Here is a 68539-nt window from a genome sequence, read left to right as displayed (position 1 = left end):
TTTCTCTAGAAAATTCCCACCTCCTTAATGGACGGTTAGGATTGATTCGATCTAACGGTATATATTCTATCTATAGAAATATCTACAAGGAATATCTTGATATTTACAAGAAGAATTCTTGAATGTACAAGAATAGGATATCCCTAGAATAATCTAGATACTTCAAGTGCTTTTTACACTATTCTAGAGATATCTAAGTCTTTCAAGGTCATATCGGCGTATCCTAAAAGACTCCGGTGCCTTCTTGATTGTCCTGGATCGTTCCGGAAGCTTATAAAATATTTTAACCTCGTGAAAATTCTAATTTTGTCACACTTTTATAAGGTTTGGCATTTAAAATCTACTTTTCAGCTTGTAATATGTTAAATATGTTAAATGTCATTTGAATAATTTTTAAATGAATAAAATAACATTTTAAATGTGGGTTAGAATGAAATTAGAAAGTGAATTTGTTAAATCTAATTTTTTTATGAATTTGAAATGTGAGTTTATCAACCCTGTTTTATATTTATTTAATTTAAAATAATTTATTTTAATATTTAATTAATTCTAATAATTTCTATTTTTATTGGTATGCAAACATTACTAGATGGATACTGGTTATCTAACATTATGTGAATATTTAAGCTCTTATAAATCTTATAGGCAATACCTCTCACATTTTAAGTGTTCATCCGAATTTGAAAATAATAATGGAGTTTTTAATTATTATTATTCAAGTTTAAGGAACATGATTAAAAAAACTTTAGAGGTTTGAAAAAAAAAATCACAATCTTACGGCACATGCCTAATTATTCATTTGTGATGCAAGTTTGAATAATTGGTGCAATAATAGCTCTATATAATTTTATTAGAAGACAACCTGCAATTGATTTTGACTTTAAGAGCTTTGATGATGAAAATATAGTTAACACTCACGATAATAATAACAAACATATATTTTCATTATCAATTTTAAGTGCACTTTTAAGTGTGATTTTTGATAGAAAAATGAATAAAACTCACAATTTTATTAAAGATTATGCATTAGAGATTAAATTATACATTATCAATTAAACCGTTAATCATACAACTATTTAATATTAACGAATGTTAAACTATTTATTACATAATTTTGTTAATATTAAACTATTTATTACATAAATTTTTTAATATTAGACTATATATTTTTTATTCTCGCTATTTAACAAATTAAATTTTAGGAGCTTTTGTAAGTATAGCCTATTTTATAAAATTAAGTTCAATAAATAGCTTAACATTTATTATATTTTTCATTATAACCATTTTAATATTTAGTTGAGCTTTATATGGCAAAGCTACTTTTTGTGCAAGTAATATGACATTCTTTTAAATATTTTTTTTAACAAAAATCTTCTTTTAAATACTTGAAAATGGAATAGAACTTGATTGACGCTCTTTTAAAAAAAATGGCGAAGTTAAGTATCTTCATATCTAAAAGATTAAATGATGTTGATAAGTTATAATTTATTGATGATATACAATTGTATATTATTAATATACTATTGTAGATCATAAACATGAAAAAAAATATAATTATTTGTCAAAAACATATCAAACACGGTCCATAACAAAATTTTAGACATCTTAACCTGTCACAGAGAATTAAATACCTAACTTAATAAATTTCATTTTCTATCATAAAAATAATGAGATTGAGCATTCTCATTTTCATGAGATTAAATGACATTAAAATTTTTTTACTGACATAGTTTATTAGTGATGTACAATTTGCATACAATTGATACATTATCATGGATTAGAAACATGAAAAAAAATATAATTATTTATCTAAAATAGATCAAATACAGGCAGTAAAAAATTCTAAACATCTTAACTTATCATGAAAAACTAGATGCTCATCTACAATGAAAGTTCTAAGTTTATATTTATCTTTGCACAAGGAAGCCTAACAATGAGACCTGTTTAAAGGGCACAAAATTGAACTATTCATGTTAAGACGTGTGCGCTTGTTAGAACAACAAAAAAACAATATGTGAATCTCTCCTTGATTCCTCCGCCCGTCAAGAAAGGAAAAAGAATTATTGTGAAAAGAAGGAGATATGATGGATGTGTGTACATGAATTTAATTCAATTAGTTAAAAGTTAAAATCATTTAGTTAGTTATATAAGATATATTCGTGAATCAATTTATGTAAAGCATTTTAATAATATGTCTATTTGTGGATAAAAAGGAAAAATTACTTCTAATTAATTTTATAAATAAGCTATATTTCAAAATATTAAAAAATTTCATTTATAATTTAAAAAAACTGTATTTTTCATGGCCATTGAACTAATTTACTATAAATTTTATGTTATTTTATAATTTTTCACATTTTTAAAATATTTTTAATATATCATATTTATATAACAAGAATTATTAATTATTATAAATCAATGTCTTTTTTAATCATTGTATATTTAAAAATATATTTCAAAAACATAAAATATTATTAATTCAAATAATTTTTTGTTTATAAAATTCACTTTTAAAATATATATATATATATATATATATAAAATTTAATGGATTGGCCAATTAGAGGATGGGATTAATTTTCCCGTTTCAGACATCATGAAACCTGCTGCCTCAGGCCCTATCTGACAAGGGTGGGAGCCACCAGTCAAAAATATAAATTTCAAAATTCAGATATATGTGTCATTTTAATATTATTTATCAGACATAATTTCACTCACAAATTAAGAGTGCTTAAAACCGATACAAATCAATTACATTGGATTAAATCAAATCAAAACTAACATAAAATGATCAAAACTGATTATAAATAAAATTAAATTTGAATTGGTTTTCCTTTTAGCAAGACTAAATAATTTAGTTCAATTCAATTATTCAAGTTTTTTTATTTTGAATCTTGAACCAAATTTTATTATATTTATTTCATATATTTTTATAAAAAAATTTTAAGTTCTTTCCATAAGGTTAGTTATTTGTATATTACTAATAAAAATCTCTTACAATTAACTAAATATTTTTTATAATTGTTTTGATAATTTTTAAAATTTACAATCAAGTGTTCTGAGGATGATATGTTACTCCTTCTATTAAAAAATAAAAAGCATTTTTTAATATTAGATAAAAATATAATATGTTTTTACTTTTTTAAAGTATAATTATTATTTTTTTAAATACTTGTATTAAATAAATCACTTTATATTTATTTTAAGGTGAAATCTCATATTAAATAAGTGTAAATATAAAAAAATATTATTAATTTAAAGACAAGTAAATACTTTAATATGACGTGAAATTAAATTAAAAATACTTTATATTTTTAAATGGAGGGAATATTTTTAATAATTAAATATGCTGATTAATTGTTAAATTTTTTTATTGAAAATGGTAATTAATGGTAAAAAATTATTAGTAAATATTTACAATCATAAAAATATATCACAAAAAATATTAAATTTAAATCAACCATAAATCAAACTAAACCACTCAAAAATTGAACTAAGTCAACTAGAGAAAAAAAATTAAATATATCTTAAATTTAATGAGCTGATTGGCTTGATTTGGTTTGATTTTTTTACAAAACAAAACCAAACCAAACATTTGAGCAGTCTTATTCACAATTTCACCAATGTTTAAATACTGTAACATTTTGATCTCATTAGATGGCTGTTGGAGTTTTCATATGGCATCTTATTCGCTTATTCATCTTCTCCATCCAAAAAGCCACACGCTTCCACAAACAACAGAACATTCGTCATTGTTATTATTATTATAAAAAAATATAATTATTGATTTTTATAGTTTCATAAGATTTTATTTTTAATTTTTATATTTTTTTTACTGAGACACTAAAATTATAAGAGCTGAGAAAAAAAATCACTTAAAATTGCAGAAACTGAAAATATTAAAAAAAATTATAGAAAGTGAAAACAAAATCGATAAAACAAAACTACAGGAATGTATGGATATGTTTCCCTCTTACTATCACAAAACGCATCCCTTTCACCCCTAACAGAATTGACATTCCTCCTCATGACTTGGGCAGAAGAGTACGCCTGTGGCCATGGATGTGGTGGGCGTCACTAGGCTCTTCTCAACGCACTTTCTTCTTCCCGCTCTCAATCGGCGACCTGCCCGTTTCACCATTCTTAATCGATTGCACAATTCTTCCGTTCACTGTCGTGCTTTCTATTCCTCGTGCCACGCAAGACCTTCTATGGTTCCTCCTCAAGCGATGGCCAAAAGAGGGTTTTCGCCTAAAGAAGATGAAGTTGCTTCTTGTAAGCTCACTGGCCAATCCCATAAACTTGCTTTTTTGTATGAACTGGATTTCGCTAAGATTTTAGGCTTTGATATTTGGAGGCACTAATTGGACGAACTCTGCTGATTTCTTTAGCGGCCGATCTTCAGTTCGAGGCTCCTCTGGAAATCGTGAAATATCCAGACCCAAGATTGAGGTTAAGAAATAAGCGCATCGATAGCTTTGATGATAATCTGAAGAAGCTTGTCGACGAAATGTTCGACGTAATGTACAAGTGAGACTCCTAACTATTGCTGGTTATATTGATGTAATTTTCCATTTAAATTAATATTCCACGAATCAATACTGTGTATATGGGTATGGGTGAAATGGAAATCGGACGGGGGTGGCCACCCTTGCCTTGAACGTGCGTCCGCCCTTGTGAACAACAAGGTGGGTCTGCAATGGACTAACAATGCATTTAATATGGATTTTATATTTTATATTAGATTAGATATTAAGTGTTGATATCGACTGCTTTCCTTTCCCACAGAACTGATGGTATTGGACTTTCAGCACCCCAAGTAGGAGTCAATGTACAACTTATGGTGTTCAATCCTGTTGGTGTACGGGGTGAAGGAGAGGAAATTGCTCTTATAAATCCAAGAATTAGCAAATACTCAAAGAAACTTTCACTTTTTAATGAGGGTTGCCTATCTTTCCCAGCGATATATGGTGACGTACAAGTAACAAAAAAACTGTTCCATTTTTATTAGCTTTCTTTCATTGGCTTATTATTATGTTGCCGTTGCCTTATGGCTCTGACTCTTGTTTTGTTCTCTTCCATTAATGATATATAAATATCCCATTTTTTGGTCCAAAAAAAAAATGTTAGACTCATGATGGATTTGCCAAATATGTGCTCTATGAAAGGACCTCATGCCCCTTGTCATTTAATTGACGACAATGCCTACAATGGTCTCCTCATCAGTTATTTACTCTTGTTTCTGCCTAAGATAGTTCCCTTTTCGTGCCCCAGAGACCAGAATCTGTGAAGATTGATGCACGTGATGTCAGTGGAAAAAGGTTCTCTGTCAGCTTCTCAGACCTTCCTGCACGGGTTTTCCTGCATGAGTTTGACCATCTACAGGTCTGTTTTTCAACCAGAATTATTCAAGCGCTACAGCTTTTAAAATGATGAATTTGTTCTCTATCATGCATGTCTAAGATTTTTCGTGCCAATGAGAAGATTTCTTAATCTTGAATAATTTCCATGTCAGTACTTGTTGATCCATTGGTTGTTTGTTTTATGTTTACAGGGAGTTCTGTTCTTTGAGAGAATGACTGAAGAAGTTCTTGATAGCATTCGTGCTCAATTACAGGTTTGGAAAAACAAACCATTCTTTGTCATTCCAATCCTTGTAAGGTCTTCCTTATCAGGGAGTCTAACAAACTAGCTCGGCAGAGTTATACCGTGGCCATTGGTTTTTCAGATTCTCTCCCTCTCAAAGAGAATTTTCCTTAATCAAATTCAAATCTGTTTCTTATCTCTGTAATTAAATATACGTGACTTGTATGGTTTGTTTAGATAGTTATGACAATTTTGACTTTATTAAAAAAGTCTCATGCTCTGGCATTTGGGCCTGATAGTCCTTTACATTGATCAGTAAATCTGAAATTGCAATTTCAGACTTAAGTTGGAACCATATATTTTCTCCCTCCCTCTTTACATGCTCGCTTTTGCACATGCATGAACACAGTAGCTTTCCATTGGGAGAAAGAAACTTAAATCTTTTACATTGCTATCAGGGCTAAACTAGATAGTCAGGCAGATTCTAAAAATCCTAGATCCTAGATGTTTATTTCTAGTCAAACAGAATGAAGAGTTACCATGTCTATGCAGCACGAAAAAATTCAGCTTTAGAGAAAAGGGTTACTAATGGTTTTGTTCAAATTATCACAGGCCTTAGAAAGTAAGTACGAAGTTGAGAGTGGAGTCCCAAGCCCTGAGAAGATAGAAAACCGTGGGGGGAAGAGGGTTGCAACTGGATTTGGGAAATGATATTGCCTGCTTCAATCAACGGCTGCGATTTTCCTGATGTTACCTGCTTCTATAGAATTGAAAACTGCTCCTGATTTTACAGGCTAAATTTATTCATATTTGAAGAACTTATTTCGTACAAGAAATCTCTATTTTGAAGTCCTCAAAACAATGAAAAATTAGAGAGAGCTGCAGCTTTTTTCTGGATATGTTGGAGATGCTGATTCGACGTTGTTGTTGTATCTGATGACTGGATGTATTTATTGTTAGGAATTAATTGTGAGCTCTTTTCAAAATTCTCAGATTATAAATGTTTGATCTCCATTTTCTTCTATTAGTTGGTTCATTTCTATTGACCTTCACATTATGCTATGGGCGGACTAGCAGCTTCCTATGGAAAGATTTTCAATGATGAGGATAATTATGTTCTGAATAGAGACAGAAGGAAAAGCATGGGGATCATTAGAATTGTGGCCATAAATTTTGTTTAAAATTTATTCAATATAATATGTAACAAAAAGATTTTGGCCGAATATATATGCTTGAGGTAACATTATATCACAATATTACCTCCCTCCAAAAAATTCCAGACATTTTCAATTGAATTATACACCTTAATAAGTTAATTAATTGTTTTTAAACTAATGTCATTTTTTATATTTGTCTTTATTTAATAGGGTAAAAGATGAATGACTGATCAATTTATTTATTAAGGGTTTTTTATAAAAAATTTATTAATTATATATTAAAAAAATTTAAAATATATTATATTTTGAACATAAAAAATATCTCAGTTTTTAATGGATGGAGACACGGAGTACTGTCTTAAAGTGACTTATCCTATTTGGATTGCTGTTTGAAAAAAAAAAAATCATATTTGAATTCGTACGAAAATTATCTATTAGGTTGATATTCCATTCACATCACATATTTATGTTGATTAACTTGTTGAGGTTTTATATTTTACAAAGAAATACTGAGATGAGAAAAAAAAATAAAGTATTGAATTGAAAAAAATTACATATTTTGAAAAATAAAAGAATATTTGTAAATAAATTATTGATATAAAATTATAAAAAGCGCAATATTAGATTTTATGTTCATAAAGAAATATATATATATACTCTGAAATTTAATTCAATTTGAAAATTGGAATGACGTGGAAAGTTTAATTGTTTGAGTTTTACAGATTTTTAACAATAGCATACATTCTATGAAAAAAAATAGTGGTATAATTTATTAGAAAACTTTTCGGACAAAATAAATAAACTTTGCAAACATGATGTCTTGTTTTTTTTGAAAATCACATTCAATGATCACTTCAGTAAGTTATTTGCAAACAAGAACTATTATTTGTAAATAAGGATTAATATAAAATAGATTATTATTAAAATAAAAATATAATTTATTTTTTTAAATAAAATTTTTTATTAATTTTTATCTGTGAATGACTAGGTTATTCGTAATTTTGTTTGCTCATGTACAAGCATCAATATTGAATTGTTGATTGATGGACATACTCAATGGATGGGTGTGTACAGAATCAGGTGGTTAGTTTACATTAGAGGCCCAAAATCAATTCAATCCACGGAAGAGAAGGCACAGGAACAACGGACGGAAAGGGCGGTTAGGGGGAGTGGTTGTACACTTGTACTAAATGTGCGCTACAAGAAATTTACCAGCGTCTTGTTAGTGTTATGATTAGGAAGCACAAAAACACAGAAGGGCTTGTACGAGGCAAGAGTGAGGGAGAGAGAGCGCTATGTCAGACTCAGACTTTAAAAGAAATGCTAAAGGAAAGAGAGAAACAGCCCCAACCTCAATTCCAACACCTCACTCCCATGTGGACAACAGTGCGGACGTTGAAACTCCCTCTTAACTCCTTTCAATAAAACTTGTTTGGTTCCGCCCTCTGCCCTCTCCATTCTCTCTCAGCACCATCTCTCACAGTCACAGCCCAGGTCTGTCTCGGTCAAATCCCCCTATCAGGAGTCTCTGAAACTCCCCCCCGCACACACCCCCACGCTCTTTTTTTCACCCTTCCAAAAGAGGATAGCATTTAATTTAATTTCAGAAGAAAAGTTCATCATCTCTCTAGCTGGATGGGAAAGTATTCTCAGGTCGCTGGGGAGGATCCACGGCTTCTCTGGTACGGTTGCTTCAATAGCTCGTTTAATTCGAATGCCAAGTAGATTTAACAATGGCTCTATTTTCTTGCCCTTTCTCGCCAGCCATACACAGCTCTGTGGTCCCTTGTGTTCTTTTTTGTTTTCCGAGAGAACAAAATAACCCCCCTCCAAAAGTCTCTGGTAATGCAATCGAGCTGAATGTCGGTATTTGCTTTCGCTGCAGTTTGTTATTTTGCATCTGAGAGGTCTTCTCTGAGGTTACTCGCTATAGTTTTTGCTACTCGCACCCGCTGCTGTTGACTTTCTTTTCCTTTTGTTTTTTTACCCTATTATTTGAACGTTTGAATTTCGCTGACGTTGTTAGTTATTATATTTCGCTCGTTCATAATCCTCGGGTGCAAGTTCCATTAGGTTTTTGGGTGTTAGCTTCAGCACCTCACTAAGAAGTCTGTTGCACAGTTGCACTTTTGCTGTCCGTATCTGGAAAAAAAAATTATTCTTCAAAGGTTTGTACGTGATGCTTGTTGTCTCACATCCCTATTAACCCTATTAACCATGAAGCAGTGAGGATGAAGGCCTGGAAATATTTCAAATGATCAAACTTACCTGGGGTGTCTTTGGATGGGGGATCATTCTGGCCCCCCGGGGGGGGGGGGTGGCGGGGTTGGGGGAATGGAAGTGAAGGTTGCTTAAAACCTTGCCCTTCTCTGGCAGTTATTATTAAGGATGGGAAGGTAATGAAAGAAGTACAACTAACCTTCCAAAATCCTCCACACTTGTTTCCTTTACAATTTTGGGTTTCTCTGATTTACGGATTTTGGATGAGGCGGTTTTCTCCAACTAAGGGAAAAGAAGTGATCATAAAACCATCACTTTTTTTTTAAAAAAAAATTATCTTGGCTTATTTTCTTCCTTTCCCTGCTTAATTTCCAAACACACGCTTACTCTAATATTGAATGAAGAAATTAGTACTCGTGTTGCTAGTTACGCCATTAATGATTTGCATTCCAATTTGATTGCAACTTTAAATTTCACTTTTAGCTTATAGGGAGTTCTTCATGTCTTTGTTGTGCTTGGTGATTATTCTTCTATAATCCTTAATTATATCATCTGCTATACCTGGTAATTATTACAGTTTTACAGGGTCTGATCGAATGCTCTCTTTCCCATTCTGCAGGTTATGGTGCTGATATACACTGCCAATATAAAGGTTTTGAAAAACTGAAAGGTCTGATTCTGGGATAGTTGAGCTTGTATGGCTTCGGCTGTTGGAATGGCTGGTGGTGATTCCATGATTGTTGATAAACTCCCTGAGGAGATCAATGAAATGAAGATCAAGGATGAAAAGGTATTAGAGGCCCCGTTTTCTTGATAACTCCTCATTGTTTGTTTTTGTCTTTTACATTGGTTTTTTTCTTTTCTAAAACTTGAATTTTCCCCCTCTAATAATTCATTTGTGATAGGAAATGGAGACAGCAATGGTAGATGGAAATGGAACTGAAACTGGCCACATCATTGTCACTACAATTGGTGGTCGAAATGGTCAACCCAAACAGGTAGATTTCTATGAGGTTGTAAATTATATTTTTTAGATCTATTTATATAGCCCTCTTGATAAATGATAAATGATAGAGCACAATGGCATCTTGCAATCCATTTAGCTGACCTCACCTAGTGGGATAAAGGCTTGTTGTTGCTGTTGTTGTTGTATATAGCCCTCTTGAAGCTAAAGTAGAAGACTGTGAGATAAGCTCATTTAATAGAAGACCAAGAGTTTTTCTTCCTCTAATTCTTGGAATTTGACCTTTTGTCTTGCTGATGAGGAAAAAGTAAAAATTAATGTTAAAAACCAAAGTATTATAGTATGAGGCTTATTGCATGTTATCACGTACAAGTGTCTTCTCTTACAGATCTGGAGAATGATGCTTGCCGCCTGAAATGCTAGAAAAGCATGGTTCACATTATGTGATATGCATTTTATTTCTTGCATATTGACAATTTATTTAAATTTTAATTTTGTGAAATTCATAATTTATCCCATCCTTCTCACTATAACTTTGGTGCATTGACCTGCAGACCATAAGTTACATGGCTGAGCGTGTTGTTGGACAAGGCTCATTTGGTATTGTGTTTCAGGTGGAATTTTCCCAATAATTTGTAATTTAGGTTAATTGCTACTAGACAGCCATTTTTAGGGAGTACAAAATTGATTTTGGAGATTTCTTGTTTTTACAGGCCAAGTGTCTTGAAACTGGAGAAACAGTAGCAATCAAGAAGGTCTTGCAGGATAAAAGATACAAAAACCGTGAACTGCAAACAATGCGCCTTCTTGATCATCCCAATGTTGTGTCACTCAAACATTGCTTCTTTTCCACCACAGATAAGGATGAACTTTATCTCAATTTAGTGCTTGAGTATGTCCCTGAGACTGTATATCGTGTGGTGAAGCACTATAGCAAGGCAAATCAGCGGATGCCCTTGATATATGTCAAACTCTACACATATCAGGTTATCCTCAACTCTTTTTGTATTAGGATGTGGATACTAGTTAGGATTTTTATGCAAAAAATTTCTGGCATGCTTTGTTGTGCTTCATCTAGGGAACTCTACCTGTCATTTTTGTTTATTTGTGAACAGGATCACTCGACAAAATCACCAGTGAGGAAATTTGACACAATATAGTCTTTGGAATATCACAACTCCCCCACTAAATTATCACTTCATATCATTGAAATGCTTTTGCTTGTATGTTACTCGCTGTTTTTGTTAAAATTCCTTGGGTAAAGCGCTATGATTGCTAGTTACCTTTGTTTTGATATGTGCTTAGATGATGACAAGATCACATCAACGTCCTTTTGCTGTAGCTGATAATTTTCTAAACTTTTTATCGATAAAGAAACTTCATGCTACAGATTAAAATGAGATGGCTGTCAATATTTAGAGGTATCATTTTGCATGACCATTGTTATGATGCAAACCTATGCACTATGACAGATTTGCAGAGCTTTGGCTTATATTCATGGATGTGTTGGAGTGTGCCACAGGGATATTAAACCTCAGAACCTACTGGTTTGTATCAATTCCATGTGCTTTTAGCTTTCTGGTTAGTTGATCTGGAATTTAGTGTCTTCTCGCAGGTTAATCCTCACACTCATCAGGTCAAGCTTTGTGATTTTGGAAGTGCGAAAGTTCTGGTAATGTCCCACTTTTGTCTTGATATTATAATTTCAAACTGATTTAGGTTCTTGTCAACGATTAAGAATACTAAATCTCGTAGTTCATGCTGGCTGCATTTGCATACATAAATCTGTTAAGTGGCTGAGAACTTTTGATATTTTTATTATTAAGTATGCATATCTCAAGCTAGTTCATTAGCTTACAATTGATGTGTTTGGGTCACCAATGGATACATCATAGGTATTGCAGCGTTGCCACTTGAGCAGCCCTAAATGACTTGGCTTACAGCCTGGTGGGAATTTTGCTAGTTGTATACCTTTTTTGGCAATATCAGAGCATTTATGTCTTTATTTGTCCATGGTCACATGCGCACAAATAAAATCATGACTTCCTCGAGAGAAGTTCTTAATTTATATTCACAACCTAATTTCCATTTTGGCTGTAGTTTAATTGATGCGTCAACTTCTGGCTCTTGTTACCATTTGTCTGCATCTCTGTATTAGAAAAAATTAGAAATTTGCAGAGCAGGAGAAGAAATCTGTTATAACCTTTCTATTCACTACACTCCTAATGGTTCTGCCTTCTTGTTAACATAAATAGTTGCCTCCTGACATGATAATTTTGGAACAGGTCAAAGGTGAACCCAACATATCATATATCTGCTCTCGTTACTACCGAGCACCTGAACTTATTTTTGGCGCAACTGAATATACAACTGCGATTGACATGTGGTCTGTGGGTTGTGTCCTGGCTGAGCTGCTCCTAGGACAGGTTTGGTACACAACAAATGGACTTCATCCATTGTCTTGGATGTTCTTTTTGCATTTTTTAAGTAATTGGTGTCAGGGTGCTTACAAGTTGTTGGTCACCATTGGCCATATGGAATTTGTAGCCTCTATTCCCTGGGGAAAGTGGTGTTGATCAGCTTGTTGAGATTATCAAGGTAAGTTCATCTATGGCCTTATTTGTGGACTGACCTAGAGCATCTAAGACTACAGCAATACCAAAAGACTTTTATTTGCTGGCTAAAGAGTGAAGACTGACTGAATATTTCTATGTTTAAGGTGCTTGGGACGCCAACTCGTGAGGAGATAAAATGCATGAATCCAAACTATACAGAGTTTAAGTTTCCTCAAATCAAGGCTCATCCCTGGCATAAGGTGACTTCCTTGGCTTGCATGCTTAGCTTTAATATGCAATCATAACATTAATAATGCTTTTATTAATGCCTGCATTATTCTGACAATGTTTTGCTTTTGAAATAGATATTTCATAAGCGTATGCCCCCAGAAGCAGTAGATCTTGTTTCCAGACTCCTCCAGTACTCACCAAATTTACGATGCACTGCTGTATGTAATTTTATTCATTCATTCAGAAAGTCTGAATCTAACTTTCTTTTCTTTCTTTCTTTGGTTTAAACTTTCTTTTCTTTTTTGGCACGTGGGCATTGCCATATAGTGCTTGATCACTTGTTTCTTGTGTGTTAGAGTTGCTATAATGTCCCCTTATTGGTAAGTTTTTTGTACTTGATTTCTTTTCCTGGGTAAACTACTTGAATTTTGGGCAAAGAAGACTTGTAAACCTTGTGCTGAGATCTCATTCCAGTAATTACTGGGCGTAGCCAGTATCAAATTCTTAACCACTCAGTATTTATACCCTTTCAATGATCACCTCGACTGAAAATTTGATGGTTTTAAATGAAGGCCATTGAATAGTATTAGCATTATATCTGATAATTCCTTTCTTTTGTTTCTTACCTTTAATTTTTATTGACATCATGTGCATTTGATGCTGAGCAAAACAGATTTCTGTTTTTTGTCGACATCATGTGCATTTGATGCTGAGCAAAACAGGTTTCTGTTTTTATTTCTGATTACAGAGCAACCTAAATGTAACTCTCTTCTACTTAACTGTAGTGCTTGAATCGTTGAATTCTTGTATAATTTATCTTCGCATAACCACCATGTTATCACCCTGATTTTGTTCTTGACAGCTGGAGGCTTGCGTCCACCCATTTTTTGATGAACTTCGTGATCCTACTACTCGTCTCCCTCACGGCCGCCCATTGCCGCCACTCTTCAACTTTAAACCTCATGGTAGTTGTCTGCTCTCAGCCCACTCCTCTTTCATCCGGTTTAACCATAATGAAAAATACATTTTAATGCCATGCATTTGGATGAAATCTTATTTGCAGAGCTAAAAGGAGCAACCTTGGAGCTTATATGCAAACTTGTTCCAGAACATGCTAGGAAGCAGTGTCCTTCGCTTAACTTCTGAGACTGTAACCGCTATGCTGACTGCTGTGCACTGCAGCAACTATTGTATCATGTTTGTCCCGCATGTTTTATGTAGACAAAGACGACTACTGTATTATGATCTCTTCCGCGTTATCATAGGATATGCTCATCTCTTACTTCTGGCTTTTATAATTAGACACTTTTTGGTAAACTTGAAATGTGTTGCTTGAGATCATGTTGGAATCTTTTATTTATACCGCCCGTTGCGCTTTGAAACGTGTGTTTTTAAATTTAGATCCTTTTCACGGAGTTTCCATGCCTACTCGAGTGGGATGTCACCCAACACCTGTGAAAATTTATTTGATAGACCCGGATTGAGTCCGCTCAACAATTTCTGATGCTGAATGGTCAGGGTTCAACATTGTTTTACCCAGATTCAGAGATTGACTCTCTAACTAATGTGTTTTTTATTTCAAAATGGCTTTAATAAATAAATTATTTTATGTTTATTTGTAAGTGAAACATTTTATTATATAAGGATAAATATGAAAAGTTGGTGTTAGTTATATTCAGTAAAAAATGCATTGTGGTTTTTACCCAAGGGTACAACTCATCAACATTCATAGTTAGATGAGGCTGCTCTAATTTTAATTGTGTTTGTTACTTGCATCGAAAATTAATCTTGTTGATATTTCAAAAGTTTGATTGATGAAACATTATAACATTTTTAGTCAGTACTATAATTAAGATATGTGATATTCCCTGATATACAGCATTGTTAGATTTCCTTTTTCTGGTCACTATTGTATCTTGAGCTATCTTCTCAGGGCGAAATCTTTATTTTTCAAGCTGTAATATGTTTCTTAATTTTCCTTTCTACTTTCGAGGTTTGATTTCTCTTTTAATTGCCTTCATAATTTTCTATTTAAAATTATTTGTTTACGTTTAGATCAAATTTCCCTGCCCCCTTTAATTGTTATAGTGATTTTCCGATTGTCATTAACAGTTCATGTGTTAGGCATTGTATGAGGATGTGCTTTTTTTTTTTTTTTTTACCCGCAAAAGAGAAAAAAGTAGAAACGAATTACAAGTATATAATAACTAGATAAATTTTCTTGTAATTAGTTGAATTGCTTATAACTCTATGCAAAGAGCATGACTTATTGTAAATCTTATTATATATTGAATATTGGTATATTAGTTTTTTTTAATATAAAAGAGCAGTTATATTAACAAATAAAATGGAGATACAAAAACAAAGGTTGGAAATTTAACGGTAAAAGCAGAAGCAGAAAAAGATGGTTTGTGGTTGGTATAGGTATAACTAGACTTTTGAAAAGATATAAGAGTAAATTGCCAAAGCATCTATTTTATGCCTTGGTAAATAGTACTTTAACTTGAAGGAGGAAGTAAATTTCCTTTTTTGAGTTTTAGCACCAAGTTACCAAGTTGGATATATGAATTCAGATGGTTTTGCTAGAAGCTATAGATCTAAAGAAGTATACTTTGAAGACAAACTACCATAAAGATGTTATGCTATCAAATCAGACCCATAAAAGATGAGATGCTAAACTTTTGAACCATTCAAGGAAATGTTCATTGAATAGTAAGGTTTCTTCATTTTCTTAAACCTGCATATGTGAATTTTCCGATATGGTAATTGATGCAATGATGTTCCAATCTTCTTATCATTTGCAAACTCTGCATTTTGTATATGATGACTTGAAAGCTCTAATTCATTAGCATGTTTTCAATTACAAGTAAATCTAATGAAGAATAGAACTTGCTTAAAATCCTGAATAAAAATATTTAGCTAATCTTTTCTTATTTTGATGAAGGGTAAAATTCTTGAATAGCCAAATTTTATGAAGTAGGAAGAAAATATTTATTAACAACTCTATTTCATAGTTTTGATACAAGACCTTTGAAACTGTCAAAATCCAATGAGAGAGACTAATTTTTGAAATGGATGTAGATCTAATAGATAGAACTCTGAACCATATAATTTTAATGATTGGACATTCACAAAGGATACGATTCATTTTTTTTGGGTGTCACAACCAAAAACACAATGTAGAGAGCAATTGAAATTATGAGTATTCAAAACATTACTTGTAGGAATAGCCATGTGAATAAGCTTCTGAATAAATAGCCGAGTCTTCTAAAGAAGGTGCAATTTTGCAAAGAAAATGCCAAATACATTCATTTACATAAGGGCTAGTTGTTGTAACAAGCGTTGACTTAGTGAAACCCTCTTTGGCAGAATAATGTCATGTACCATAATTGAGTTTATCCTTTCCATCAGTGAATGATATTGAAGTGCTAAGTATGGACTCAGTAGTTGCTTTATCATACAAAGCTTTGATAGTAGAATTATTCCAGCAAGAAGCAATCCAAGAGTTGGGAATTTCAATAATAAGATTAGATACTGTGTGAATATTTTAGCCCATTAAAAGATTTGGTTGAATGGGTTTTCACCAATGAGTATGAGTAAGAGAGATGGCTTCTTTATTACTAACATTCCAATAGAGATGTTTTTTGAGGATGTCTGTAGCCTTGTAGATCCCTGTCCAATTCCATGAAGCAATATAGGTAATTTGAAATAAGAAACATCAATATTTGAGCAATGCTTGAGTTGTAAAGTATTACCAAGAAGAGAATTCTCAGCTGTTGTCATCACCCTCCGGATTTGTTTAGCTCAAAAAATAGTATTCACAAAACTAGTTTTCCTTAAACCAAGGCCTCCTAATTTTGTTGGACTGAAAAGCGAGATGAACATTTTTCTTTTAATCGCAAATTCCTTAAAAAAATCAATTAACTTTGAATCAATCTGATTTCATAACCATTGAGGAAGCTTAACACAAGAAAGTATAGATATATTTGAAGCAGTAAGTATAGATTTGATCAAAGTAAATCTTAAAGTTTGAGATAAAAGCTTAACCTTCTAATATGCTATTATCTTGTTAGTATTAGTCATTACTTGTTCAAAAATTCTCTCTTTATCATTTTTAGCATCCATCCATATGCCAAAATATTTGCCAAAAGAGACTGCAAATTGAATGCTAAGAAAAGATGAAAGGTATTGTTCTTGAGGCAAAACATTTGGATTCAAGATGAGATATGATTTTTAGAAATTTATTTCTTGTCCTAACTAGGAGAAAAAAGAGCTAATTGCTTGTTGAGTAACCTCGATGCCTTCTCTTGCATATTTAAAGAATCTGGTAGAGTTATCAACAAAGAGGAGATGAGAGACAACGGTATATAAATCAATGGAAAGAAACGTTCTATTTTAGTGCAGATCTAAGCAACATAGTAGCAAATTTCTTTCCATTGGTTTCTGTACCAAAAAGGATAAGAATTCTAGCAAATTTTAATCGCAACCCTTAAATAAACCTTGTTGCTTTTTATGGATGAGAAGACATGACAACATATTTGCAGTTAGAAGGGATGGGCAAGGAGAAAGAGAATCCCCTCACTTAACACCATTATTGGGAGAAATTAATTTGGTGATTTTTCCATTAAAAAGAACATGATACGCAACAAAGGTAATACATTGAAGCACCAAGTTTACCCATTTATGTGGAAAGTTCATCCTTTTGAGTATAGCTTTCAAGAAACTCTAAGACAGTTTATTGAAAGTTTTGGAGAGATCAAGCTTTAAAGCACCTAATTTTTTCCTCTTACACTTAGTAGAATGAATTTGATGAACCACGTCTGTAGCTATCAGAATCCTATCAGTGATTAGCCTATTGGGTAAATAAGCACATTGAAAAGGAGAAATCAAAGAAGGAATAATTTTAAGAAACATTTATAAAAAAACTGATTGGCCTCAAGTCTTTAAAAGGCTTTGGGATTTCTCCGTTTGGAACAAAGGCGATGAGAGTTTCATTTAGATATTTTAAAAGATGCTTAGATTCTTGAAGAAGATCACAAAGAAGATGTCCTCAACTTTGATATCTTAAAATTTTTGAAAAAAAAAATGATGATTGAAACCATCCATGCCAAGAGAACTATCTTTAGGCAATCTAAAAACTAATTCTCTCACTTCCTTCAAGGTGAAAGGAGCTAAGTGTAAACATATCAAGTATTAATTACATGTATATTCAAATATTTGTAAAGAAATTAATTAAAATGAGCAAACGTGTTAAAGTATCAATCTATTTTTTTCTCTTTTAAAAATTCATTCATTCAATTACTTTAGTTGAACTTAAGAGAGATGAAACTATTAGAATAATCATGAGAGATAAAACCAGAAGAAAAAAATGAATTTTTACTTTTAAATTTTTTATCTTTATATAAAATTTTAATTTGATTTTTAATTTTTTAAAATATTTTTCAGCCTTTTAATTTTAATACCTATTGTTTTAATTGATAATTTTTTAGTCATCATTTTTGTTCAAAAAAATTAAATTTATTATGTCAATATTTAAAAATATTTTGTTAGTATATGTAAACTTAATTTCAGTTTTTTTATTAATAAAATTAACAATATCAATATAAGAAACAAAAAGACATCTTATAAAATAAAAAATAAAAAAATTATATAAAATTAATAAATAAAATTATAATATAATTAAAATAAAGTTAAGCTTGTCACTTTTTCATTAAAAATATAAATATATTATCTCTTTTTATCTTTATTTTTATCATTATTAAAAATAAAATATTCTAGAGAATCTTTTTTCCTTCACGTGACTATCTGCGTCTGAATTAAGCGGTAAATTTTTATTTTCATTCACCCAATCGCTCATGTATCAAGTGGAGCGTACTCGCTGCTCTGTGCTCTGTATTAAATAAGTAATTTTTTTATTTTTCCCTCAGAAACCGGTCACCTACATTTTTGCATTAATCGTACGGCTCTTGATTAAGTTTCGGAAACCGTACAAATTCTGAGATCTTCGTCTCTTGGACCATTATTTGAACGCCCCATTTTAACCGCTGTTAATTTTTCTCGGGCGAATGTGGCCCCCACCCCAAAACGGGACGGCGAGGTTTAGAATCGACGCGCGAAGAGGAAACGCCCGACTGCGAAAATGCTGGATTCCGATTCCGGACCTTAAACAGTTTCCAGTCTGGCTATTTGGGGCTGAACAGCCCTCGTCACTCTCCACTCGCACCAGAATCCTGCGATGCATTCACTTCTCACTCTCGGTTCGGGTTGAATTCCCCATACATGCGTGCTCTTAGGTTAGATTTGTTTTGCTCGTGAAGCTTCTTGATTGAATTTTGACCTTGGAAGACCCATTTTTTCCGGTTGGGGGCAGGAGTGAACGTGCATTGCCGGAGGGAGATCCTGTATCGGAGGGCTTTCGTATTTTTGTAATTGAAGGGGCGGAGTTTTTTCTGGTGCCAGTTTTTCCCGCCTGATTACATGATGTCTAGTATTCATAACCAAAATATTGTTATGTTTTCTGATTGTACTTTTTCACTAGTTTGTTCGAAACGAAGGATTCAGATATTTATTTATTTTTTCCCTTATAAATCTTTAAATGCATGTCGGTATGTTTTGTATGATTCAAAACCTTTTTTTTTCACCGAGTACATACCTAGGGCTTGTTACCCCGATGGAGTTGTTTGTAAAAATAACCTAAACGATTTATATGCTTTTCATTGAGTTGTGTGGGTGCAAAACAAATTTGGGTTTTCCACTCTCTCCACTAACCCCTCTCCTCAAGCCCAAGCTCGAGCTCAGCAGACGTTTCGGTTTCGAATTTTCTTTAGAAGTTTTGAGAGCTGAATTATTATTTTTTAATTATTAATTTTTGATTATCCAAATATATTTGGACGGCCTTCAAGACCGAGGAGGAGAGAGGACTAGGGAGATGATAACTGGAGAAATCGGGTTGGTGCAAAATTGAAGTCATCCGTCGAGCTTGGTAAATGACACTATCCTGATTTCTACTCTAGTCCTTCCGGAACCCTGCGACATCTCTGATTGCTAACATTGCGGAACCCGAGTTCTCTACCAGATTATACTGTTGTGGCAATGAACTGGGTTTTAAAGGAGGGGACATGATCGGGAGTTTGTGTATTGTAGAAGGGTTTCAATCGGATTGGTTTTGATTTATGTTTTTTTTTATCTTTGGCTAGGTTTTGATTTGTGTATTGCGCATTTGTTCTGGGACACGAACCTAGTTTTGTTCTTTCCGTATTGTGCATTTGTTCTGAGACACGAACCTGGTTTTGTTCTTGTGAATTGTGCATCTGTTGAAACATGATTGGTATTGATTTGTGCATCTGTTCCAAGTTTGAATGTTGTTGTTGAAATGAGCAAGTTTGAATCTGAGTTTGGATTGATTTACTGGACGAATTTGATTTTGGTTGGGGAAGAAGAGAAGACACAGAGGGCCGAAAGTTCTTGTTCTTGGTTAGAGGGGCATTTAGGACTTTTCACTTTTATATCTATTTTATTTAATTAAATATAAAAGTGAAATTTCTTTTACCTATTGATCATAGCATACCGAACAAATTCAGTGATCAAATTTCTAATAAGCTCCTTTCTAATTTATTCCATTCCTTTTTATGTTAGATGCAAGAATTTTGGAACATCTTTGCTCCCTTTCTATCTTACTGTTACCAATGTATGTACCATAATGGATTGCTTTATCTGGCTCTAATCTTCTTTTTCCTATTCTTTGACAGATTGTAGACTTGAACTGTTGTTGAGAGACTGAAGATGGCATGTTCTACTTGCTCATTTCAAAATAAATCCATGCATAAGTCCTTTTTGTTGCATTTAAGTCTTAATTCCTGAATCTAACTGTATTGCACAACTGCACATTTAGAGACTGACCAAGTGGTGGATTCATTTTTGAATCTGCTCTGTCTTGTGCTTTCTGTTTTCCCCCCTCAATCATTGTTTATATTTTTGCAACTTTGGTATCTCCTTTCCTATTAATGTATACTTATTTTGCAGGATGGAGATAATTCTGGTTTGGAGAGTGACAATTATGACTGGAATACTGAGGATGAGCTAGAAATTGAAAATTTTCAATCTTCATCTTCAAATTTAACTGTTCCTAATGGAGAGGCTATTTTTGGGTCTGGAGAAGTAAGTTTTTTGGCACTTGTCTTTCTCACATTCTAATTTTCTTATTAAGAAGTTGAATGTCTGAAAATCTAATTAAAGGGCTAACTATCATTTTTCTTCTTTCTATCTTTTTCCCCCTTTGGGTGGGTTTACTGATATAAAAAACAAAGACTTTGCCTCTTGCTCCCCTCCCTTTCTTCTTGGGTGACCTTAATATACAAGGTTATAGTATTCCTAGGTCAAAGTAGGATGCTGCAGGATGCATTTGTGTAATTTGTTACGCCATTATCTTTCTTTTGCTACTGCTATTAAATTTATGAATAGTCTATAACTTAATTGCGCACAGCAGAGTATTCAATTTTTTTTTTTTAAATTACGTGTTTGTGATGTTTGTTTGATGCCTGATTTGACTTTCTTGCAACTCACAAGAATCTATAAACTTGATGCACATATCTTCTTCATTCTCTTTTCTTTACCCTTGAAGGCAAGCTCATCTCCAGGTTCATCAAATTCCAAGATGTTCGATCACTTTGTTGGAATGGGATTTTCTGAAAAATTGGTTTCAAAAGTAATTCAGGAAAATGGTAAACCACTGTTTTACTCAAGCATGGGTTTTAGATATATCATTGAGATGGACAAGTAATTTTTGCTCATGAACATCCAGGGGAGGAAAATGCAGATTTACTTCTTGAAACACTTCTCACATTGTCGGTGAGTTGATAATTTCCTCTATTGATTAATACAATTTCTAGCTTGTTTCTTTTTTGTGCCAACTTTTATCAAGTTGTACCCTGCCATTTTCATCCTCTCATCTTCGCCCACCTAAATTTAAGAAACTGTTATGTGCTGTGTTTGTGCATATTTCAAACAAAATCTACTTGCTTATTTATATATTTGCATACTTAAATATCATACATATTTATATTTAGGTTAATGGAGGATAGTTAAGTGAAAAAAAAAATAAAACTGGACTAAAACGTATATTTTGAAAATAGAGGGTAAATTTGTATGATGGGAAAACTAATTTGTAGGTCCTTTTAGTTTTCATTGATTTTGAATTAGGTTTTTGTAGTATATTTCGTTTTAATCAAGTCCTTATAGTTTGATTGATTAAATATATTATTCCTTGAAAGTTAAAATTATTGATGAATGATTAGCTTTTCCAAGATAAAAATACTTTTAAAATTTATAGAAAAATTGATTTGAGAAAAAAATTAATTTAGTACAATGTTTACATTTTTTAAATTTTTGAAAATTCTATATATATACTCTTTCCGTTAAAAAATGTAAGGTATTTTTAATTGAGTTTCACTCTCCGATAAAATAGTTACTTGTCTTCAAAATAACCTTATCTTTTCATATTTACCCTTATGTAATAAGGTGTTTCACCTTAAAATAAATATAAAGTGATTTATTTAATGGAAGCACTTTTGAAAAAAAAAAAGACAATGATTACACTTTAAAAAGTTAAAAATGCCTTACATTTTTTAACATAGAGAGTATCAGTTATTTAGAAAAAATGGTGTAATTATATAAATTTTGAGTTATAAAAATCATGTAATTAATTTTTAAAGTTATGTAATCTTGTAATAAAAATATATAAATTGTTAATTTTATTTTTTAAAAGAAGAATTTTAAGAATTTTAACCCTTAGGGACTAACATATTTAATTGAACAAATTATAAAGGATTGATTAAAAACAAATAAACTATAAGGATGTAATTCAAAATTGAGAAAAACTAGAAGAATCCACAGATTATTAATTTTCTCTTGTATAATTAACTCACATTTTCTTTTCTTTTCTGTTCTTTTTTTGTGGTATGTTTCTTCTCATTAAGATGATAGCTTTTCAATCTATTCAATCTTTCCATATTTTCTATTCATTCTATTATTTTATTAATGGGTTCCCGTTGAAGAAAAGACTTGTATCCGAGCTCCTATTTACAAGGGTTGCTATGCTAAAATATAAGGACGTGCTTGGCACAATTTCATCTTCATTCAGGCTTCTAAGGTATTTGGGTATTTCATATACCTAATTAGATGCCTGTGTCCTGTGAATGGTTATGTAAATTTTAATGCCTACCTTGATACAGTCACAACTATATTTAAGCAATCACCAAGCATGGTCTGTGTGGTGCTGGTTTTGATGTGTGTGTGTGTGTCTTCCCCTTTATGGTAGAATACTGCCCCCAATACTGTCAGTTCTTTGAAGGTTTTAACAAATAAGTTTGCAATAGTTCACTTTAATTTGAGCTATGTATTTCTTCTCAACAGAATGGCTTAATTGTCTGTATATATACATGCTAAAATCAATTATAAGCCCAAAACCATAATTTTCATAAAAATATTTGAACAATCTTGTACATACCAAAATCAATTTTGAACTCAAAACCATTATTAATAAAATAGAGTTTATATGGTTTTTGGATAAATTTTTAGGGAAGTATAATTGAAAAGCTGAATTGAAAAACGTGTAATAGTATCTTATAACTATGGTTTTGGGTTCATATTGGCATATATAGGGGTGTTTGGATATTGTTAAGAAAACCTTAGTTTTTGGTTCATAAATGATTTTGACATGTAGAATGGTTATTTTTATATTTTAAAAAAATTATGGTTTTGAGTTTATAATTGATTTTGACATGTAATAGAATGTTTGGATATATTTTTACAAAACTATGGTTTTATTTGATTTTCAATTCGACTTTTTAGTTTTGCTTAAAATTAATGTTATTGGTCAATTTTATAAATCAATTATACCTCATAACATAATTAATTATATTCAGAATAAATTATATTAATCAGTTTTTTTCAACAGATATCCAAACAGACCCTATAGCATTTTGCATTTGCCTCCCTTTGTTCACTCTTCCCCTTCTTCTTTGGGTACTCTTTTGATCATTGACATTTTAAAATTCTGATCTGTTTATTCCACACATTTTGCTGGTGCTCATAAACATATGTTTCTTAGCATTTATTTTTACTAATTTACAGGCTTTGGATAGTTCTACTGAAAATGACAAGGAAATTGAATCCGACTTTTGCTCTTCAGATGTTGAAGGGAGTCCTCTTGATGATTGCTCAGATATTGATAGTTTCTCAGATGATGAGGTGGTTTTTGCTTTTCTTAGCTTTTTGTATTCAAACTTGTGAGTTAATTGATCTTTATGAGGATGTTAACTTTGTGTAATTTCAATTTTGTATATCTAGATGGGTTATTTTATCTTTTAAAAGATAGTGACAGTGATTATCCTTTTTTAGCATTAGTCAAATTAACATTTATATTATTACATTGAACATCTTGGAAACTTTTAAGATATCTTTTCCTCCTAGTTCATGGTGGGGGAAAAAAGCAAAATAGTTATTGTTTTTCATGCTTTCACTTATTTACACTACATGCATCTTTTGGACATCTGATATTTGGCATTGTTTTGGAGGCTGGAGCAATCTTTAGTTGCAGGTCTTATATGTAAAACCATGGCTGGCCAACTGCTACTTGTCTTGCAGGAATTTATGAAACCTGTATCTGAGAACAACGGTAAATTGAAGACCTTGGTGAAGATGGGTTACAATGTTCAGGAGGCTTCAGTTGCCATGGACAGATGTGGTGTGTACTAGGTTTCAATCTTGATTTGATATAGGTCTTAGCTAGTTATTTTTCCAAGGGATCAACACGTTTAACCACATAAATTAGGTTTAAAAGATTTAAATGGCCGATAAACTCTTAATTTTCCATTTTCTTGGCCCAATTTTTTTTTTTTTTGTTTTTTGGGGGTTAAATTGCCGCAGGTGTGGACGCCTCACTTGCAGAACTGACAGATTTTATTTGCGCTGCTCAAATGGCTAAGGCTGCAGATGCCCTTATGGCCCCTGAAGAGAAGGTAGTAGTAATTTGACATCTTAAGAACTGACACGATCAAAAATTATTTCAAGCATACCACTTTCTCAAATTTGTTTCTTTATTTTTTATGACGACTCACCATCTATTGTGTTAATTTTGTTTTTTTCCTCATATATTAGGATTGACAATTACTGGTTTTAAATATTTTCCCAGCCACGATGCGGTGATCATACTAATAAAAAGAAGCGTAGTTATTATGAACGCGAGGTTTTGGGAAGGAAAAAACCAAGGGATTCTGAAAAAAGAACTTCTAATGAAGATGATGAGATGTTGCATATTCCAAAACCAATGTATGGTTTTGGGGTTCCTACAGACGAGACATTCTCTATAACACATAGAACACTTCCTGAGGCTGCCAGTGGACCTCCTTACTTCTACTATGAGAATGTTGCACTTGCACCTAAAGGTGTTTGGCAAACAATATCTAGATTCTTGTACGACATCCCACCTGAGTTTGTGGATTCAAAGTATTTCTGTGCAGCTGCCAGGAAAAGGGGCTATGTTCACAATCTCCCCATCCAAAACAGATTTCCTCTTCTTCCACTTCCAGCACGTACAATTCACGAGGCTTTGCCCCTAACAAAGAAATGGTGGCCCTCTTGGGATCAAAGGACCAAACTTAATTGTTTGCAAACAGCTATTGGCAGCGCAAAACTAACAGAGAGGATTAGGAAGGCTCTAGAAAGATATGAAGGGGATCCACCATTACATATCCAAAAGAATGTTCTTGATGAATGTCGGAAATGGAATCTTGTTTGGGTGGGAAGGAATAAGGTTGCCCCACTGGAGCCTGATGAAGTAGAAATGCTTTTAGGTTTCCCCAGGAATCACACTAGAGGAGGTGGAATTAGTAGGACTGACAGGTATAAATCACTGGGCAATTCATTCCAGGTATGCAAATTTTATCTTCTATGCTAACTCTGGAGTCTGGATCCATTTATATCCGTCAATTCATATCCTGACCGATCATGGAGAGAAGAGTTGTTTTAAATTAGAACTATCTACAATGTACTGAGAAGAAAATTGTGAGACTTGTGGAAGTTGTATGCACACCCACAATTTATTTCTACTTTCTCCATAACCTTGAAAGGAGTCTTTCTGATTCTTGCAGCGATTTAGGGTGATGGGTTCTCATGTTGTTTTCAGGTTGACACTGTGGCATACCACCTGTCAGTTCTCAAGGACTTGTACCCCAATGGCATCAATCTTCTCTCTCTGTTTTCTGGAATCGGTGGTGCAGAAGTAGCTCTTTATCGGCTTGGCATTCCTCTTAGGAATGTTGTTTCAGTTGAGAAATCAGAGGTGAACAGGAACATAGTCAGAAGCTGGTGGGAGCAAACAAATCAGAAAGGAACTTTAATTGACTATGACGATGTACAGCTGCTAAATGGTGATCGGTTGGAGGCCCTGATAAACACTTTTGGGGGTTTTGATCTTATTGTTGGTGGGAGTCCGTGTAATAACCTAGCTGGTAGCAATAGAGTTAGCCGAGATGGCCTCGAGGGCAAAGAATCATCTCTCTTTTTTGATTACTGTCGTATTCTGGACTTGGTCAAATGTATAATGGCAAAAGGTCAATGACTTTTGTCAAGAGATCACCTGTGTTTATGCTATTGTGTTGGACTAATTTGGATCGTTCTATTTAAACTGGAAACTTTTGCCTGATTCATCTCCTCTCACCCACCCCAATCTCCCCTTTATTTTTATTTTTCTCTTTCACAGAGGACTGAAGGACTTCCTAAGAAATCATTTCCTTTCAATTTCATAGCTCCCACTTCTCAGTCTACTATTTCGTTATACTCTTGGAGTCGCAAACTTTCCGGATCAAGCTGCCCATCGCTTGCCAATAACAGCTAAATTGGCCCTTTGTGCATGGTATTTGATGTTTTCCTTAGTGCAGTGCGGAACTAATAGAAGCAAATTGTTTACCAGTCCTTCCGTTTTTAATTATTGATTAAATAAATTACATATTTTCCTAGGATAATGAAGTCGTTCGAGACAACAATTTTTTTTAATCATATTGGAAGATTTTGAACTCTTAAACATTTTAGATTATGTATTGGAAATATATAATTATTCGATCAGAGGAAAATATAAAAGCTTAACTATTTTTTATTTTATTTGAAATCTGACAGAGTATAAATATATAATAGTGATAGTGATTCTTATATACTCATTTTAATTTTTATTATATAACACTTTTAATCGTTTCATACATATTAAAAAAATTATTTTTTCTTTAATATTATAAAAAATTAAATATATTTTTATTTTTACATTTAACTTTAAATAATAATATCACTACATTAAATGCTTTCACATTGATCAAGAAAGGATAAAATTAAAAAAATAGTTTAATTATTATAAAGTATCTTATATTAAATAAAAAATTATTTTTAGAAAGTATTTTATAAATGAAACTGGACGTAAAATTTTTTACTTAAACTTTTAATTTTGATTATTGTTGTTGTTGTTATTTCTTATTACAATTATTATTAAGATTAGAAGAATATATTTTTTCAGTAAACTGGCCTAACCAGGGTCAAATGCAGGGCCGGGTAACAAGTTTACCGGGGCAACCGATGCTCATTGCCTTTCGGAATGGCGACGGCTAATATCTGTGATTTCTATAAATAACCACTCATCTCCCCCATCTTCTCTTCCTCCTCGCTCTACGCTTCCTGCCTTTTCGAAGCGTAGCCTTCCCCTCTTATCGATCCACTGCCCTTAAATCTGAACCTCTCACCATTAAAATTGCCAGTTCTGCGGAGAATCTACGACTCCTTCCCGCTTCCAGTTCTAAGGACCTTCAACTAACTTGCCAGGTACATTTTTTTCTTCTTACATTTTTAGAGTGTTGCGTAATCCCTCAGATCTGAATGTGAGGTTCCATGCGTAGCTCATGCATGTCCATCGCTACCGACCATGGCGGAGTAGAATGAAATCTAGGGTTTACAGTTTTGCCTTTTTGGTGTTTGTTTTGTGGTTCGCTTGATTTATGGCGATGTGTTTGTGCTGCATGTAGCAGCTTCATTTTTAGAGCTACTGAGAATTTGCCTAGAGATTTAGGTACTGGAGGTGCGATTTATATCGTCAATTTAGGTTGAAGGTTACCTAATGCTTTGGATTTCCCATCTTCAGTTTCTATTCCCTGTGGTGCGTAGCTGCAAGAATGACATTGTTCGTAGGTTTTGTTTCAATTTTTGGTGTTAATAGAACGTTTACATGGAATAAATTGAGATTTGACACGTAGTGAATATCCTTTAGCGTATTTCTTATTAAGACTCCGATGGTTGGATTACTCGTTTCTGCGTTTGTGTGCGGAATATTTACAGTTTAGTTGTGTAATAACGGATATGTAATAGCTAATTTGATTTCATAAAAATTCTAACGATATAAGTGCGGGCTATTATTCAAAGATCATTAATGAATTGATAGAACTTATTCTTAATTATCTTTTAGGTCGGTTTGTTATCACTATATTGCCTTTTCCCTTGCTATGGCTGCTACTGCAACAGCCTCTTCAGTGGGTCCAAGATATGCACCGCATGACCCAACACTTCCTAAACCATGGCGGGGACTTGTTGATGGTAAGACCGGTTATCTGTACTTTTGGAATCCCGAGACTAATGTCACCCAATATGAGAGGCCTACAATCTCAGCTACCTTGCCCAAGTCTTCTTCAGTGCCTAGTTCTTCAGTCCAGGTCCAACAATCATCACAAGGGCGTCGGGACCGCAGTCCTGATTTAGATGATAGGTATGGTAGAAGCAACGTTGGTGGATCAAATTCTGAAGCTGGATCTCGGAATCATCAGGTTTGTTCTCTACTGTCTTCATTGTGTGTTATTCTTCATTGTGGACGGACTGTTATTAGCAATTGCATTTATCTACTTGGAAAATGATTTAAAATGATTCTGTTTTACCATGAGAAATGTACGGAGCAATTTGATTCTTTCATTTTCCTTGGTGGGTTCTAATCCTATCCTTAGCTATTTGATTCTGTGCATCAACGTCTCTCTTCATCCTACTTTATCTTTGGGACTAATTTTCCATATCTCTTATTTTGAATTAGAATCCAAAAGGTGGGAGTTTCAGTTCTCATAATGTTCCAAATGGAATGCACATGACTGGAAATGTCATCTCTTCTATCAAAAGTGGATTATCAGATGCAGGAGTTGGATTAACTCCAGAGTCTTATCGACGTCGCCATGAAATAACTGTTTCTGTGAGTATAAACTATAATTATACTTCGCTACTTTGTTATGCTCACTATTAAAAGAATTTTGTAAACTGGAATTGATTTTAGAGATGGCTAATGATGTTAAGTAAAGTTCTTCAAATAATCATCGTATTCATTTTTCCCCAATTTTATAGCTTTATGTGGTTATTTCTACTATTTTGACAGGGAGATAATGTTCCTCCACCTTTCATGTCCTTTGGCTCTACTGGCTTTCCGTCAGAGATTCTTAGAGAGGTATCAGATTCTGTCTTGCTGTCTTCTTTTGCCATCATCTTTTGATAATGATAGTTAGAGGGACCTAAGTTTCTTGAGTTAAGTGACCTGAGTGATTCTTCAGCAGCACTCTGATTCCTGGAGATCAATTAAGTTTCAGGCTCATGATAAGTTTTTTGCCATCTTTACTTTTTTGACGTAGGTGCGATATTCGCTCCTGGGGAGGAGCTAATGTCGTACGCTGTGGTGCCCTAATTTGTGGGGCTAGCAATTAGTTTGGAGCGCCCTTGTATGGTGGACCAATTTTTTGGAAGGGCTTTCCGAATCATCCAAGTTCGTGGCTGGGACTGCTGTTGGTCATGATTCAGTCTGCCACTTTGTCTGCACGGAAGAAGAGGCCTCCTCATGCGCTAGCTTGCATCAGCAAGCATTGGTGGTTTGCATATGGGGGATGATACTTCTTCCGGCACTTACCACTCCTCTATAAGTACCAAAAGAAAACCAATCTCCTGGATTTTCCTTTTTCCAGGTACACAATGCTGGGTTCTCTGCCCCAACACCCATTCAGGCACAGTCATGGCCCATTGCTCTTCAAAGTAGAGATATAGTTGCCATTGCCAAAACAGGTTCAGGGAAAACCCTGGGATATTTAATTCCAGGTTTCATCCATCTCAAACGTGTTGGCAGTGACTCCAAATTGGGCCCCACTGTATTGGTACTGTCACCGACTAGGGAGCTGGCAACACAGATACAAGATGAAGCTGTGAAGTTTGCAAAATCATCTAGAATTTCTTGTGCAGTAAGTTGCTTGGTTATTTTAGTGTTTCTCTTGATAGTGCTTTAATGCATCTGCATGGAAACCATAGAAAATGATTATTTTGATCCTTTGTAAATTTGAGAATATGAAATAAGCTTCAAGGTCCAAGCGTCATTGTTAAGTTGATTGCTGAATGAACTGGGCTTTTGTTTTTTTGTGTGTGTGTGTGTGTGTGTGTGTGTGTATTTGTTTCTCCTATTATATTCTTCCAACCTGGAATATGCTGTCATGTTGGGATAGTTTGCCTTGCAAGCAAGATGAAAACCAACTTTTTGTTGTTGAAAGTCCTTGAGTTGATTGGACCCTGTGTGTCATATTTTCCCTTCTGTTTTTTTTTTTTTTGGGATAGTGTTTGTATGGGGGAGCACCAAAGGGTCCTCAATTGAGAGACATTGACCGAGGAGCAGATATTGTGGTTGCCACTCCTGGCCGCTTGAATGATATTCTTGAGATGAGAAGAATTAGTCTTCATCAGGTGTCTTACCTTGTACTAGATGAAGCTGACCGTATGCTGGATATGGGTTTTGAACCTCAAATCAGGAAGGTTGTGAAGGAAGTGCCTGCACGGCGGCAAACCCTCATGTTTACTGCAACCTGGCCTAAGGAGGTCAGGAAAATTGCAGCTGATTTGCTGGTCAATCCTGTTCAGGTTAACATTGGCAATGTTGATGAGCTTGTTGCTAATAAGTCCATTACACAGGTCTGTATTCAACTTCCTATGGTTTGGTGCAATTTGAATCTTCGTTTCATTGAATTGCATGTTGATATCTTGTGATTGCTATGAGAAGCTGTATAGTCAATAAATTATCAAATGGTGGGATTTTTTTGACAGCATATAGAAGTATTGGCACCAATGGAGAAACACAGACGATTGGAGCAAATATTGCGGTCGCAGGATCCAGGATCAAAAATAATTATTTTTTGCTCTACCAAGAAGATGTGTGATCAACTTGCTCGTAATCTTACACGCCAATTCGGTGCTGCTGCCATTCATGGGGATAAATCCCAGGCTGAGAGGGATCATGTGTTGAACCAATTTCGAACTGGGAGATCTCCTGTGCTTGTAGCAACAGATGTTGCAGCTCGAGGATTGGACATCAAAGATATTAGGTTTTTTACTCTGTTTTATTGTGTGTCTATTATTCTTAGGGCATAGTAGGTTTTTCCTGCTAACCAGTTTACCGGCCTTGAGCTTGAATTTTGTACTTTTCACCACATCTGATGATGACAATCAATTTGTTTCAGGGTTGTTGTCAACTATGACTTCCCAACTGGTGTGGAGGACTATGTTCATAGGATTGGAAGGACAGGGAGGGCAGGAGCCACTGGCTTGGCATACACGTTTTTTGGAGATCAGGATGCTAAACATGCTTCAGATCTTGTCAAAATCTTGGAAGGTGCAAATCAGCAAGTACCACCAGCACTCCATGATTTGGCATCACGTGGTGGTGGGATGAACAGATCCAGGCGATGGGGTTCTGGTGTTCGTGGTGGACGCAGCGATTCTGGATATGGAGGAAGGGGTAATGACTCTGGATACGGTGGAAGGGGTAATGATTCTGGATATGGTGGAAGGGGTAGTGATTCTGGATATGGTGGAAGGGGTGGGTTGGGAGCCACTCCTGGTGGCCGAGGTGGAGGCCGTGGATTTGACTATGATCTTCAGAGGTCAGTTTACCATGTTAGTGCTGTCTTCAAAATGAAAGCTGTCTTTATTTTCTATTGTAATTCCAGTAATTGGTTTTGTTCAGAGTTCTTGGGAGTTTTTTTTTCTAAGAATAGTTCTTGGAGTTATTGTAGTTTTTCAAGTTGATGAGAACATATTTTGTGGTGTAAGGAATGATCGAAGTCACTACGGACAAGATGCAGATACCCATGAGAAGTATGATAAAGGACAGAGTCGTAGCAGGAGCCCTGATAGGAGCAGAAGCTTCTACCGTGAACGCGGCCGGAGTCGAAGTCCCAACAGGCATGAAAGGGCTGCACCACCTTCGCAAGGCTTTAGTTTTCATCATGCAATCATGGAGCATAAAGGGGGCAGTGATCATGACAAGAGCTTTGATCAAGATAGAAACAGGAGTCGCAGCCCTGTTAAGCATGACAGGGCTCCATCTGGCCAAGAACGTTCCCCAGTTTATAGTTTTCATCAAATGATGATGGAACGTGGCCAGCCATCTGGCTCATCTAGGCAGCAGCGTGTCAGTGATGGCAGTAAAGATGACAGAAGTTCAAGATACACTTATAGTACTTACCGGACTAGCTCACCATCCTCCCCAGGTGGTGGCATGTCCGAGAAAGGTACTCGTAAAGAGTGGGGAAGATCTCCCAGAGGTAAGTTGGATGATGGGAGATATGGTGGGGAAGAGGAGGAGGGGATGATTCCTGATGAAGGCGAGGGTACTTGTTAAGAATTGCGGCTATTCCCGTCTTGCTATATGTTTCTACACGTTTGGTTTATTTTGGTTACCTGCCTATTTTTTGTAGTCGAGGTAGTGGGGTTCAGGCAAAATGTATTTTTTAGTGGATGGAGATGAAAGTGTGGTGGAAACAGCAAAACTTGAACCTAGTATCAAATGTTCGATCTTTATCTGGTAAAATTCTGATTCTTACACACACACACACTTATATATAGCCCAATATTCATTGTTTCCATACAGTTGTGATTTTAGAGTCTTGGAATATGTGGGACAGCTGATTTTATTTGCCCAGTTATGACGTTCTGAATATAGTCTACCTCTGAGGATCCTAAAGCACGGGATTAGCTGTGTTGGTTATATAATTATTTGCCAACCAGTGATCTACACTTCTAATATTATAGTTGTGAGAAACAACAATAATCCATAGAGATCATAAAAGCTCAGTGGTCGAGCTACATAGAGGGAGGCAAAATGGCAGATGCACCGTCGCTAAATTTAGTATATAGGTGTTAACATGATTAAAGACTTGATTTGTTCTTACTTTTTTTTTTTTTTCAGTATTACTGGATGCCTATAATGATGTAGTGAAGGGTAAGACAATATACCCTTAAAGGAGTAATTTTTTAAGGAACAATATTACCCTTTCATTAAATATATGTTAATTTAATTATTAGTTGGTTCAAAAAATTACAAAGAAAAACTTAAAAAATTGTAAAAAATAACCTAGAAAGTTACCAAAAATATTTTTGTGAAAAAATTAATACGGATTAAGTTTTTTAAATGACAAATAAATTTCAGCAGATTAAAAGTGTTAAATTGCCATTACTAGTAACAACGCGGATAACTAATTAAAAATATTAATTTTTAAATAATAATTTATTAGAATAATAATATTTTAATATTTAATATTTTTTTGTTAAAAAATATAAAGTAATTTTCAAGGGAATTGATGTTAAAAATATTTCAAGGTGTAGTCATTAATTTTATTTTAAAAGTATCGTTATTGAATAAATTATTTTATATTTATTTTAGGGTGAAACATTCTATTAAATAAAAATAAATATAAAAATATATAGTTAGTTTGAAAACAAGTAACTATTTTATTGAAAGTATGATTTAATTAAAAATATTTTATATTTTTTAATAGAAGTAGTAATTTAAATATTATTATACAATTGATAAGTCACTTTTGAATATATACAAATTTTTAAGGGAAAAAACTTATCAATTTTTAAAGAAGATAAAGACAGACCTAGGTCTGAGAAATAGGGCAGCTACCCCTATTGATACCAATATCATGTCTTAGTAGTGATTCCAAAAAATTGTCCCCCACCTCTAAAAATAAACATTCACATTTGGTGCTCATCATAAATACTCATCAAGGTTAAGAGCAATTCTAGCTCTTTATATCAACCTAAATTGATCCTTGCCATCCATTTAAATTAATTTTTAAATATTTTTAATGTTATATATATTAAAATACAAAATATAAAAAATTTTAATATTATATCTAGACATTTAGTAGAACTAGAAAATAAGTCAAATTCAATGGGTCAACCCATTTAAGCTCGCTTACCAGAAGGGTCGAGCTTGCATATAAGACTTTAAAATTATAAATTGAGTTTAAACGAGTTAGCTCTAATGGGCTCCATTTTAAACTAACTTAAATGGCCTAGCCTACATGATCAAGAGCCAGCTTGTTTAAACTCATACATATATTTTTTATTTTCATATAATAAAAATAACTCCAAATTTCCTCACTATCTCCTAATTGGCAACCCTAATCTAAGTTAAACCAGAACAGAGATAAGAGTCTAGAGTCCAGAACCAATGGAACAACAATTCTAGTCTTCTAGATCTCAATCTCATGCTCTCAATCGATAATAGCATTTGGCCCCATAGTCAACGTTCATGATGCACTCCCATAACATTCTTTTCTTCATTGCTCATTTTTTTTATTTAAGCATCTGATCTAAAACAAACTTAAACCATGGCAATGTCCATATGGTCTAAGCTTAGTCACCTCTCAATCTCAATATCTCTATCCCTCTTAATTATATCTTAAAGGTCACACACAAGCATTATTGTTTGATTCGCATCCAAGTAAGTAACATTTGGTTGATTTTTTTTTTGGGACAAGGAATAGATTTGATAATTATATTTATTTTACAATTTTTATCATATTTTTTTTCTTAATTTTATGTATTTATTAAAAGAAAAAAATGAAAATAAGTAGAAGGGCCTAAAATTTGTAGGGCCTACCTTAGGCTTGCTATCCTAAGGGCCAAGCTTTGTAATTGGAGGTTATAAAAGGAAAATGGGCTTTTCAAGCTCAACTTTTTTAAGCCCTAACCTGTCAAGGGCTAACTCTTTAAGGTCGAATTAGCCTGTTTTTCCAATTCTACCATTTAAAGTATATTTAAATGGTTAATTTATAAAATTTATAATTTTTTAATATTAAATTAGGTCATTTAAATTTTATCTGAACTATTTAGAGTTTATGTGAACTATCAAATTATAAAACTATAAATTTTTTTAATATTAAAATGGACTGCTAGATTAAATCTGCGTTAGCCAAATTGATAATGAACAGATTATTAAAATTTTAATTTTTTATATTCTTTATATTCATAAATATAATATATAAAAATTAATTTAAATAGATGGCAGAATTAATTTAAATTGAAATGGAGGGTCAGGATTGCTCCTAGCCCTAATAAACATGTGGCATCAAATGTAAATCCCAAAAATAATATGACTCTTGCATCCCTTAAATTGTTTAAAATTTTTAATATGCACTTTTTATTGCTTGAAAATTTTCTCACTCATTCAATTAAAGAGGTTAATATGATTTTTATTACTGATTTTATAGGAGATAGAGGCATAGAAACTTGGTTCAACATTCATTTTATAAATATAAGAATAAAATAAAATATTGTCAAATGTTTTTTCAACTTCTCAAATAAAATATTGATCTTTATTTCTAAAATATAATGAGGCCAAACTCTTTAATTTTTAATATATACTCATTCATACCCTAAGGTAACACAGTCTAATGAAAGAGAAAATATTTTTAGTAGTTTATATTGAAAATATTTGCTTTAAAAGATCATGATTATATGCATTAAAAAAGAGTATCAGGAAATGATATGAATAGCTAACACTTATTCTATCATTCTTAATATAATTTTTTTCTTTATATTAAGATAATTTTTAAAATTTATTATAATTTTATAGTTGTTTTACTATTTCTCATGTATTTAATTTAAATTTTTTATTAATGTGATAAATATTTATAATTATATTTAAAAAATATTAATATTGTTTGATATAAATTTTGCCCCCACTAACAAAATTTTCTAGGTCCACCATTGGAAGAAGGCCTATACTTTATCATGCTATTTTAATTTACAAATCAGCTACAAATTTTAAAAATAAAAAGTTTAGCTGATAATATTAAAAGGTGATTTATAAACTTTGAATGAATATTTATACATTATAATATTTTAATTATTAAACATTAGAATATTTGAACATTTTAACATGATTTTATTAAAATAAATACAATATTTTTTAAATACTAATCGATGTTTCTAGCATTGATGATTTGATAATTATCTGGTAGTCAATTAAAGTTATTGGTTAAAATAATATTTTTCATATTTTATACAAGTAAAAAATAATATTAATCTATTAAATTTTTTTTGTAATAATTTAAAGAGCTTAATTAATACTAATTTTCTTATAAGATCTTTTTTATTTTTATAATTTTTTAGGTTCTTCTTTGTATTTTTTTGTGCCAACATTGTTCAAATTTGTGAATATTTAATAGAGATGCAATATTGTTTCTTCGAATAATTATTCAGGAGGTATTGTCCCACCATTCGCTATTTAAAAAAAAAAAGTTTAAAAGTGAATTAAATCTTTAACCATTAACATTTTGTATTTATATCCTTGAAATTTTAAAGCATGTTTTCTTAAGTTTTACTCTTTCCATCCCAATTCATAAAATAATTTTTGACAAAATTATATATACTAATAAAATTCATTAAATACACTTTAAAATTCTTTTAAAAGCACAAATATAAATTTTTAAAAATACTTTTCATTTAATGTAATATTTTTTGCCAAACATTAAATAGAGAGAATTTAAAAAGGTGTGAAAAAAATATAACTAATAAAACCTTATTTTATTAGAGTGTATTACATTTTATAATGCCAAATTACTTTTACAAGTATCTTCTAAATTAGGATAAATTGAATATTATTTTACACCACATGCTTTCAGTTTTAAGATTTTGCATCTGTCACTTAGGGGGGCGGGCAGTTCCTTTTCTCATTCCCTTTCTTCTTTATTTTTGCCCACCCCATTTCCATGTCCTTTAATTATTTTGTAAAATAATTATGAAAATATCATATAATAAATAAAAAAATAAATTTAAACCATTAAAATTTGACTCGCACATAGCTGTACAATGCTGTTAAAATTTTTTATGAATTAAATTTTTATCTATTTCATTGCAATTATAATAGTGCAGGCCAAATTTAATCGTTTAAAATTATTCATTTATCTTTTAAAATAATATGATGATAATTGTTTTATGAAATAATTAAATATCAACCATTCATTCTTGGTCAAAACGTGGATATAGGATGAGAAAAAGAAAACGAGAAAGGGGGATGAGGAGAGAATTGGGTCCCGATGGGTCCTAGTTTCATCACTACATAAACTTGTACAATTAATTACATATGAAATGTTATGTTATTACCCGATTAATCTTGCAATTATGGGAGACAGGGTTCGAACTACATATAATAAGTAGAAAAGGTACTCCAATATTTCAAAACTTATATTTTACTAAATAATTGTAGGTAAAAAAGCAAAATTGACCTCTAAATTATAGAATTCATGAATATTGGGATTCTAAACTTATTTTTTATATACTGTTAAAATTTTTTATGAATTAAATTTGTATCTATTTCATTGCAATTATAATAGTGCAGGCCAAATTTAATCGTTTTAAAATTATTCATTTATCTTTTAAAAATAATATGATGATAATTGTTTTATGAAATGATTAAATATCAACCATTCATTCTTGGTCAAAACGTGGATATAGGATGAGAAAAAGAAAACGAGAAAGGGGGATGAGGAGGAATTTGGGTCCCGATGGGTCCTAGTTTCATCACTACATAAACTTGTACAATTAATTACATATGAAATGTTATGTTATTACCCGATTAATCTTGCAATTATGGGAGACACGGTTCGAACTACATATAATAAGTAGAAAAGGTACTCCAATATTTCAAAACTTATATTTTACTAATATTGTAGGTAAAAAAGAAAAATTGACCTCTAAATTATAGAATTCATGAACATTTGGGATTCTAAACTTATTTTTTATATAATATTTTCTTTCAATTAAAGCTAACTTAATAATTAATTGACTAGCAAATAATTTCAAAAATTACATAAAGAGACCAATAAAAATTTCTTTGTTCTATTGTATAATTTTGGATTATTATTTGTAATTTTTAAGCCATTTACTGTAATTTTTTTAATCCTTTTTGATATATTTGTTCAACTAATAATCAAAAACTAATTTATTAATGATAGGAGTTATATATATTACATTATTTTAAAAGTTGAAGAAAAACATTATATAAAAGATGAGTTTAAGGTCACAAATATTTTTAAATTTATAATTTAAGGGTCATTTACCCTTTTATCTTATAATTAATACACACACTAGAGAACAACGTGATAGTCCGTATAATGACTTATCCGTTAGAAACTTAGAACGAAGGCTGCCCAAGGGGAAAACATGTGACACTCACGTCATTCATACTAAACACATATCGCTAACTGACTTATTTTTAAGAATATTTTTAAAATATATTATTACACAATTGATAACTACATTAGATTCAATCTGACATAATGCGCGCTGCGTCTTGATGTGAACACGTGAGGGATACTTTCGCTGCCAACCATGGAAGTTGTTAAAATGTTTAACGTTATGCATTGATAAGTGAAAATCATATAAATTATTGCATAAATATAAATTATTGTGAAGAGAAAAATAAAAATACATCTTTCTTGTGTGCGTTAGTTATATAACAAAGACCTAACCAATAAGTGATCTTTGAATTTTATATACTCCCTCCGTCCCTATGTATAAGGTAGTCCCTTTTAATTCGATATCTTGCATCTTGCATATATAAAATTTATATTAGTTAAGTTCACAGTTTAACAAAAAACACAATAATTTTTTAATTTTTTTCCTAATAATATCATAATTTAAATATTATGATGGTGATAGGGAAAAACATACATTTAATAATCTATTTGATTTTTTTAGAAAAAAGATAAATTGTCTATATTAATTAAAAAAATCTTAATCACCTTTATATTAGGGACAACAACTTAACTTTTAAAAAAATACCTTCTATATAGGACAGAGAGAGTACATCTCATCCAATTCCTATCACCCAAACTAGTTTCAAATAATTTTAATTAAACAATTTCTATTACAATTACCTGAAGTCTCAAAATAACTTCTATTATTGTATCTCGGGGGAGATATTCATTAATTTCGTAGAGTTTACTTCTTATACTTAAAAAATAACTTTTATTACTTATGGGTTGTGAATAATTCAAGTCAATTTCTATTGTTAACTTGTGCAGATTAATTTAATTCGCCTAATCAGTTAATTCAAGCTGCTCTTATGCGCATCTCTTTGATGCAGAGAACTAAGGGATGACATGTATTGTTGTGCATATTTCAAAACTTCGAATATGATTGATTGGTATAAGATAACATAATATTTTATATTCTTATATTTAACACAATAATAAACATTATCATCAAAATACTTAATTTTAAAAGATCGGAATAAAAAAATAACAATGTGGCATGTATGCGTGATGGACATAAGTGTAAGGATCTTTATTTATGCTCATATACACTGATATAGAGGCCAACACTTGTATCATTTTGTGCACAAGCTAAGTGATTTAAATCAGTGTCTTAGAGTTTAGCCAATTTCATAATTTTTTTTTTAAACACGAGTTACAGAATTTACTGGGTTAATAAAGACGAGGTTGTCTCTTATTCTTTGTCTGAATGAATCTAGGAATAGTCAATCTCATATTGGACCATTTTCTCTATTTTATTCTTTAAATTTTAATAAATTAATAATTTCTCAAAATAATTTTGAAAATACATACAGAAAAGTATTGGAATGATAATTAAAAAAATATAAACAAAACAATTTAAAAAAGCTAGCTCAGGTAAGCTATATCCTTTATACTGTCTTTCCCTATCCCGCTTTATAAGGTAATTTTAAACCAAACTTTGCATTTCAATAAATTTATTAAATATATTTTATAATCTGATTTTTTAAATAAAAATAGAAAATTTTAAGAATAATCTAATCTTAAGGAGAGATAGAACATAGTAAGGAGGCAAGGATAATAATGAAAAATATATCTAATAAAACTTTATTGTTATCAAATTATCTTATATTTTGATATATCAACTTCTCTCAGAATTGTCTTAGAAAATTGATTAGAGGGAGTGTGTAATATAATGCATCTCAGCATCTGTATCCTGCAATGTTAAGTTGTTTTAAAAAAGATTAATAAAAAATAAAACGGTGGCATTTTAAACATATATAACAATAAAAATGAAAAGTAAATAAAAGGGGTTGCTGTAAGAACAAAAGTCCACTTCTAAATGGATCGGCCCTTAGTTATTAGTTGGGGTATTATTGATAAAAAATAAAGTACAAAATAAAAGGAGTTAGAAAATGGAGACGGAGTCAGTTAGAGAGTCAAAAGGATTGGCTTTATTTCTGAGTGTGAGTGAGAGCACAGCACTGAGAGAATGAAAAGGCAGACTTGATCAACAAATTCGCCCAAAACGACAAAGTTTATGGTTACGCACTCCACGGCCGAAATGACGGAATTGCCCCTACAAATTTTCAATTATCATTTCAATAAAAAAAATATTGGTCATGAAATCCCATCAACACACATTATCTAAGGTTAAAATATCTTACACATATTTAAAAAAAATAATAACATTTATATTCGGAAGAATAGCATATAAATCTCTCTAAATTAGAAAAATAATAATTTGATCATACGAAATGTAATAAACTGATAATAACAATGAGGTCCCAAGGAACTTATTTGAGATTAAGTTTCTTATCAAGATTACTTTAGTATCTCTTTGTGATTTAGAAAGTTATAAATTTTTTAAATCAATTTAGTTATAAGTAGAACCAAACTTGCAAATATTTATATCAAATTTATAAATAATATAAAATTAGTTGGACTTTATTAATAGAAAGTTGTAATTTTTTAAATTATTTTAGTTATTAGTGGAACTAGACTTGTAAATACTCATATCCAAACTTATAAACCATATAAAATTAATTGGATTTTTGTTGAATAAAGAAAATTCTTAATAGAAAGTTGTAATTTTTTAAATTATTTTAGTCATTGGTAAAATCAAACTTGTGAATCATATAAAATTAGCTGTAAATGAATATTAAAGTAATTTTATATAAAAATTTAATCTTAAAAAATCATTTGATCCCGTACTGTCATTATCACATTTTGTAAAATCAAATTATTATTATTTTATTTAAAAATATTTGTCATCTCCCTTCATGCTGCTCACACTTGAAAAATAATATTTAGGCTGGTGGCTACTATCTCCTAAAAATAGGGCCCTTCATTTCATCGGAGAATGACTTTTTCAACTCTAGCATGATTTTGGCTAAAAAAAAATTCTAGCCTGATTTTCCCCCCACGTTAATGTTATGCTTGACAGGAGAGAAAGGTTATGAGAAAAAAAAATTTAAAAATAAAACATTATTTTTTCCTGCTTAGTTATCAAGAAAAAAATAGAAAAAAAAATAATATGTGAGACTCATATATTTTTATTTTTATTTTCTTTCAAATATAGAGAGATTTTGGAGAGAAATTTCATATTTAAATTTACCTACTAATTTTTTGTCTACATCTTGTTTCCCTCTATTTTTATCATGACATTTGTAATGTAATTGTATTTTGATTATGAACCTTTCTTAAGCAAGCAATACATTTAATTTTTAGATTAATTAAAAAAATATTAATTCTAAATTTTTATGTTAATTTTCAGTTAAATACCTTATATTTGGTTGCAGTGTCGAATTTTAAGATTATTATATATTTAATAAATAAAATTTTAAATTAGATAAAGTAATTTTTTGTCAGTTTTTTTTTACCAAAATTTTTTTTGTCAGTGTTAAATAAAATAATTTTTAATTATGTTTTTGTTCAATCAACAATATATGATAGAAATTATTTTATACATATAATATGCTAAAATATTAAGTTTTTTATATAAATATTTTTATAAATAATAAATTATTATTATTCATATAAAATTAATAATTTTTTTATTTTCTTTCGCTCAGCAAACATAATAAAAAAAATTACACCCCTCCACTTCCTTTTTTTCATTTTCTCTCTTGTAATTTTTTTTTTAATCTTTCCCTGCAAGCAAAACACGGTGTAAGGTTTAGATATTGACGCATTTGAAGCGAATCAACTTTACAGTCAAGAACCATTGTCAGATTCCACGTTTAGAGTTAAAAAAAAAAAAATTCTGAGAAGAGAGAAATATATGAAAATGGTAAGTGGTAAATTAAAATAAAAATCCCTCCTTTTCACTCCAGGCTAGTGAGAGCAGAAGCTCAACAGTCATACCAACTGTGAATCTAATCCGTAGGATCATGATGATCGTAACACGTGTCACAGGAGTTTCGCCCTCAACTTTTCACCCCAAGTCCCCCTGCAGTCCATAAATACCCCCCACCCCCAAGTGCTTTTTCCTCACAATTTCTTTTGCAGTCTCTCTTTTTCTCTTTCATATTCACTGAGCTTCCTCCTTCCTGATCGGTACTGCATGGATTTTGAGCCAAACTTTCATGAGAGTTTCTCTCTGCTTTCTGGGATTTTCCCGGAAAATCCCCCAAAACCTCAACCAATATCAGTCCCAATGTCACGCAATGTTCAACCTCCTTCTTCCCAGGAGAATCCGCCACTGTTTCACACCGACCCGAATTTCCACCATTTTCAACACTACCCTCAGCTGGATCTGAATGGGTCAAACCCGACCTTTCTGAAGGAGGCTCCATCTCCCTCCTCCAATATGAATCATTATTACTCTCATCAGACTCTTCCTCTCGATTCTGCCTACGCAGATGAGTCCTTCAAAATGGACGCCTTGCATGGCTGCCACACTGGTCGGGGCTTCTGGGATTTCTCGCACAAGCTCTCTGTTCCGTCTGATTCATCCCTAACCCCACAGATGGGCCCATCCCTATCACCATTATACCATCAAGCTTATGGATCGCCATTGAAGCCTAAGCTTCAGGATGAACTCTTTCTGTTTTTCCCCGAGAATAATGATCGCTGGGAAGACGAAGCTCGTGCTGATCACAGGGACGATGACAGGAAGAAGAAGCTTCAGATGCGCAACGGTGGTATTCTAAAGAACACCAATATCATCAAAGGCCAATGGACACCAGAAGAGGACAGGTTTAATTCTATTGCTGATGTTGGATTAAATCCATTTGATTATGAGAGGAGTCTAACTTGGTTCAATTGTTTTGGGGAAAAATGTGTTCCTTTGATTCAATTTTCGCAGAATGTTGGTGCAATTGGTGGAGCGCTTTGGGATAAAAAAATGGTCGCAAGTTGCGAAGGCTTTGAATGGAAGGGTGGGAAAGCAGTGTAGGGAGAGGTGGCACAATCATCTGCGTCCGGACATTAGGGTTCATCCTCTTCCAACTTTTTCCCTCATACGCATTACATATACATATACATTCCTACATACATAAACTTAGACTTTTCCAACGGAACTTAGCAAATATTATAAGACAAGAAGAACATATATTTAATGAAATGCTTATTTGTTATATATGGTAAAGATTTATTAATTAGTTGAAAGTTTATAACGGAGACTTTCATGACACGTGTTTTTTGATAGTTGTGGTATAAACAATATCTCCTTTCTTGTCATTCTCATTCTAACAAGCCCTGAAGCGTGAAAGATGTGAATACGCGCATGTATAATTGCAATATTTGTCCAGTTTTGTTTCATAACGAGTCTGATCATGTGAAGAGTATCAATTCTAGTTGTGCTTTTAGCAAGGTTTTGTTTTGTATTAATAAAGTTCATGCCTTATGAAAAGCCGAAAGTTAAAACTACCTAACGCGGTTTGTAAAACAAATGGTTTGTAAGCCTACTTATACACGCTAGAGCACACACATTACTCTTCGATATTGACCGGTTTGGCCTTTAAACATGCTGAATTGTTTTAGAATGTCTCCGAAAATACAAGACACATAAAATGTCTTAACTAAGGTTTGATTGTAGAATCTTAATTATACCTCTTGCTGTATGTATTTGTTGGGGCCTTGGGGGCTTAAAATTTGAAATGTGATGACACATGTATTAAAGATAGCTACACATATTTTCCCATGTAATATACCAAATTTGAAGTTGAGTTATACTGTGTATAATGGCTTATGAGCACAACTAACCATGGATTTGTTATGATATATACATTTAAAGCTGCAAATAAATGAAAGTTAACCATGTCACTTGCCTGTGTTGTGTTTGAAATACTACTCATCAGAAGCACTGATTGACGTGTGCGTGTGATAATTAATTACTAACAACAATTTCATACAAATTAAACTAACATCAAAATGCAGAAGGAGGCATGGACGGAGGAAGAAGACATGATCCTGATCGAAGCCCACAAGGAAGTAGGCAACAAGTGGGCAGAAATCGCTCGCAGGCTTCCCGGAAGAACAGAAAACACTATAAAGAACCACTGGAACGCCACAAAGCGTCGCCAAAACGCCAAGAAACACAGAAACAAGGGATCCACATCGAGGCCTTCACGTCTTCAGGAGTACATCAAGCAAGTCACTTCAGGCCAAGCAACCTCAAAGCAGCTGCTGGTGAAGGAAGAACGAGTCGACGACGACGACCTCATCTACTATGACAACAACAACATGATGAACGGCGTCAGGGTTCGCTATGAAAGTGCCTCGGACGATGACGACACCAGCTCTGGAGATTGGGAGATTGAGATGTATGATGTGGAGGGGGACGCCGGCGGCGGCGAGGAGGAGGAGGAGATGGCGTATGAGAATAATAATGATAATGGAGAAGAGGAGGTGGCGGCGGAGATGAACGTGTTTGTACGAGAGGAGGGCATGAAGAAAGAGATGGATCTGATGGAGATGATCTGTGGTCCCGGAAAGTACTGATGAAGAAGCTGAATATTCTGTATCTCTGTCGATATCTTTGTTTTTAGATGTTTCCGAGGGCATCGCAGGTTTTTGGGGCAGAACTCAGAAGATCAATGGCGAGGATGTAAATATTAAAATTAGCTAATTCCCGTGAGAAAGAACAAGTTCTTTTTTTTTTTTTAGTTATATTCTGTATGTGACGTCCTCTTATCTGTTGGTGCTCTTGTCAGGTTGTGAGGTTTTTTTTTTTTTTTTTTTATAACAGGCTGTGAGTTTTATTTGTGACAGTTTAAATTTTATAATTATTATTATAATTGGTGCCATCAAGTCTGTCCCATTATATCTCCCTCGCTTTTAATTTCCATGGAAGGGTTTGTTTCTATTTGACTGACGATTAATTATTATAAACAATGAAGACAAACCGACCTCCTAGGGATTGTATATATGCTTAACTACACACACATATAATCATACATGGAGATAAAATAAGACTGAAACGGAGACCAAAATTCACGGTGGGAGACTCGGAGTGGGAGAAACAAAATCAGAAAAACATGAATAAACGTCAAAGACATGGATTAAACGACAATACTAGAGAGAGTTGAAGCCTGTCATTTTAGTTTTTACTATATATGAAAGAAAATGGCTAGAAATTAAGTTAATAATAAGTTCTGAAGAGGGGATGGAAGATATTGTATACTTCGCATGGCATTTTCTTTTTTATTCGTTGTAAATTTGTCTATTATTTATATATTTTGTAGCATTATATTTGTGTTTCACAAATTTCAAAATTTTCAATTTATCAGGTTGCTTTTTTTTTTAATGGTTTTAGGCTATAAATGAACTTTTTAATGGGCAATTTGTAAATATATACTCTTATAAGAGTTCTTTGAATTTGAAGACGTGTCTTAGCTCTGGTTAGCTTTTGATGTCCAATTTACCTAAATTTTTATATAAAAATACATATAAATCAATTCATCAAAGATCATATAATGGATACAAAGTCATATGCATGCATGTATAGAAAGTACTTTATTTGCATGCATAAATTGTTTCGAAAGGAAAAATTAAAAACCGAAATTGAAATTTTACGTTTTTTTTATTTATGAAAATATTACGTGGCACATTCATGGCCATCTTGTTTTTATGAATTGTACACATCCTGTCGTCTATTTTCCACTGGCAAATTAACTACGATTACAATCTCGTCTAATATTTTTGCCAAGATGCCTGTAAAATGCATCGAAGAACATCCTCCTGCCAAATTTTGTTCCACTAAACTCATGAAAATTGCGCAAGGAATTAAATCGTATCATACTGGCTCTGCATGCTTTGAAGTATTAAAAAGAAAAACTGCTTTTGATTGTTTTGTTAATTATTTTGGGCATCTGGCCGCATGAAAAAATTATACTATGTGTTATACTGTTATGTGCAGAGTTTAAAAAATAAATTACGTTATTTATAATTTATAAATGGTTCAAGAAATGTTGCTTTTAAGTGTTTGATAAAACATGTTTCAATTCAGATGGCAAAACTGATTTTTAAAAGCTTCTCAATCACAGAACTTAACCATATATACATACAAATATATATGCCCAGTGGCCTTTATCTTGTAGATTGAGCAATACCCATGTACTTCTAGAAGGATACACATATAAACGCATTACATGAATATACGTTCGTCAAAGACTCTCGTCAACAACCTATTAATTATAAAATGTTCAACTATGGATTTTTTAAATATATTTTACGTAATTTGTGTGGTCAAAGAATTGAATTTAACAAGGGAAGATTGGAGAGTTTAACTTTGGCTTTGCCCTCAGAATAACATGAAGAATCAGTTACAGAGTCAAGTGCTTTCCCACGAGTCAAAGAGTTATGGCATTGCTTCAAGTTTCAACAATAATTTGTGCCAAGTGACAAATTTTGAAGTTTCAAACTTCACTCCTGGTTTAACTTTTTCACTCCTTTTTCCCCCCTTAACTATATCACACGATCATCAAGTGTTTTGTTCTCACCTGAGTTCAAGGCCTTCATTTATTAATTCTAATTTTTTATGTTTTTGAATGGAATTTAATTTATTCTCTATGAATACATAAATCGGTGCTCCAATTTGAAAGTCCGTCCACTTTCAGTGCACTTGATTTCCTCGGTGTTGCTGATGGATAAAGTTTTCGGACAGGTGAGGAAACCATGGAGAGACTGGTTAATAGGAAAAATAATAAATTATTTATTATTTATTATTTTCTCATAAACATGGATATAGTATTTTCAATCAAATAATAAATTAATGATGATTATTAATCAAAGTTTGGATTTAAATACAATTCGACGATTTATTTAAAAGGAAGGTCCATGTTTTAGATGCCCGAAGTGAGCTCATTATTTGGCGGGCTCTCAATTTCATGATCCTAGATGTATGTGGTCAAAAGCATGGACTTTTATCCCTTAAATGATAATGCGCTTTATTTATTTTCATGTAAAGATTCATATATATACAATACAACACTTTTTTTTCTGTCTAATTTTTCTTTGACTGAAGGAAAATAATGACGATAACGTCAAGATATATCCACATGGAAATTTCTTTCATAACGTTGTTTATAGCCTGGTGTTTATAATTAGAATAATGTGGGTCTTTTATCTCGCGCAAAATCTAATGCACTGTTGTATAGAACAATATTCAATGTGTAATGAAAAATAAATTATCAAAAACAGATTTCTGCAATGGTCGTCACAAGAGAATAAAAGAAGAAAATAAATTAAAGATCTAAAATATTGACATCCTACTGGAAAATGTAGTGGAAAAATATAATTTGAGTTGTGCCTGAGCACACTGATTCTTAAAAGCCATCCTATCACACACAGTTAAATGTGTCAGCTTCTTGAAATTAAACAAACTGTTCCGGCAAGAAACAGGGGTTCACAAAAGAGAGAAAATCACAAAACTACTCAAGAGAAGCATGTGAAGGAGAGGAAGGGAGAGTGCCAAAAAGCTCAGAATGATGTATGTCCCATTTTGCTGCCTACACTCCCTTTTATAGGCATAAAACTCACCAATGTTTGGGATTTAAATTTGATAATTGTACTTTGTATAAACATTAAATGTTTATATTATCTAAATTGTTGAAATTCAAATCAATAATTTTAAATTCAAACTTCGCTTAAAATTAATGAATGAGTGATCTATCTGAACTACTTAAATGAATTTAGATTTGGTGATTGTAAGCATTAAGTGCTTATATCATTTTTTTTTTTTGGTTTATATACAAGAGACTGCCTAATGCAGCTTTTCCAATATCAAATAGTACTCCTTCTGGTTATTAGGTCTGGCCGTCCGGGTGATGTGTTGGAGTAGTGTTTTAGTGGTACATAATTATAATTTCTCTAACAAATTTTTTTTGTAATGCATGAAGATATATAGATATTATTGATACCTCATACTTTAGAGTCAGGAGGTAGTAGATATTGAAAGGCTTGGAAAATTAATTTTAATTTAGAGGCAACATTCATGATTGTCAATAAAGGGAACACATGTAAAGAGAGATTGATGAGGATAGTTTAATCATTTCCCGTACAAATGGAGGAAGTCCGTTACACGGTCAAAGAGTCTTGCCTTCGAGAATATTCCTCCGGCTTTCAATTTTCAATTCTCAGCCTGTATTATTTAAAAAAAAAACATAATGATTATATATATAGCACCTCCTTTAATTTTCACTATCTGATTAATTCGGAGCTGACATCGAGTGGCTTTTTATACTTGTTTTCTATTTAAAAGAAAATCCAACTTTTTTCAAATTGAAGACAAGTGAATAAATTTTTATCTTCGCACACTCTTCATTTGGCCTCCTCTATAAGAAAATCATGTAGAGCATCAGAGAGAAAAAGAAAAATAAAAAAAATGAAATAGTGAAAATAGAAGAGAATTCCAATTCCACTATCCACTATTAATCCTATACATAAATAATCATGCAGAAAAAAACTATGCCCTATTTATAAGTCATTTTATATATAAAAAAATACTATTATTTCCTTCAATTTTTTTCTTTTAACAAGGACAAGTTAAGAATTTTTTTCCTTTTAAATAATATCAAGAATTTAATTATCTCTTTTTAATTTTAATGAGATATTCCTCAGGTTCTATTTATAATTAGTAGATAAAGATAAAACTCATAAAATTCTAAGACAGAATTAATAAAATTTAAAATTTTATTTAATTTTAGCGGAACATATTTAAAGTCACTTATAAACATAGAATTAGAGGATCAAACGGGCAAAAGGGACAGTTCTTACCATGAGGAAAGTTGAGAGGTGAGACGAACTATAAGACCAAGCCGTAGGATCTTGATCATACATTGACACGTGTCATATTGGTTACGTCCATTATTCCTAGCTTGCTCCTTAAATACTGTTCCCCGTCGATTGAGCTCCTCGCGCAACAATCCTCACTACTTGAATATTCCCTTTATTCACTCGGTTTTCCTCATCATTAATGAGTCTGCTGACCCAAACCTGCAAGTGTATTCTTCCAGATTTTCTGGGACTTCCTCAGAAAATTCCCCAAACCTGTCAATACCATCCATGTTTTTTCAGACAAATTTTAATTTCCACCACCACCTTCTTCCCCAAACGAGTTGGAACGAGCCAGCAGTGTCCGTAACAGAGGGTCTATCTCCATATTCCTCCATCTCCTTCTCTCTTCCCATCAGCGGAAACAATCAGTCCTCTGGAGATCTCGCCAACACCTACCATTGTGCTTCCCCAAACATTGATGCCTTCCATGCCTACCCATCGAGAGCCATGGAAGGTGGTTACACACCTCCTTGTGCATATTGGAACCAGGACGTTACTACTCGGCCTGCTTATTATTTTATGCACAGTGACGGCATGGTGCAGAGTCGTCACAGAGGGGGTCCTAAGAGTAAAAACATCTTCAGAGCTCAGTGGACAGCTGAAGAAGACAGGTGCAACTCCAGATTTCATAATTTTCTATCCATTAATAGAAAAATAACACAAATTTCATTATTTGAGTTTCTTTTTCTATAGATTGTTAGTGCAGTTGGTGAATCAACTTGGAATGAAAAGATGGCCTCTAGTTGCTAAAGCCTTCCCCGGAAGAGTCGGAAAGCAGTGCAGGGAGAGGTGGCACAATCATCTTCGTCCGAACATTAGGGTTTTTCTTCTCTCTCTCTCTCTCTACCTTTGCTTAATTATGTAAATTATATACCGATGGTCGTGTAAATCCATTAATATTTGATGATTAGTTACACAGTTCCGATCAAAATTAATATGACTGCAGAAGGAAGCATGGACGGAGGAAGAAGACGCGATGCTGATCGAAGCCCACAAGGAAGTGGGCAACAAATGGGCCGAAATCGCTCGCAGGCTTCCCGGAAGAACTGAAAACACCATTAAAAACCACTGGAACGCCACAAAGCGAGGTCTTTACACCAAGAGACTTAGGAACAAGGGATCCGCATCAACAACATCACTTCTCAAGGACTACATAAGACGAGTCACGTCAATGGAAGGAACTAGCGCAACGCAGAGAGAAAATATCAAAGCAGAAGGATATGTTGATGATGAGGCCTGCAAAAACATCGTCAACATTCGCTATGAAAGCACCTCAGACGATGGCGACACTAGCTCAGGGGAATGGGAGTTTGTGGCGTTCCTGGAGAATGAAGAGAAGAGAAACGATATTAGCAGTAAGGATGATGCTGGGAAAGAGGAGGTGGCAGTGGAAATCAACAGCTTAGTGCATGAGGAGGAGATGAAGCAGGAGATAGAGGTCATGAAGATGATGATAAGTGGAAATCACTAAATTAAAGATGGTTGTTTATTATGTTCTAAACACTACCAGTCAAGTTTCTGTGGATATTATGAAAAGGTAGCGCTAGCAGCCATGGATGACATCTGAACTCTTGCAAAATATATAAACAATTAAGTTTCAGCGTCAATGGTTTTTTTTTTTCCACCATCATCGAGAATGTGCTCATAGCATCTGTGTGATATGCATAGAGAGAGGGTTATAATCTGTGTCGAGGACTGTAAAAATTAAAGATTTACATATTAGAATCATCTAATGGTACAACGTAGCGGAAATCCAAACAGGAACTTCTTGCAATCGATTATATATATGCACAAATCACAAGCTATGAGCTGCATGGAGTGCGTAGTATACAAAAATCTGGCAAAGACATGCTCATATATGGCCTCTCTCGTTTTGGACTATCGTCAAGTAGTTAACCAATGTGTCGCTGGAAGGGTCTTTTCTTCACCAGTGAGATATATTGCCTAATGCCTAGATATGTAGCTTCTCCTTTATTAATTTCCATTCCCTGCAAAATCCATTTCACCCTCCTTGCACTGTCTGCGTGTGACATCCAAAGCTAGCTAGAAACTTTATGTAACCCAAAATCTTTTGTAGCAAAGGCCTAATTACTTGTTAGCATTTAGCACCAAGGCGCCTTCGAATGTATAAAGTTATGAGTTCGAACCAGATATAAACTTCAAGTAAATAGTAAGGTATGTGTAGACTTCTCTGCGCGAGAAGCGTAGGATGCATGAGCGGGAGGGGGAAAAAATCATTACAAGCCAAAATGATTGAAACACACACACACACACACACACACATGCAAATGATTGAAATACACAGACACACACACGCGCGCACATATGCAAATGATGGCGCGCGTGTATACAGCATCCACTCAACACGTGTTTTGATACATACGGCACGGCAATATGGGAATGTACACCTGAAGTAATTGCAATAGCCAAGTTCTGTTCTATGTAACGAATTTGACACCGTAGAAAGTACCGATACTAGCTCTGTCCTAGCTAGGTTTTATTTTGTAACTTCTTTTGGAAAGGTACACTGTAATGTCAAATGATCATTTTAAAAATCAAACAAGCTATCCAACTTGATAAAGTATTAGCTTAAGAATTAATATTTTAATCAGAGCCGTGATCCAACCGATTATAATTAATTTAATATTTTAAAATAATATATGTGTGCGTGCACGTGTGCACGAGCAAACCATAAAATAAATTCATCCAAAATCATAAAAAAACTAATACCTATTGTAAAGTTGTGTGGCAAGAATTAAAATGGTTGAGTCTTTCTATTAATGGGCCTTGATATATTGGAGGAGATTTTAATAGCACTTTTTATTCTCATGGACATCAATCTTTATGAAATAACCTCAATTTGAGGGATTGTGATGTCAAAAGCTGGGTTGATGAGTTGAACCTTTATGACATAGGATGTTCTGGTCCTTTTTATACATGGTGCATGGAGAATTGCGAAAAGCATAGGTTGGATCATATTTTATTTAAAAATAAAGGTGCAAACATGATCAAGTACTATTTTTTTAGAAACATCTGATAGTCTAAACCATAAACTTTAAAAAACAGAGCATCTAGTAGCTCACTATTAACTTCAATGAACGAAAGTTATATGAGGCGCACAAAGAGATGTTGCATTCCACAGGCAAGAAACAGTGAGGTGGAAGCACGAGAAGCATGGCCATGTCTCTATCAAATCTGCTTACTCCTTATTAAGAGAGGAAGAGTCTCCCTCTTCTCCTTTTTGGGTGAAGATTTGGAAGTTTGGAATTCCTCAACGAAGCAAATCCTTTATGTGAATAGTTCTACATGACCGACTTTTGACTAATCAACTAAGAGTTAAAAAGAAATTTGAGCGATAATGCTCTCTTTACATGGTGCAAGTTTGCGAATGAAGATATTTTGCATGTTTTATGTGATTGTCCAAAGGTTTAGAACTTGTAGAGAAAGTATTTAGTCTTGAATTTGTTAATCAACTTTTTAATTCTCAGCTATGGGCCTGATGTAAGCTTAATCTTTCAAATGAAGTTGGGTCTATTAAGGTTAAATGAAATTGATGGTTTGCGACTGTCAGTTGGCTATTATGGAAGAGAAGAAACAAAACTTGTATTTTAGAATGTTATGGAATCTAATACTTCAATTTCTAGCCATGCATTGGTAACTTTAAAGTGCATGAGCCAGAGCCAGAAAGCTCTTAATACTACTAGTTTAATGAGGCACTTAGGTGAGACTTCTTCCATTATGTCTAGTCGTGACAGCTTGAGATTGTATGTTGACGGAACATTCTTGGAGTGAACTGATGCTGCAGGCTGTGGGGGAGTTCTTAAGGATCAAAATGGGATTATCTTAAAAGCCTTTATGCTTCAACTGCAAAATGGGGATGCATTCACTACTAAATTGTGGGCTTTCTTAGTTGGATTTAATGGGAGAGTGGATAGTGTTCCACTATTCTCCATTATGATTCTGCAGATGCCGTTGATTTGATAAGGGGTGGTAATGTGGAGCTTCATAAATGCCGAAGTACCATTATGAAGGTTCGTGAGTTGCTCAGTTAGAGCTGGCTTGTGGATATATATCAATTGGATCGTGAGGAGAACCAACAGGTTGACTCTCTTGCAAAAAGATCTTTGGATGAAGCTCCTTGACTCTTCCTACCAGGCACCTACTCTGCTTCTCCCTTGATTAATATATTAATTATTATTTTTTTGTTAACGATTAATATATTAATTGTTAATTAATATATTATATTATAATAGTATAATAATATTAAAATTAATGCTGCACGTGGAATGAGGAATGCCTTTTTTTTTTTACTATAAAGGGAAAGGAAATTAACAAGACTGAAAACTATGGAATCCAAATGGGACAGAGAAGCGCCTAATAACGACATCATCAAGCGCTATTAGGAGAGACAAAGCTCTTCTCCCTTAAGAAAACAAAACTCAAGCAGCTCATCAAACGCCTCAACAGCAATACTGTAGAATCTAAATGGGAGAGACAAGGCTCTTTTCTCAAGGGCATCAGGCATCGGCATCTTTATTTTTCTCTCGAGCCACATGAGTTAACTCCACCTGCCACTCTCGTTGCAGGAGAAGCTTTATATCACGTATAAGACCTCTACCCTCATGCAGATCAACATCCTCATCTTTTAACATATTCAAATTTCAAAGCTTCCAAACAATTACTTCGAAGTGACACGGACTCGTATTCTGTATTCCAAGTCTTGTACTTACCTGGATGAGGGATGCTTGCGCTTATAAACCCAATAAGCAAAACCCTACATTTTTTCCTGTCCTTCGTCTTCCTGATTTCCTCATCTTCGATCGCCACTGTGAGTGTAGCATATGGTTTTTCATCTCATCTAAAAGCTTCAAAGCGAATTTGGTAATTTTGTGACCCAAAAACCATATCTATGATGGTGGATAGCTGCAAAATGTATTCTTTTCTTCTCTTTCGTAAATCCCTTTCCCTCTTTCCATCTTCATCTTCTTTTTGGCTTCTTTCATTCATTCCGCCATCTCTTTTTTTCTTTTTTTTCACTGCATAACTCGACCAGCCGGCCAGTTTTCCCAGTTCATCCCAATTTTTGACCAGTTCATGCAACTTGCAGTTCAATAATGGTGTCTATCAAACCAGACCACTGGCCGATTCCCGGTTTAATCAGTCCGGTCTGATTTCTTAAACTGTAAAAATGACCTAATGCAGTTTGTTTAATTTGCTAGTGGTTTGAATTTTCAATTGCGTGCTCATAAACATTACTCTTTAATGTGTGTTTGAATATAAAGCATGCTGAATTGTTTTATAATTTCTCCCCAGAAAAACCAAGACACCCATAAATATTTTTAGTCACGTATCAACAACTATTTGGACCAGCTGATGGTCTTTATAGGTTTTTTTTTTAACTTAAAAAAACTAACATTGCAAATTAATCAAATATAAAGGATAAGGAGCAACAAAAATAAAATTATATAGAACGATTAAAATGTAAAGATCCTGAGTAGTATTTTCCCACCATACTATCTTTTCTTACGTGTTTCGTTTATTGATACTAAATATTAAGATCCTTTTACCTGATCCTAATCATAGAGCGCTTCCCAAAGTATCTAAATTTTGTCATAAATACTCTTTGATATTCCCCAACAAACTACACAACCTACAATCTCCTAATTAACTTATTATCCTCTATTCAATAAATTTTGTTAAAACTAATTTTGACTAAATTTCTTATTAGCAAAATGCTTATAAAAAGAGAGGGGAATTTTTTTTTTTTTCCGTCAATCTAACTTCTTGTGTAGATGTCATTGACAAAGAAGGTACAAGGAATCACCGAATGGAATCAGTCTTGATTACCCCTTTTTTTTTCCCGCCATCAGAGATTCCGCACAGATGGATGGATCTTGTTTTGCCTTCTCCATTCCTCTCATATCAAAGAAGGGTTCCACTCTCCCTATATATTCGCCGCTTTTGATGACCAAGTTTGGCAATGCAAAGCCATAGAAGAGTAATGTATTCAAATCATCAAATATTACCACAAAAAACAAAAGTAGAAATTTAAGTAATAAGTCCAAACACAAGCATAGAAGAGGATGCCTTCAATTACCCGAGGTCGTTTGTATCCATTGAAGAAGTAAGCTTTTGAACCTACCTAAAAACCCGTAAATCAAGTTCCAAGTACATGTGCAGGGTTGGCGATCCAAGGCTTCAAAATTTGCATGCAATCTTGAAGAAGCCTCTTCTCATCCTGAGTTCAAGACTGAACAAGCAAGTCCAACTATACATATAATTCACAAAGCATTAAAGCATCATCATCGTTGGCTGGAATCATAGAATGTGTAGCTTAACTCTTCCCACTCGCTCTAATTCTATGTCGCCCCTTTCGGCTCCTTCCGCTTAGCCCTTGAATAAAAGAACACGCCACCAAGTGCCACCGCAGTTCCTGCACTCACATATCAATACAACGCATCATGAAATTTTCCAAAAAACATCCTCACGGGTTTACATATTTATGTATGCGGACACAAGAAGTCCTCTGTCTTGATCAGCATGTAGCTGCCACTTACTAACAAGGGAGGGGACCATGATGGATATTTTCGTATCATGCACACACGCAGGCACTTGCGCACCAATGCTTTTGTGAGGAACCAGAGACTTACCAAGGGTGTTGACCAGCAAGACAGGAGTTTGAAAGAAGATGACTGAGGATACTATGACAACCACACGCTTCACACAGTTCCCGACCGAGTGAGTCACCGGGGATACCCTCTGTAATATCCCATAAGAAACCTGCCACCAGCAAAGTTTCAAAATTCGCATCAATATATCAGAGCGTATGAAATTACACTTAAAAATCAAAACATTAAGCACTACTGCATGCATGCATGTGGGTGTGTGTGGGTGTGTGTGTGTGTGTTAACAACCAACATACACTATCAATTTTCTGGATCAAAGGAAGCCTGGCACCTAGTTAATTAAAGCCTGGCCCATATTGTGAACAAATATTTTTGGTTTCTAAATGAATTGGTACTAATGGATTTGGGAACTTTTCTCACCGTAACACCTAAAAATTAAGTGCAAAGTAGTCTCTCCTGGGGATAAGTTAGAGTGGAAACTACACTTACATGCATGGCAAATAGAAACGACAACTTGTAAAAGCAAACGAGATGCTCAGCATGTGACAGTGAAGAGTTCAGGAAGACTCAATCAAGATCTTGTAGAATAAACTCGATAGATCCATAACCAAGACATTTGAAGGGCCTCACCTGTTGATAAGCGTGGAAGCAGAATCCAGCCAGCAGCAATCTCACACATAGCTCTCTAACATTCAATCCTTGGCTTGCCTAGAACAGAGTGAACACAATATCTTGCTATTCATAAAGTAGTCTTCCAGGCAACATCGATTGCCTGGAAGGGAAAAGTAAAACCAGTGAAATTGAATATAGAAGGGACAGAGGAAAATCAAGTTGCTCTTACAGCAGATTGCAGGAATGAAGGTGCAAACTTGAATCCTTCCATAGAAATGGCAAATGGGATCGAAAGAATGAAGGAAATCATCGATATGACTGAGTAGAGGTTTATGTTGTCCAAGCTTTCCTGACAAGAGAAAATTCTGGTTATTAGCCATATTTCTTAGATAATGCTGTGAAACAGCACCATAATAAGCTCATTAACATCATGTATCTGTGGCCCTAAGAAATCGTGAATGGAAATAACAAAATCGTTTTGGAAATAGCACAAAAAGGATTAAGTGCCACTATGCTAAATAGATATGGGGAGTGCTTTACCTCTTCATTGACCATGAGTTTTTTGCTCAATACATTCCGTGATTGGTTGATAAGGTTAGATGCCATAGCACTGCCGAAACCAATCCTGTTTCAAGATGAAACACCACAATCAAGCTTACCACTTAAAAAAAAGAAAAAATTAATAGTTTACATGCAGCAATACTAGCAATATCAATCAAAATTCTCCTTAAAGAAACCTTGCAACAACTTCAATTTGACCATTTACCAATTGAAAGAGACTTCAGTCATTGATGCCAGTGCCACTCCACCAACTATTGGCACAAGGGAAGTAACCACCCAGAAAGTAGGTTGCTGTGTGAATAGAGGATTAGAATAAAGGTCAACTGATTAAAAAAATAAAATTTCCCAGAATTGATACAAGAATGAAAGGTATAGAAAGTCCAGATGCATCAGCATCAGTTATTGTAGCACACGCACAAAGAAGCACGCAACTATGATTTTGCATGAATATCAGTGAAAATATATAATCATTCTGTAAGTATCACCCATAATGGTAACATAGAACCAATTATCAAATAGCTCAAACCATTAGGGGAAAAAAATTATTCATAGGTATCACTTATGCATTTATAAATAATAACCTTAAAACTCGTGAGAAATTCAAAATTACATGTTACATGTAAAGTGGAAGAGGGTGCATAAGCACCTGTAAATAGCCTTTTAGGCTGCAAGTCATGATTTTGTATCACCATATACATTCTAGATGCTCTTTTCTTTAGTAAAGTAGGCATGAAGCATATATAACTAAAACGACTTCGTCAAGTGAGTGCAGAGAATACTGTGGGAACATTCAATAGCTCAAATAATTTTATCCTGAAGTGCCTTGAAACTCTTGATAACGTTGTACATTCATTACAACTCTGCTCGCTCCACAGCCATAATTGTCTGCAGAGAACTGAGAACAACTGAATGTTCACTCTCTATAACGTTGTTCAATTCATTCATCAATGGTCCCAGTTTGTAAAGTAGAACACCCAAGAAAACGAGTGGAAAAGAGAAAGCAAGATGAATGCCCTAGTGAAAGGACAAGAAACAGGACGCAAGCATTCATGCCCGCACAGTAATTCTTCATGGCAAGACTGGGATGAAGTTATTCTGACACGTCAAGTACAAGCAATAAGTGGTGGTCTGTGCTATTAGATCATCAAGGAAAACAGAAGTAAAGTAGGGAACGAAAATTCACCAACATTACCTCCCCAAGAAACAGAGAAGCAAGAACAACTGTGAAGAGAGGCTCCAATGCTTTGATTGTGTGAGTGAAAGATACAGCAACCTTTCCAAAGCTAATGTTAGTCAAAAGGTTACCTATTGTGTGAGCTACAGCCAGCGGAAGGATTGCTAGAAGCTGAGAATAAAGATGTAATTGTAAATGACTAAGAGTAAGCAGTATGGAAGCAAAGTAATTCCCACTGGAAAGACTGATCCATTTTCATCTAAGTACCTGTGACCTACTGATCGTTGGTTTGGGGTAGAGATTAAACGTCCAGATCAAAGTAATCATCAGCGTAGTGTAACCAAACTGAAATGCTGTCACTGTCGCTGGAAATGGATAGGCTTTTAGAACCTAATAAACAATCAGCGCATTGTCATTAAGAACAGGATAAATAGTAAAGTGAGGAACCAGAATTCCTTTTAAGAACCAATCGCTAATGCATGCAAGCACTAAAATTTCAAGATTTAGAGTCCAAACTCTAAGCTTCAATGTTCTTTATTTCCCTCCCATCAGAAGATTTTCATTCATGATCTGCCCCAAAAGTTGGGAATGTGAAATAAAAATAAAGCAGAAATTGAAAGTTTGTCCATAGAATAGAGTATCTGAAAACTCAACACCAAGGAAGAATACCAAAACATAACAAAAGAAAAACCTTAAATCCGACAGAAAAGAAAAATGAGGAGGATGAAGTACCTGTTTGTTGTAGATGTTGAAGTAAATGTTCAAAACGTACCAAATTCCGAACATGGCCCCAAGCTGTAGAGTCCGAATCAAAGTATTGGGTTTGCTGGGCTCATCAGCATCACTGTTAGCTTCAGGCACCAAAGCAGCGGCGACCTTAAAGGTTACATTTTTTCGACTTAGAACGAGAAATGAAGCTGATTTTTGAGCTCTAACACAAAAATAAGAAGGTGGGCAAGAAGCTTTCCCACGTGAAAGTCCAGAGAAAGAATGGGAATCAGTGGCGGCACTATAAGACAATGCGTGCGAAAGTTGAGGGAGCTTAATTATGGGATTTCGTGACCAAGGTATGATATGTGGAGTCATAGAAGACAGTGACACCGAAATATTCAGCATCTTTTGGTTCAGCTGAAGAGAGGGAGGAACAGAAGAAGAAAAGTAGAAAACATATAAATCATTGCATGAAGGACGAAGACGAGAAGCTGAGAGAGTCAGGAAGAAAAAGGCGAAACGGCATCGTTGAACCACCGACCAGCTCCACCTTAGAGGGAGAATGAAACCAAGCAGAGGGGCATCAGAGAAAATGAAAGAGCAGCCTAAGATTGGGATTGACAATACAGCTGGAAAATGAAAGTGAGTTATACTATCATATTCACATTTTCCAGTCGCCGAATTAGCGAGGTCGAGGGGTTATCAAAAAATAGGCCGATCATACTTACTTTATTTGTTTTTAATCTCGATTCCACTTGTTATTCATCCGCCAGGAATCCAAGCTGTTAAAGAATAATAGTGATGTCGTAGTGAGCAAAATTATGTGTAAGGTTATTAGTAACGGCCGCCTCACAGTGATTGACGTGTTTATTTAACATTATTGCATATCGAAGAACTTGGATTCAAAATTTTGGTGTAAGTTGAGTTGAACCAAGCACTCATTGGTTATAAATTGCTTTTTAGAAATTCAATGATAATGAATAAATAAACGATAAAAGTGAAAAAGGAAATTGATTATTCTAACTTTATCTCATATTAAATATAAAACTTTTTTTTTCAAAAATTTGTCTTGAGGGAATAAATACGAGTGTGGATTGTATCAATGTTTATCAACTTGGTATTAATTATTGAGGAAAAGTAATATAGGTCTCATTAATTACAGGAAGTGTAAAATATAAATATTATTATTTACAGTTGGCCAAAAATATTATTATGCACAGCTCATAAATAATGTAATTAAAATAAATAAAGAGATAAAGAATTTGAAAAATAAAAAAGTGACGACATAAAAAGTAGGAGGAGGAGGGAAGGAAGAAATATCAAGGATGGGGCTGAGAAGAGCAGAGAGAGAAGAGTGGAAGGGGTAGGGGCAGTTGGAGGAAGAGGGAGTGGCTAGAAAGGGCATGATAGAACATACCAATTGGAATTAGAGGCTCTTATTCTCTGCATTTAATACCTCTGCTTGGACTACCCCTTTCCTATCATCTCTCCATCCCATCCATTGCAGTGCATGTTTGGATACATCAAATAATCAATGTTATGTTTGTTGGGAACTTTGAATTGTGCGTTGTAAAAACCTGTTTGGACATGAGAACCAGCACTGCAACTCAACTCCACCACGTGTATCATGAAAGCCTGGACTGATTCTTACACGTTGAAACAGACGGCTCTTAATAAATCTCCTTTTAGTGTCTCATGATTGGGTTTATTATTTTGGATGTGGATGGGTCTGTGATCTCTAATGGTTCTACTGCCTGTGGGAGTCATATAAGTAGTGATCATGGTAATTGGATCGTAAGTTTTTACTGTAAACTCAACTTTTACCTACCCATTATTGCGAAACTGCTTGAGATTGTTGAGATATTAATGGCAACTTAAAAATTATGGTAGCATATGAGGATGTGGGAAAATTGAAGTCTAGTTCGACTAGATTAAAACTATAAGCCTCATTCTCAAGGACTCCAATCTCGATCACCCTTTCATAGAAATCATTTATTGAAGCCCAATGCTTGTTTATTAGGTACCGGTTTGTTTTTGTTAATTTTGTTTATAGTGATATAATCTATAAGCTAACTCTCTTGTCACATCTTTGATCATCTTTCACTCTTTTTTTAGAGGGAGGTAAATGATGATTGATATGTCACTCTTTATTTTTTTTAAAAAAAATCAAATTTAAAAGTCATGATTTTATGAAAATATATCAAAAAATCTCTATTATATATCAAAATCAATTATAAACCTAAAATTGATTTTTTTAAAAAATATATTTAAATACCCATCTTATATGTTAAAATCAATTATGAGCCTAAAATTAAAATTTTACTAAAAATATTCAAATATCCCATACATGTCAAAATTAATGATTTATAAAATAAAATTTATATGATTTTTGATAATTTTTTATGAAAGTATAACTGAAAAGCAAGTAATAATAACTCATGAAATGATAGCATACACAGGGCGTTTGACCGTTTTAAAAAAAAATTATAATTTCATGTTCATAATTAATTTTGACATAAGATATTTTAAAAAAAATTATAATTTTTTAAGTTCATAATTGATTTTGACATATAATATGAATGTTTGGATATATTTTTATAAAATAATAATCTTGCCTTATTTTCAGTTTTACATTTCAATTATACTTAAAATAAATTATATTAATTAATTTTTATAAATCAATTATATATTGCATAATATAATCATTTATATCAATCATTTTTTTCATAATCAAATTTTCCTAACAGATATCCAAGCACTCCCTTACTTTTCTTGAAAAAATTTTAATAAATATTTTTTGAGCAAAAACAAGACAAAAAACTGCAATAAATATTGATTGATATTGGTATTTGTTAAGTTCGTCACCTACGATTCGAGTCAGGAAAATTGTAACACTTGCCCCGAGTGTTATCCAAAAATCACACAATTCAAATAAACTAAGTGTGGTTAAGGAATTAATCCTAAAGCCAACTTAGGAAACAAACCATTTAAATCACTAAGCAAATACACAATTGAAAAGTAAACATTTAAAGCCTTTAAAAAAATTTATAGGTTCTACCATAGCGCGCGGAACTAAGCTAGACGAAAGTAAAATAAAAAAAATGCTGTCATGACAGCATTAAATTGCTGTCATGACAGTCCTCCTGGCCTAACTTCCGGGAGGCACCGTTTCGTCATTCGACCACCGATCGAAGTGATTTTAAACCTCACACGTCACATTCAAAGGGTACTATAAGTATACCAAATTTTAAAAAGATCCAACGGTCGGATTGAAAATTAGACATGTTAAAAATTGGTTATTTTTGCTGTCATGACAGCTGACAGCTAAAAGCTGTCATGACAGCACTTCCGGACCAACTTTCGGAGTGCACCATTTCATCATCTAATCTCCGATCGAAGTGATTCCAAAGCCTACATGTCACTTTTAAAGAATACTATTAGCATACTAAATTTTGAAAAGATCCAACGAACGGATTGAATTTTATGAAGGTTACAACATCAATACTGTAGCTGTCATGACAGCAATTTAATGCTGTCATGACAACACCTCCAGACCAAATTTTGAAGTACGTCGTTTCTCCGTCCGATATCCGATCGACGTGATTCTAAAGCCCACACAAAGCTTGTAAAAGGTTTTACTTGTGACCCAAATTTTAGAGAAATCCAACGGTCGGATTAAGATTTGGACACCCGGATGCAAAAGTGCAGCTTTTTGGTAAAAACCATTTTCAAAATTGTCCAAATCTCATTCTAATGGTCACAAACCTGTGGGAACACTTTGGACACGTCAAATAAGACTAAAAACACCTGAAAGAACATTCAAATGATGGAAAACCCCCATACATCAAAATTTGACCACCCGAGTACCATTTCCCAAAATGGACCCTAAACCCTCAAAATGCACAAATCATACAAGAGTGGTCATAAATCAATCTAAATACCATGTATTTATATAAATACATATGCTAAATATTTTCACTTGGCTCAGAGCTCCTTGTGGGACCCACGCACCCACTCTCTCTATCCAAGCTGTATGTTTGCCCATAGCACACCATTTGCAATGCAACCACTTTGCATTTGCTTAGAAAATCACATATATATCAAAATAAAGATCTGCTTGTAATAGAAACTTGGTCTACTAAGTAAATCCATCAAAACCACACACCATAACCAAGTTTCCTAGCCACAAGTCTGCAAACAGACAAAAATTCATACACAAGCACACAATCCACACATATTCACACACACACACACAATCATATCCTACTGGCACCCTAATCTTAAATACATTACAATATATTTGCTCAAAAGAAAGGGGTTGCAGTTCTTTACAAATCACAAGCAAACCCCTAGCTTTGCTCCTTTCCCCGTCCAACACTGGATCCTTCGCCTGGACCTAGAATATTGAAAAGAAAGGGGTGAGACAACCACAGTCTCAGTAACAGTGAAATCTACATTGATTATTACAAAGTAAGCCATAATTAAATAAACGAATAATAAATTCAACATAGTATATAATTTAGCCATTTAAAATGCATGCATGCATGACCTAGGCCGGTATGGCCTTTCATGACCAACAGAATGTCCCCTGGCACTCTTTAACTCGCAGGTAAACTTTATACCTACTTGTACCTCCACAGGCACAAAACATAATCTAAGGCATGATCTAATCCACCGAACCTCCTATGCCCCTTCGACGTGAATCCTAAGCAGTTAAAGCTAACTCCCTCCCAGAGCCAGCCTAACTTACTTTCCATGTGAGGGCTACCTTGGCCTAGGCACTCAACCTCACACTTCATATGTTGGATTTCCTCCCCCACTGAGAGGTGTCGAACACTCAATACACTAACCACTTTAGTGCACTGAGCCCACAATACGTAAGACAACACTGAGTACTGACAGTGTGCCATAGAATATCAAAAATCCACACCTTCTCATTGGTGAACTCCCACCGAAATCATGCCTTTTACTCTTGTCTACCTTTCCTGAGTATTGACTATTCAACACCCTAAAGCAGTATAACATTTATAAATCTCATTTTCATAAAAACATTGTTATTAAACAATTAAAAAATATATTTGCACTATAATCAAAGTAGTACCCCATAACTCCTTATAAAGCACATTTAATCTTTTAAAACATGTAATGCATGATAACTAGTATTTATTCAAAAATAGCTAAAACAAAGTAATAAGAAATATAAATTTCTCTGTTACCTCAACCCTTTAGTACCAAAAAGGTTCTCCTTGTATAAAATAGGGCTCGGCTTGTTCCTTACTTCTCAATAAGTTCCACCAACAATTTTCTACAACATATAAGTGATCCACATCACTTATCATGACAAATAGCATCAATGAAGACTATAACTCATACCACACAACTTAAGTCTATGAGCCATAATCCATCCCAATGGTTCATATATTTAACCAACCATTCACATAGTATCACTTAACCACCAAAACCATTTATTAGCCATCACTAGGCTAAATTTCTAATTTATATAAAATTTTTAATCAATTAAAAACCTTTACTTAGTGCCACCAACTTTCACCATTAGCCCTTATAATGAAAACCAAACCTTAATTTAAATCTTATTGGGCTCAAATAGCAAAATTATAACTAAATCAATAAGCTTAAACCATTGAAGAGCAAAAACCCAATTTCTCAGGATTTATTTTGTGTCCAAAACACCTCTTTTCATCCAATTATCCACTCAAAATATTAGATCACTATATAGAAATTCAAAACATGCTCCCTAGGATCCAAAGAAACAAAAGCTTACAAGAATAAAGCCTTTGGGATCAAAATCTAAAAATTTCCTCTTCCAAAAATTAAAGAAAATCAAGAGAAAGAGAAGAGGATTGAAGTAGGGAGTTTACCTATCATGTAGCCGAGCTCGCAACGGTCGCAAAGACTCCTAGATCTGAGCCTAACTCCCTCTCTTTCTCCTTTCTTCTTCCTCTCTCTCTCTCTCTCTCACGTGTTTCCTTTCTTTCCTTGTTTTCTTTTCTGCATTTCTGGTCTGTTTTTCCTCTTATAAAAGCTGATCTAAAAGTTTGGGGGAAAATTACAAGAAATGGCCCAACATTTTTTATTATTGCACAAAAGCCCGGGTCAACTTTGGTAATTTTTTCCATAGTTAAAAATCAAATAAAACTAAACTTTTGCTTAGTAAAATTCAAACTCTGAACCTCTATCAAATTATTCTAAATTTTAATTTAATTATAGATATTTTATTTTATTTTATCTTTATAAATCCGAGTCTTAAAATTTCGGGATGTTACAGAAATGAGCTTGGCCTATTTTGCATGAAAAATATTGTGATCGGCTCTATTTCAAAAGCTCAGCGCCGTAATTCAAACATAATGAAATTGCAATTTTTAAAGTGATTCTTAATTGAAAAATCTACCCTTAATTATGCTGACAAATAATGTTTGAATGTACTCCAATACGATAATACTAGATCCTAAAACATGCATATGGAACAAATGGACCATGGTCAAAATACATCAAGCATATGAAATAGAAAATAAACATTGAGAGATGCTTGCTAGGACATGTCAAGCATATTACTCTCCCTCCATATTTATTTATAAAAAATGCTCCCTCTATCTCAAATTATAAGACACTTTTGATGAAATTTTTTCATCCCAAAATATAAGATACTTTTAATGGATTAAAATTTCATTAAATGTATCAATTTTAATATTATCCTTTCTCTTTTTATAATTAAATTTCGTCCCTTCTCTTTTTAAAATGTTAAATGATAGAGATTTTTAGAGATTTATATTTATAATTAAATTTTGTTTTAATATGTGAGATTTTGTCTAAAAATGTCTTGTTATTTAGGATGGGGGAAATAACTTGCAATTGAATCTCAGCTCTACGTTATTTCTTTTGGGATAATGGAATTTTCAATTGTAATGTCCTATGATATTAACAAAATAATTTGTGCTTTTAAAGTCACTTAATTAAATAAGAGGCTAAGTAAAAGGAGGCAAGATCAACCTTAGCCATTGGCCTTTTAAAGATATTTATAGATTTATAGATACTTTTAAGTAAATGAGATTTCCAAATAATTTCAAATTTAAGAGCCATAAGGTAAGACTCTTAAAAGCATTTAAAATTAGAGTATAAAAGGTAACGAAAAACATGAAAAATAGTGTCAGCATCAAAAATAAGTTAAATAGCGTAAAAGAGTTATTTTAACAAAATTAGGCCAATTTGTCATGGTCAAAGTACATGTTCGTCACAGCTTGTGACACAAAGGCCACTGGCCGTAACTAAAGACACATTATATTGCGGCCAAACACTTAACCACTTCCATCTGGCCAAATAACATTCTACCACGACACATGCTCAATATCAACACAAGTATGATAGCTATTGATTTCTAACTTTTGAAGTGCCTAACTTTCAGTTTGGCACCTTACAGATAGAAGCATCCAAATGAACATACTCATACGAATTAACTAATGGCACTGGTATCACATCAATTTGGTATTGTATGGATATTTCAAATACTTGGGGCTAAAACACATGAGTCACATAATTTCTCCAAATCAACCAAGTACTAAACACAATCCTTTGTCATTTAGCTATAGCAACCACATTTAACACTCACTAATAAATATAGATAATAGTCATGCATAACCACTCCTCATGCCATTACAATTGATCAACACTTGGAATCACACATTTGCATATTTGGCCTCATTCATCAAAGACTGTATTGAGGCTATAACAAAACTTACCCAAGTCTACAATGGGCTCATGCAAATAAAAATAGTTAAACTCATACAAATCCCCTTATGTCAACAAGTAAGTATTCAAATTACACAGAAGATAAACTAAAGACTTTACAAAGTGAAGCTCTAGTTTTTAACCCCTTCTGCCTCCTTTTCCTTTGCCCTTACCATATCATAGAAAAGCATAGCAAATGAAAGTAAGATTGTACAATTTCAATAGCTATCAATTTAATTAAAACATATTAAAATGAGGCAAATAGAAGAAGCAAGTAAAGCATAACTTCACACTTGGCATTTTATATGGTAACAACAATACATCAATAAGAATAAATTTGCACGATCAAATGTAATCACCTCATTCCTCTTCTTACATCTTATAACTGAATTCATGAGCTACTAAATTATATAAGACCAACCTATATGTAGGGATTGCATAAATGACTGACTCGATAGGATTTCAACCTAACCCAAAGTCTGATCATTTTTATGAAAATGACTAAATTAGGCAGCCCATAGCCTGTGGTGTAACCCAAAGTCAAACAGGACTGGACTAGTTTAGTATGATTAAAAGATTGGTAACGATCTTATATAATATCTCACTTTGTTTTCTTTTTTTTATTTATGAGAGGCAGTAATTTATTTCAACGTAATAAACTCAATTAACATTATAGTCATATAAAATGTATCACAACAACAACAATTATAAATCCATAACAATCTTCAACAATAGCAAAAAGTATTTTAGTTACAATACAAATTACTCAAATTAAATGATATTCATCAACATTAAACATGTCTAAAGTCCATTACACCAAGTTAACAATAAAATTCACCCATAAAAGGAGAAGACTAATGTTGGTCAATGCTAAAATTTTGCTCAATATTCATAACTTCATAAGTATAAAACAAAAAAAATTACTAATTATCATTATAAATTAACTCATTGCAATAATAATTAATAGATTAATTATAATCATTTTAAATAAATTCACAGGACTAGAATGGACCAAGTGGTCCAATACTTGGTTTCTTGTCTAGTCAAACCTAAAAAAGACTATGGTCTGTTTGATCCTGAAATATCAGCTTTTATCTGAATTGGATGAGACCAAGTTTGTCTTGAGTTAGATCAGATTGGACTAGACTAAAGGACTTTTGCACAGCCTTACTCATATAACTGGGCTAGCCTTACTTTTCAATTGTGAAGGGTCACCTAGCTAAAGATTTTCATACTCACTCTCGGACCATGAATTTTTCTTTCTTAAATTATAAAGTGTCATTTTCACCTAACCCATATTGTTCCCATAGGATCCAGTGATATTAAGCATTGTACCCAACTCATGTCACACCCATGGGTTAATGATAATATTAAGTACATGTAATCATCAATGTTTATTGACCATTGTGCACAATTCTCAATGAAGGCCACGCCATGTGAATTTTTTATTATCGCATTTTTCTTTCTCTCGAGTGAACTCACATCTATCCATGATTATGCAAAAACACACACACATAAAGGCATATTCATAATCATCTTAAATCAATCTCAATGAAGCATAAACTTACACTACTCAATTCATCACATGTTCAACCTCATACTCAACAATTCATATTTAAACCATCAATTAGCACATATTGTCACCAAATGGCATCATTTCCACAAATTGAAAAATCCATCACTCACGACAACAACCCATGTATGTAAGTGATCATGCTCAACACACTGTCACACAATCCATGCCATAAATATATAAATTCATAACATGCAATCACAACTATATACTAAAAGTAAATTCTCAATTACCTTAACTTTTAGGTTACCACCATAGGAGTAGAGTTGTAATTTATGAGGGAGCTTCCCATGGCAACAAACTCCAATAATAGTTAATATACAATTCATGATTAGCAAATAACATTAATAACTAATCGTTATCAATTAATCCTAATCATGATTAAAGCCCAGTACCCTTATTAAATGTGATTAAATAAA

The 68539-nt window shown here is 33.3% G+C and overlaps 5 protein-coding genes across 11 annotated transcripts; 4 read left to right on the top strand and 1 right to left on the bottom strand.

The window, feature by feature from the left end:
- Nucleotides 1-3978: 3978 nt before the first annotated feature.
- LOC129321436 (peptide deformylase 1B, chloroplastic) lies at nt 3979-6610 on the top strand. Of its 2 annotated transcripts, none has more exons than XM_054967205.1 (6): nt 3979-4275; nt 4392-4530; nt 4789-4975; nt 5275-5385; nt 5555-5617; nt 6199-6610. In XM_054967205.1, the coding sequence occupies exons 1-6, from the start codon at nt 4059-4061 to the stop codon at nt 6295-6297; spliced, it is 816 nt and encodes a 271-aa protein (XP_054823180.1). In that variant the 5' UTR covers nt 3979-4058; the 3' UTR covers nt 6298-6610. The 2 variants fall into 2 exon arrangements, with proteins under 2 accessions (XP_054823180.1, XP_054823173.1); XM_054967198.1 differs by having other exon boundaries at nt 3981-4275; nt 4789-4981.
- A 1404-nt stretch (nt 6611-8014) lies between these two features.
- LOC129315343 (shaggy-related protein kinase epsilon) lies at nt 8015-14095 on the top strand. The gene is made up of 13 exons (XM_054958979.1): nt 8015-8425; nt 9583-9753; nt 9869-9961; nt 10482-10541; nt 10641-10913; nt 11400-11474; nt 11543-11599; nt 12213-12353; nt 12475-12525; nt 12647-12742; nt 12848-12931; nt 13576-13678; nt 13777-14095. The coding sequence occupies exons 2-13, from the start codon at nt 9661-9663 to the stop codon at nt 13857-13859; spliced, it is 1209 nt and encodes a 402-aa protein (XP_054814954.1). The 5' UTR covers nt 8015-8425; nt 9583-9660; the 3' UTR covers nt 13860-14095.
- Nucleotides 14096-18792: 4697 nt separating this feature from the next.
- Nucleotides 18793-26419, top strand: LOC129311327 (DNA (cytosine-5)-methyltransferase DRM2). 6 transcript variants are annotated; one of them, XM_054953591.1, is made up of 11 exons: nt 18793-19006; nt 19616-19695; nt 20462-20498; nt 20736-20870; nt 21334-21433; nt 21514-21560; nt 23844-23960; nt 24357-24456; nt 24639-24733; nt 24904-25641; nt 25897-26419. In XM_054953591.1, exons 3-11 carry the CDS (start codon nt 20496-20498, stop codon nt 26329-26331), a joined length of 1770 nt encoding a protein of 589 aa, XP_054809566.1. In that variant the 5' UTR covers nt 18793-19006; nt 19616-19695; nt 20462-20495; the 3' UTR covers nt 26332-26419. The 6 variants fall into 6 exon arrangements, with proteins under 6 accessions (XP_054809566.1, XP_054809559.1, XP_054809536.1 ...); XM_054953584.1 differs by lacking the exon at nt 19616-19695 and having other exon boundaries at nt 18794-19006; XM_054953561.1 differs by lacking the exons at nt 19616-19695; nt 20462-20498 and adding an exon at nt 19084-19165 and having other exon boundaries at nt 18794-19006; nt 24639-24730.
- Nucleotides 26420-27398: 979 nt separating this feature from the next.
- Nucleotides 27399-32619, top strand: LOC129319566 (DEAD-box ATP-dependent RNA helicase 46). Its single transcript, XM_054964669.1, has 9 exons — nt 27399-27575; nt 28213-28567; nt 28825-28977; nt 29158-29226; nt 29735-30004; nt 30372-30722; nt 30855-31132; nt 31268-31690; nt 31860-32619. The coding sequence occupies exons 2-9, from the start codon at nt 28250-28252 to the stop codon at nt 32428-32430; spliced, it is 2433 nt and encodes an 810-aa protein (XP_054820644.1). The 5' UTR covers nt 27399-27575; nt 28213-28249; the 3' UTR covers nt 32431-32619.
- Nucleotides 32620-55190: 22571 nt separating this feature from the next.
- On the bottom strand, nt 55191-59488 carry LOC129304029 (phosphoenolpyruvate/phosphate translocator 2, chloroplastic-like). Its single transcript, XM_054943685.1, has 9 exons — nt 58826-59488; nt 58361-58483; nt 58112-58264; nt 57125-57210; nt 56899-56983; nt 56588-56707; nt 56377-56454; nt 55771-55900; nt 55191-55553 (listed from the first exon to the last, which is right to left on the bottom strand). Exons 1-9 carry the CDS (start codon nt 59207-59209, stop codon nt 55480-55482), a joined length of 1233 nt encoding a protein of 410 aa, XP_054799660.1. The 5' UTR covers nt 59210-59488; the 3' UTR covers nt 55191-55479.
- Nucleotides 59489-68539: the final 9051 nt, after the last annotated feature.

The sequence above is a fragment of the Prosopis cineraria genome, unplaced genomic scaffold, assembly GCF_029017545.1.
Source record: "Prosopis cineraria cultivar Desert tree isolate PC_DT_omini unplaced genomic scaffold, ASM2901754v1 PC1, whole genome shotgun sequence".
NCBI classification, from domain to species: Eukaryota; Viridiplantae; Streptophyta; class Magnoliopsida; order Fabales; family Fabaceae; genus Prosopis; species Prosopis cineraria.
The sequence above is the reverse complement of the archived record's forward strand: the minus strand, read 5'-3'. Positions and strand labels throughout refer to the sequence as shown.

Coding starts and splice junctions, on each gene's coding strand:
- LOC129321436 (XM_054967198.1), top strand. CDS start 4,059: ATGGATGTGGTGGGCGTCACTAGGCTCTTCTCAACGCACTTTCTTCTT. Junction 4,276..4,391: donor AGAAGATGAAGTTGCTTCTT/GTAAGCTCACTG, acceptor TGATTTCTTTAG/CGGCCGATCTTCAGTTCGAG. Junction 5,386..5,554: donor ATGAGTTTGACCATCTACAG/GTCTGTTTTTCA, acceptor TTATGTTTACAG/GGAGTTCTGTTCTTTGAGAG.
- LOC129315343 (XM_054958979.1), top strand. CDS start 9,661: ATGGCTTCGGCTGTTGGAATGGCTGGTGGTGATTCCATGATTGTTGAT. Junction 9,754..9,868: donor TGAAGATCAAGGATGAAAAG/GTATTAGAGGCC, acceptor CATTTGTGATAG/GAAATGGAGACAGCAATGGT. Junction 12,354..12,474: donor CTGAGCTGCTCCTAGGACAG/GTTTGGTACACA, acceptor TGGAATTTGTAG/CCTCTATTCCCTGGGGAAAG.
- LOC129311327 (XM_054953561.1), top strand. Junction 19,166..20,735: donor AAGGGGCGGAGTTTTTTCTG/GTGCCAGTTTTT, acceptor CTTATTTTGCAG/GATGGAGATAATTCTGGTTT. Junction 23,961..24,356: donor ATAGTTTCTCAGATGATGAG/GTGGTTTTTGCT, acceptor CTTGTCTTGCAG/GAATTTATGAAACCTGTATC.
- LOC129319566 (XM_054964669.1), top strand. CDS start 28,250: ATGGCTGCTACTGCAACAGCCTCTTCAGTGGGTCCAAGATATGCACCG. Junction 28,978..29,157: donor GCCATGAAATAACTGTTTCT/GTGAGTATAAAC, acceptor CTATTTTGACAG/GGAGATAATGTTCCTCCACC. Junction 31,691..31,859: donor TTTGACTATGATCTTCAGAG/GTCAGTTTACCA, acceptor TTGTGGTGTAAG/GAATGATCGAAGTCACTACG.
- LOC129304029 (XM_054943685.1), bottom strand. CDS start 59,209: ATGCTGAATATTTCGGTGTCACTGTCTTCTATGACTCCACATATCATA. Junction 58,484..58,825: donor TCAACATCTACAACAAACAG/GTACTTCATCCT, acceptor ATTGTTTATTAG/GTTCTAAAAGCCTATCCATT. Junction 56,708..56,898: donor AACTCATGGTCAATGAAGAG/GTAAAGCACTCC, acceptor TTCTCTTGTCAG/GAAAGCTTGGACAACATAAA.